This window comes from Helianthus annuus, chromosome 3, assembly GCF_002127325.2.
Source record: "Helianthus annuus cultivar XRQ/B chromosome 3, HanXRQr2.0-SUNRISE, whole genome shotgun sequence".
Taxonomy (NCBI): Eukaryota; Viridiplantae; Streptophyta; class Magnoliopsida; order Asterales; family Asteraceae; genus Helianthus; species Helianthus annuus.
The window spans coordinates 15,787,532-15,859,620 of record NC_035435.2 but is presented as its reverse complement, the minus strand read 5'-3'; the positions used below and the strand labels follow the sequence as shown (position 1 = coordinate 15,859,620).

Here is a 72,089-nt window from a genome sequence, read left to right as displayed (position 1 = left end):
ATCAGACTATAACCTGTATAGTGCTCAACGATCCACAACGACGCTTCGCTCCACGTGCAAGACTCAACACTATAGGTGATAATATTCATGTTTACATTACCTACTTGTTAGATACATACTACATTGCTCTTGGTATGCTTAGATAACGTAGCAACTACTATTTGAAAACCTTGTTTGCTCACACTCTTCTGTCATTCCACACTTGCGTATTGATACGACGCACTTCTCACTTGTGTTCTCTTACTTGTGATGATCATGAGTGGACGCGTTAACATGACTCAAGCCCAGTTGACGGCTCTGATTAACGAACAAGTTGCTGCGGCACTTGCAACCGCTCAAGCAGGAGGTATCCCCTGCAATCGCAAACTCACACTAGGATCTCTAGATCCTACACTCCTAAACTAACTCTTGTGTTAAACATTGTCCTGTTCTTATACACAACAGGTCAACACGCTCAGCTACCTGTATGCACCTTCAAGACTTTCATGGACTGTCGTCCTAGCACATTCAGTGGCACAGAAGGAGCCGTTGGACTCCTACATTGGTTTGAAAAGCTCGAGTCCGTCTTTCAGATGTATGAATGCCCTGAGGCTCGCAGGGTGAAGTATGCCACTGGTACTCTCGAAGGCATTGCGCTGACTTGGTGGAATACGCAAGTTCAGATGCTGGGGGTTCGCGGCTGCTAATGCCACCCCATGGAACGACTTTAAGGAACTGATTAAGCGAGAATACTGTAGTCGTGATGACATCCACAAGCTAGAAGTGGAGTTCTTTAGTCTGAAGATGACGGGGTCAGAGATAGAAGCGTATACGAAGCGATCCAACGAGCTGGCCATCTTGTGTCCAACTATGATGGACCCTCCTATCAAGCGCATTGAGTTGTACCTCAGAGGCTTAGTACCAGATATTCAAAGCCATGTGACGTCTGCCAACCTTGCTACTATTCAGGATATTACCCGTCTTGCTCATTGTCTCACAGATCAGGCAGTGGAACAGAACAGACTGCCTAAGCGTATCAGTGCTGCTACTGCTACTACTTCTGCTAACCCCGGTGACAACAAGAGAAAATGGGATGGGGACTCCAGCAAGGGTTCGACTTCGGTTCAGTCCCAAGCACAGCAGCGAAAGACTGATAACTACCAGAGTCCTGGTCAGCAATCTTCTGGTAGTCAAAGGCAGGGTGGATACCGAGGAAATCTTCCGAAGTGCAATACATGCAATAGGCACCACAATGGTCAGTGCAACAAGGGTCGTTGTCAGAGGTGTCTCAAGATGGGTCATGAAGCTAAGGATTGCAGGAGCTCTCGACCTGCGAATCAGAACCAACAACAACAACCACCAGCTCCACAGAACCAGCAGCAACAACAGCAGCGAGGCAACAGGGGATGCTTTCAGTGTGGTGCTGAAGGCCACTTCAAGCGGGACTGCCCCCAGTTAAACCAGAATCAGAACAACAACAATAATCAGGCCAATGGGAACAACAATGGGGGAAAGAATAATGATAACGGTGCTAGGGGTCGTGCATTCGTGCTGGGGCATGGTGAAGCAAGGAATGATCTAATGTGGTGATGGGTAAGTTTCTTCTCGATGACTTTTATGTTACTGTTTTATTTGATTCTGGTGCGGATACCAACTATATGTCTCTGAAAGTTAGTCAAATCCTTAAACGTACACCAACTCCTTTAAACACCAAACATGTCGTAGAGTTAGCCAATGGTAAAAGTTTAGAGGCCACACACATAGTCAAGGGTTGTAACGTCGTCTTAGCTGGTCAGATGTTCTCCATCGATCTCATTCCTATAGTTCTGGGTAGTTTCGACATCGTTATTGGGATGGATTGGTTATCCCAGCAGCAAGCAGAGATCCTATGCAAAGAGAAGATTATTCATATTCCCCGTTCAGGTAAGAACCTCTCGAAATTCAAGGCGACAAGAGTGGTGCTGTGGTGGGCATCATCTCCTTTCTTAAGGCCCAGAAGTGGTTGCGAAAGGGCCACACTGCTATTCTAGCCCTCGTTACTGACACCTCGAAGAAAGAAAAGAAAATCGAAGATATCCCGATTGTACGTGACTATCCTGAGGTATCCCCTGAGGAATTACCTGGTCTCCCACCCCATCGTCAGGTTGAATTTCAAATTGAGCTAGCTCCTGGGGCAGCGCCGATAGCTCGAGCACCGTATCGTTTAGCTCCATCCGAACTAGAAGAATTATCCATGCAACTACAAGAGCTCTTGGATAAGGGTTTTATTCGTTCTAGCTCTTCGCCTTGGGAAGCTCCAGTATTATTTGTGAAAAAGAAAGACGGTACCTTCAGGATGCGTATCAACTACCGTGAACTCAACAAGGTGACTGAGAAGAATCGATATCCTCTTCCACGCATTGATGACTTGTTCGATCAGCTGCAAGGGTCGAGCTACTATTCGAAGATTGACCTGAGGTCAGGTTACCATCAACTGAGAGTCCGTGACGAGGGTATCTCTAAGACAGCATTCAAGACTCGACATGGGCATTATGAGTTCTTGGTTATGCCTTTTGGATTGACAAACGCACCTGCAGTCTTCATGGATCTTATGAACAGAGTGTGCAAGCCATACCTGGACAAGTTTGTTATTGTTTTCATCAACGACATCCTGATCTATTCTAAGAGTCAGGAGGAGCACGAGCACCATCTACGGCTTATTTTGAAACTCCTTCGAACAGAACAGTTATACACCAAGTTTTCGAAATGCGACTTCTGGCTTCGTGAAGTCCACTTTCTAGGCCATGTGGTAAACAAGGATGGGATTCATGTTGATCCATCCAAGGTAGACTCGATTAAGAACTGGCCTGCATCGCGTACACCAACGGAAATACGCCAATTCTTGGGCTTGGCAGGTTACTACAGAAGGTTTATCAAAGACTTCTCGAAGATTGCGCAACCGCTTACACTACTGACACAAAAGGGTGTCACCTATCGTTGGGGTAATACACAGGAAACAGCTTTTCAGCACTTAAAGGACAGACTTTGCAGCGCACCTATTCTTTCGTTGCCAGATGGCACGGACGACTTTGTTGTTTATTGCGACGCATCAATTCAGGGTCTTGGCTGTGTATTGATGCAACGGGATAAAGTCATTGCTTACGCATCGCGTCAACTTAAGATCCATGAAAGGAATTATACTACGCACGATTTAGAGCTGGGAGCTGTTGTTTTCGCACTTAAGATATGGAGACATTACCTGTACGGTACCAAGTGTACCGTCTACACCGATCACAGGAGTCTCGAGCATATCTTCAAACAGAAGGAATTAAACATGCGTCAACGTCGATGGGTCGAGCTTTTAAACGATTACGAATATGCCATCAAGTACCATCCGGGCAAAGCCAATGTTGTGGTCGACGCCCTCAGTCGAAAAGATACTGCACCTAGACGCGTGCGAGCACTACAACTAACCATCCAGTCTAGTCTTCCTACACAGATACGAGATGCTCAGGTAGAAGCATTGAAACTAGAAAACGTCAGGGCTGAAGCCTTACACGAAGGCAACGGTTGGAACAAAAGGAAGACGACGCTTATTACGTAACAGGACGCATTTGGGTCCCACATTATGGAAACTTACGCGAGCTGGTGATGGATGAAGCACATAAGTCTCGCTACTCAGTACATCCAGCCTCAGATAAGATGTACCACAATCTCAGAACTACGTATTGGTGGCCTAGCATGAAAGCCCACATAGCAACTTACGTCAGCAAATATTTGACTTGTGCAAGAGTCAAGACGGAATATCAGAAACCATCAGGCCTACTCCAGCAACCAAAGATACCACAATGGAAATGGGAGGAAATTTCCATGGATTTTGTTACTGGCCTGCCTAGATCTCAACGTGGAAATGATACTATTTGGGTGATCGTGGATCGACTCACTAAGTCTGCACACTTCTTGGCTATCAAGGAAACCGACAAGTTCTCTACCTTAGCAGACGTTTACTTAAAAGAAGTGGTTTCGAGGCACGGGGTGCCAACCTCTATTATTTCCGATCATGATGCACGTTTTACTTCTAAACTGTGGCAAGCGATGCACAAATCTTTTGGCTCACGATTAGACATGAGCACAACTTATCACCCTCAGACGGATGGGCAGTCTGAGCGCACTATCCAGACTCTAGAAGACATGCTTCGGGAATGTGTTGTCGACTTCGGCAACGGCTGGGAAAAACATCTCCCGTTAGTGGACTTTTCGTATAACAACAGCTACCACACCAGCATTCAAGCCGCTCCAATTGAGGCATTGTACGGGCGTAAATGCCGATCACCTCTTTGTTGGGCAGAGGTGGGTGATAGTCAGATCGCGGGTCCAGAACTGGTAGTAGACGCAACGGAAAGAATTGCTCAGATACGACAACGAATGGCGGCAGCTCGTGACCGTCAGAAAAGCTACGCTGATAAGCGCAGGAAACCACTCGAGTTCCAGGTTGGGGATCGAGTGCTACTCAAAGTCTCACCTTGGAAAGGTGTAGTTCGTTTTGGTAAACGAGGCAAGCTCAATCCGCGGTATGTCGGACTGTTCCAAATCATAGAGAAAATAGGCAAAGTGGCCTACAAACTGAACCTACCAGCAGAACTTGGTGGAGTTCACAACGTATTTCACGTGTCAAATCTGAAGTAGTGTCTTTCAGATGAGACCCTCATAGTTCCTTTGAAGGAGCTCACTATCGACGAGCAGTTGCGATTCGTCGAGGAACCAGTTGAAATCACAGACCGGGATGTTAAGGTCCTTAAGCACACCAGGATACCTCTTGTTCGAGTTCGTTGGAACTCCCGTCGTGGCCCAGAGTTCACCTGGAAACGAGAAAATCAAATGAAACTCAAGTATCCCCAGTTGTTCGGAAACAGTGCAACCACTACTGAGGCTGAAGCTACTGCGGAATTTTGGGACGGAATTCCAAACCAACGGGGGAAGGATGTGACACCCCAGGAAAACCAGGAAAACCATACAACTTAACTAGCTTCCTCAGTAACCGCGTGCTAAATTTCGGGACGAAATTTCTTTCAACTTAGGGATAATGTGACAACCCGTATTCCAGAACCTTTCTTTGTGTTTTATTGAAACTTGTATGAACAATGCGTGACTAGTTGACATGTTTGATTGCAATGGAGTTTTACGTTTTGATATGCTATGTGCTACATGAATGTGTTGTGAGTATGCATGTATGATAAACTTGGTCGCTAATCACACAAGCCCTTTTGGGCCGCATACCTTATCCCTCATCACACACCTCCCTCTCGGCCCACTCCACTTGAACTCGAGACCCAAGGCAACCCAAAGATGGGTTCGGCCCACTTCCCTTGTGTGTGTTCACTAACCCATTATGGGGTTTTTGATCCTCATATTTTTGCAAACACTTAACACACACAAACCCTAAAGCTCTCTCCTCCTTCCCTTCACTCGACGACAACAACTCAATCCCCTTGAAGCTTTCTTGGATCGCTACACCATCTTTTCCTCGTTCCATCACTTGTGTACACTCAAACTCTCGGTTAGTATCTCTAGTTCTGTTTTGGTTTGTGATTCCTTGTTGTTTTCAGCCATGAGATTATGTGGATACATGATATGTGGTGATCAAAAATATGGATGTAAGGTTGTTACATGATTAACAGATTTATGATGTTCGAATATGTGATGGGTTATATTGTTTGGTTTGATGTGCGCTTAAACTAGGGTTACATGCTAGTGCTCGGATTCACTAGTCTAAAGAGCCAATCGTATGCTTCGTATGGTGATTGATTGATTGCTCCTGAGTAGATTAGGATTAGGGTTGTATGAATATGCATGATTGTTGAATTAATTGTTGATTTGATCCGTTTTGAAACTGCCACACATGTTTGCAATTGTTACGAAATTTAGGGAGCTGCAATTAAGGAAATCTGTTACATTCCTGATCTCGACACGGGTTGCGAGTCGAGAACTCACAGTCTCGACTCGAGACCCCATCTCACCAGCACTCAACCAACATGACTCGAGACCTCGGTTGCGGGTCTTGTTGCGACTCGAGACATGACTCGAGACCACCTGATCTCGAGTGATAAATGCATGACCCGAGACCCTTAGTTGCGACTCGAGAACACCAAGACTTCAACCCGAGACCACACTGTCTCGACTCGAGATCTCTGGTCTCAACTCGAGACCACATAATCACACATGCTATTTGGACTATCACTGTTACATGCCTAAGTATTTGGGCTGCACGTTTGGGCCTCGATTGATACGTGATTCTACTGTTGAACTGCCATGATTACTCGTGTATGCCATGATCCATGTTTTGTATGCAACTTGTTAGAATACGTGTAGAACATATACGTGCACTACTTGAACCTAGACCTGACTTGTATGGTAACCATGTTAGGACGTGGTTGACCACTAATAGCTCGATTGACCTTTTGTTTATCTGCCGAGCAAACCAAGGTGAGTTCACACTCCTTCCAAGGCATGGGATTCCCAAGGGTTGGGAATGGGTAAATGAACTAAACAGTAATTACGACCATCCTCCGTGGGTAGGATGCCAAGAATACACACTGGACCAAACCTCTATCATTGAAGTCCCTCCTTATATCGACTTAATCGCCGAGGCCTATGGCGAGCGGGTCATTAGTTAATAGCGCTATTAGGTTTAACAAACCTCACACCGTGTCGTTTGAACGGGTGTGTACTAATGGACTATGGGCAAAGGGTCAATGCTGATAGACATTGACTTAGGGCACCTCTTACATTTTCGTCGCAGTCGATACACACGGTCTAGTAACACATGGGAAGCCCCCACTAATCTTCGCACACATGTTTAGGAGACCGCGATACGAATTAATACGATACATGGTTTACAAAATGAACATATTCTTTACGAAACAAATACTATAACCAAACAATCAACTGTGAACTCGCTCAACTTTGTTGTTGACTCGTTGTTACATGCCTTGCAGGTCGCTAGGTACTCATGAAGCTTGCACAGGGAGGCGCGATCGTTGTGGGACATGGCAGTGTGTGCCATGCTAAAAACATTACTTTATTTCGTACTTAATACTTACATTGGGTTTTACAATTATGCTTCCGCTAAACACTTAACTATGTTTTTGATTTGAAACACCTTTCATATTGTGTGGTTGAATTTTACTTATTACTTGTTATGTTCAATATGATTGGTGGCTTGATCCTGGTCAGTCACGCCTCCAAGCGGTGGTACTCCGCGTGTGGATTTTGGGGGTGTGACACCATTAATGCCTGAAACATGAGAGAGATTAGGACGCCGGAAAAGGTACGAGGTTGGTACTTGCATCATTAATGACGAGAGTCATCTCTCCGATAGGGGCAAGATATGTGTCTGAGTACAACTAAGATGCTCCATGCCCGACAGGAGACCGTTAGATCACCTCGGAGAAGCCACCCGGGTGATAAGTGATCTCCTCTATATAAGATCTCTTCATTTCCTCAACAAGGTATGTATTCAATACCCTTAGCATTTACTCACATAAGCTCCTTAATCTCGGACATTCTCTGAATCACATTAAAGACGCCAAATCTAGGATTCACACCCGGATATTCCGACAATTCCCACTCGTCGGAATAACTCCACATTTCTGGCAAGTTTTCTTATTCTCACGCTGGAGCTTGGTCATGGATCCCCCCGGTGACGAGGCTAACGATGTTCTGTTTTGTAGGTCAACAGGAAAGCCCATCAACCAGGGATCAACCAGGATCCAAAAAAACAAAAAAGTAAATTTTTAGTAATTGCGTTGTTCCATTGGTATTTTCCCCCGGATCTTCTACAAAAGCTTTAAGAACAATAAAAAACAAAGCCAAAGTTTCTTATCTAATCGACTTGTAATTACCGACTTATCATAAAGAGAAGATTTGTGCTTAGATCTCGTCCCAAGGTTTTTAGTCGTTGTTGGTAAATTGTGAATCTAATATTTCAGATCCAGACTTCTCACTCATTGTCACATGTCAGAACCCACAATTAAAATCATCCAAGGGTATCCCAATGCAAGTCGACTTTTACTAGGAATGGGTTGACATGGATTTAAAATATGACACATATATGTGTTGTTACATATGTCATATGTGTCCCCATGCAATGTGTAACAAGAATTTTATAACCTTGTATGAAGCTATAACGCAGTACGAAATAGATTCGAGATATATGGGCAAACTAATGGTTTTTTCCTAATTTTTTATGTTATAGAAACTCTCAACGGAATCTATTAGAACTAAAATTAAAGACTTGCAATGAAAAAGTGTGTCAAATATTCCGTGGTTTGCATCTTTAAGTGGACGGCAAGGGTGAGAATGGCGGCCTTTGTGATTCCCGCCACTAGATTTATGTCTAAGGATTTTTTTTTTATTTTTTTATTTTTATATTCATTTGTTTGTATTGTTATTAGCCGGCTAGATGATTGTATGGATCCATATTTAGATTCCATACTTGTCTTAATTATGAAATATAAATATTTTATAACACGTCATTAGCAATGAAATTATTTTGTTTAAGGTTATTCTTGGTGCAGAAACAAAGCTTAAGATGGAGTTTATAACTTTGTCATGTACAATTTTGGATTTTTGCAAATGACCATTAGGGTAATTGGGTAAAAGTTTTAGCTCAATATCCTTTTCCTTCACATTCATCTCCATAAAAACACCTACTCTTGTTACTACTTGATACCCAGAAACCCCATGTCTTCTTTAGAAACAGATCTTGCTCCCTTACGAATCCCATTTGAAGATATACTACTCGCCACCAATGATTTCGCTGAAGAAAACCGGTTAGATGAAGGTGGAATCGCAGATGTTTACAAAGGACTGCTCTTGCGGTCAGAAGTATGGATGGATGTTGTAATACGAAGGTTTTGCCGTCCTTGTCCTGGGCTAGGAAAAATACACTTCCTGAGAGAAATTCATACACTTTATCATCTGAAACATAGAAATATTGTATCTATTGTTGGTTTTTGTGATGAGAATGATGAAATGATGATTATTATGGAGCATGCAGTTAATGGAAGTCTCGAGAAACATCTAAGCGATCCAACAACGCTTACATGGTCCCAAAGATTGCATATATGTGTCGGTGCGGCACTTGCGTTGAGATACATCCATACTAATATCAATCATTTTGGTTCTCATCACGATATCAAGAGCTCTAAAATATTGTTAGACAAAGATTGGGAAGCCAAAGTATTCTGTTTTGGATTCCACGTATCACATCGTGTTGTTTTCCATTACACATCCACCTACACAGACCCGGATTATATCAAGACAGGAACAACTGGCAAAAAAAAGTCAAATGTTTACTCTTTGGGTGTGATATTGTTGGAAGTGCTTTGTGGGAGTAAAGCAACAATGGAGGTTGTGAATCAATATGCATCTCAAATGGAGGAAATCCATTATGAAGAAGGAAAGCTGGATGACATTATTGATCTAAATCTAAGGAAACAAATGTGCACACACTCACTATCCATATTCTCAGAAACAGCCTATAAGTGTGTAAAAGAACAACCTTACAAACGCCCAGATATAAATCAGGTTGTTGAAAGTCTTAAGGAAGCTTTGGAGCTTCAACTGAAACATGAAAATCTTGTAAGATTACGGGTTATTGTAGTTTGATTTGATACTTTATTTTCAAGCTCTTCGAGTATTCACATCCCTTCCACCATTTCTACCCTTAATTATGTTAGTTTATATAAACTTAATTATGTATGATTATTATGTAATTAGTATTATACATACCATCAATATGTAATATATCAAATTATCAAAGGGACACGACGGTTCAAGGAAGATCCCGTTTCAAATGACGGTTATTCCCGCCATATTTCAACCGCCAACATCTCTTGTATATACACGTAATAACCGGAAAATATGTTCGGTATCAAGACAATTTATTTCCTTCCAATTGTCCAAACTGTTTCTCCTTTGTTTTCTCTCATTCATACTCTATTATTGTGTTTGATCATTATACACAATGCAAACCAATTCATCGAATATGGGTGATGCTTCCGCTGATATGAAACTGAATATCCAACTTAGTGGTATCAGATCCATGGTGGGAAACCGAGTTATGCAACCATCATCAACACTTCTCCCATGCGATCACTGCACTAAAGAAAAGATCGAAAGGCAAAAGAAAGTATCACATGTTAGACCGTGTTTCTATTGTCATGAACCCGGACACCGGATCTACTCATGCAAAGCAAAGGAAAACGACGAGGCCACTCAGTTAATCCGACAAGCGATCAACACGGGTATACAGCGGCAGGATGATGAAGAATTTTTCCGACAAGAACTGATTGTCACCAGAACCGAAGGCGGACAATGGGGTGACATATGGTATGTAAGTACAGTTTTTACTCATCATTTTGTCGGAAATCTTAATGTGTTTAAACGGATTAAACACATGGTTAGGGTAGACACGAAAACTTGGGAAGATAATTTTCTGTTTTGTAGGTCCACCCGGAGGATCGAGTAACCTCTATTCCCTGTTTTCCGACAAACCCGAGAGTGCGGAATCCAAACGGGTGAGTTAAACCAAGTTACGAACACGTAAGACACAAGATTCAACGATTAACACTCAATGTATTAATGCTAGAAAACGGTTACAATGCGGTGTTTACAAATGGTCTCTGTACACTCTCAGTGTGTGTGTGTTACAATGTGCTCGTTCTCAAATCTATTCAGACTTGCTACTTGTTTCTGTTCTGTGTCTGGGTATTTATACTATCAGATTGACGAAATCCCCTTTGGCGAAAACCCCTCGGCGAACACCAAGAACTCGACGAAATCCAAGGATTTCGTCACATAATGTTTTCGTCTATATGCTGTTTTCATCAGATGTCAAAAGCCCAAACCAATAGGCCCAACAAATCATACAATATTCGATTAAAGGCTGACCCAATAGAGTTGTTTGGTCCAAGCACATACACGTGAATATATTTTCTGATTTGTAAAGATTAGTCAACTTGTGACATCATCATGATGATGTCATGATGATGTGTAAACGGGAATAGGTCCGCGGCTCTCTGTGCTTCGCGTGTCGAACTCTTGGGCGCACGACGGAGGAATGTCGTGACGTCGGGCTTGAGCCGGACCTAACCGTGTTGAACCGAACCAAGTCGAACCGAACCGAGTCGCGTCCACATAAAGTGTACCAACAAACTCCCCCTTGGACGCTACTCGTGATGGTTCGTCTTCCATATCTTTCATGTCGGAGGATCTTCAAAGTCTTCACGTGTCACAAATATGGAGTGTATCAACAAACTCCCCCTTGAAAGATGCTCGTGAATCTTTTGAACTTCAAAACTTTAGATCCTTGTGGTGTTGAAAAGTGGTCAACTGCAACCCGATCATCTTGATCTTCTGATTGCATCAACGTCGTGTCTTCACTTTACGGCTTGTCATCTGACACGTTCTCTTCGTCTTTAGCTGATGAACTTGATGAAGATGCGAAGATTCCGAACAACAATTTTTGCACATAAAAGTTTACTCAAAACCAAGTTTTAGCATGGATACATAAAATATAACAAGGTTTTGTAAAAACTACTAGCAAAACACAAGATTTTCAAGACTTTAACGCTTGATTTTCCTGAAAAGATGATATTCAAAGCTCAAAACTTAAGAACAATTTCTGAAAATGCATGAAAATCTTTCAAAGACACAAGATAAACAAACTTGGTTTTAACAAGGAATCAAGCCAATGCTCTGATACCAATTGTAGGTCCACCCGGAGGATCGAGTAACCTCTATTCCCTGTTTTCCGACAAAATCAAGAGTGCGGAATCCAAACGGGTAAGTTAAACCAAGTTACGAACACGTAAGACACAAGATTCAACGATTAACACTCAATGTATTAATGCTAGAAAACGGTTACAATGCGGTGTTTACAAATGGTCTCTGTAAACTCTCAGTGTGTGTGTGTTACAATGTGCTCGCTCTCAAATTTGTTCAGACTTGCTACTTGTTTCTGTTCTATGTCTGGGTATTTATACTATCAGATTGACGAAATCCCCTTTGGCGAAAACCCCTCGGCGAACACCAAGAACTCGAAAGGATTTCGTCACATAATGTTTTCGTCTATATGCTGTTTTCGTCAGATGTCAAAAGCCCAAACCAATAGGCCCAACAAATCATACAATATTCGATTAAAGGCTGACCCAATAGAGTTGTTTGGTCCAAGCACATACACGTGAATATATTTTCTGATTTGTAAAGATTAGTCAACTTGTGACATCATCATGACATCATCATGATGATGTGTAAACGGGAATAGGTCCGCGGCTCTCTGTGCTTCGCGTGTCGAACTCTGGGGCGCACGACGGAGGAATGTCGTGACGTCGGGCTTGAGCCGGACCTAACCGTGTTGAACCGAACCAAGTCGAACTTAACCGAGTCGCGTCCACATAAAGTGTACCAACATGTTTATCCGGGGTCTGGGGGCCGTAGAGGTCAAAACAGGGAATGAAAATCTACGTATATAAAGTGTGTTTTACACACCAGAACTAGATCGAAATGTATTAAGCATGGATCAACTAGTATTGTAAGGTTATTGTTAGAAAAGGAAAAAAAATAATTTAGAAAAATTTATGGATTCCTGAAGATCTCTCCATATTTATCAAAGTCTTTTCTTTTTTATTCTTCTTGTAAAGCCTATAAATAAAGGCTAGTTTTTATGTTTTGTATGGAAGAAATAAATCAATAAAATAAGTTTCCTTTGGTTATCTTTCTCATCTCTGATTATCATTTACAACATGGTATCAGAGCAGAGCAGAGTTATGATCCTTGAAAACTCTGTTCGTCAATCTCAAACCAAAACCAAAACCAAAATCGTTCAACAAATCTCAAACAAATCGGTCTTCATCAAAGCCCCCTAACGAAGATTCAGTCTTCAAAACCTTCAACGAACCTTCATTCTTCGTCCATCAACGAACCTTCAAAACCCCAACGAAGCTTGTTGATTCTTCGCCAAACCTTCTTCGTCAAACCATTCTTCAATTCCTTCCAATTTCTTGTCCGGAAAAAAAAACCAACTGGACAAGCATCAGCCCCAGCCGCACACTCTCCAGCCATTCCAATCTCAAATCCTCAAAAACCAGACAACAAAATCAAACTCAAAAGGGGAAAAGAACCAGGGAAATCAGACTAACCAGACCGAGAAGAAAATCACAGTTCTGGCGAATCACAGTTAGGCCGCCGCACACCCTTCACCAAACCCTAAGATCCACAACAAATACACCGCTAAAATCCGTTGCACAGTCGCCGCCGCGTTCATCTGTGTTAGCAAACCCTCAAATCCGCTGATGCTACTTATCTGTGCTTCAAATCCGCCGTTGTTGTTTGGAGATTTACAATGGTGGTGACCTGATCTGTAAAGGGGCTATAGAAAGAGGAGGAGTGCTCAAGAAACTCTAAAGCTTCTTGCATGTGGATAAAATGTCTTTTGCCCATGTTTATGTGAGGCTTCGGAAGGGCCAGACAATTGATGACATATTCAAAGGGCTTCTTGAAGACTGTGCTCAACTTGTCAAAGCAAATTCTCTCCAAGGAAATAAAGTGAATAACATTGATGTTGTTTATACTCCTTGGCAAAACTTAACGAAGACTCTATCTATGGATGGTGGGTGTTGGTCCAATTGGCAAAGCCATTGGATTCGTGCTTCTCTCGAGGTCAAGGGTTCGAGTCTAGTTGAAATGAAAGCGGATTTAGTGTAACTTAAACCATTACAAAAAAAAAATCAAACTAAAAAAAAAAACCAAAACCCAAAACCAAAAACCAAAATCCAAAACCAAAACCCAAAAAGTTACCATGTCGAAAGGCGGTAGCTCAAATCAAGCCAAAAGTTACCATGTCTAAAGGCGGTAACTCTATAGCTCAACCTACCATGTCAAGGAGACGATAGCCAAACCAAAACATAATCAAAACCCAAAATCAAAACCAATCCTAGTTGAATCATGGCAATCCCACAATTCAACTAGAGGGGGAGTGTTAGAAAAGGGAAAAAAAATAATTTAGAAAAATTTATGGATTCCTCAAGATCTCTCCATATTTATCAAAGTCTTTCCTTTTTTATTCTTCTTGTAAAGCCTATAAATAAAGGCTAGTTTTTATGTTTTTGCATGGAAGAAATAAATCAATAAAATAAGTTCCCTTTGGTTATCTTTCTCATCTCTGATTATCATTTACAACACTGTTAAGAAAACCGGAGATAAATGCAAAATTTATCCCATGTTTAGTGCCCCGATTACAAACACTGTGAATGATATATCTGGATTAACACGAGAAGAAGAAATTGGAATGAAAGAGAAACAAAGAGTAATCGATCATAATTCCACAAACTATGAATACAAGGAAGATTATCTCAATTCGTATTTCCAAAACTTACATTTATCTTCACATGAACCCGATTGGAATGTAATGATCATACAAGCCATGGAGTTTCATGATTTTTCTCACTGCAAATCATTGTTAGACATGCTAGAAGATGGGGAATTCGTGTTTAAATACAAACATGAATTAGAGATCAAGTTTGAGGAAATGTTAGAATGGTTTATAACAGTGAACTTGGAATCTCTACTCGACCCATTCCTCCGTTTTCAACTGACAACGGAAAAGTAGATTTGCTCGATTTATATATGGTAGTTAAACGAGATGGAGGGTATAAGAATGTTACCAATAATAATCTTTGGGCAGTGGTAGCAAAGACATGGAATATACTATAACGATGGTGAGTTAATGAGGATAACGTACACAATGTATCTGGACGTCGTTCTGGTATATTATTACAAGTTTAAAACGGTTCAAGGTAAGGTGATAGAAAAAGAAATGGTTGAAGATGACGAATCCGATTATGACCGAGAAAGAAGGAAAAGCAAGGGGGATGTACAAGAAGAAGAGACTCTACATCACTATGCCTTGTTTGCTAGAAATGACTGGAAAGGAATGAAGAAAATGCAGAAGCGGCGTCGTTTCGATTTCAAACAAGCTATGAAGGCCATGGATAAAGCTAATCGGAGTGTTCTTATGCACTTTTCTAAGCATAGTCAAGTTTAGGGGAGTGTGTTAGTTTATATAAACTTAATTATGTATGATTATTATGTAATTAGTATTATACATACCATCAATATGTAATATATCGAATTATGTTGATGCAGATTTTGTGTCCGATGCTTGTCGAATAGATTAGTTATTATTGTACGCTGAATTTGTAATAGTTAGTGAAACGGTCAAACAAACGTGTATAGACCCGCTCGTTTGAAGTGGTCAAACGAGAGGGTTATTTGGTTGACCGTGTGGGTTTTGCTAGACAAATTATGGTTGTATAATGTTTGGTGTCGAAGGATAAGGGATCGAAGGATTGTGTATATCCTTCGATGAGCTCGAAAGATATCCATCGATAGATGAAGATGGACCTCGAAGGATATGTCATCCTTCGAGGTATGTGTGTATCTTTCGATAGCTGGATGATCGATAGATGATCTATCGATCAGTCAGTTAGATCCTTCGACCATACAACCTGTGTTGGGTATAAATACCAACACTTTGTCATTTGCAAGACCAAGAGAGTGTAAGAGTTTGAGAGGAGGTTTGAGACCTCACCGGGAGAGATCACCACTTGGTCTCTCCCCGGATGTATACTCCTTTGGTATTAGTTCGATTTTCATGTAATCGGGCCGACTTGTAATGTTTTACTACCGGATTAATACAAAGTTGTTTGTTTATCATCTCTAATCTCTTCCGTCTATGAACATAATCACGAAAATCACGGTTTCGATCCCGAAACAGGGACCTACAATTGGTATCAGAGCCATGGTGCCCGATTTAGTAAATCTAACCGTTTACTAAATCACATGTGCTCTAGATTTGTGCTTTTTGTTCAAGATGTAAAAAAGGTGAAAATCAAGAAAAACTCAGATCTGGACCCGAATATTCAGATCTGTGCTGAAACGAGTGTTGGGTTTTATGTTTTTCACCTAAATATTCATGTAATCATCATCAAAAATTGTATACAAAGTGTTTCATCAAATCTGCAAATTTACACAGTCGCTGTGTTCTTGATGTTCTTGGTGTCTTCATACTTCGAAAGATCATATGATTTCGAAAGGTCATCCCAACTGATTTCGAAAGGTCATCTTTCTGTTTCGAAGGGTCATCCCAACTGATTTCGAAGGGTCATCCCAACTGACTTCGAAGGTTCATCTTAAGGTTCTCGAAGGGTCATCCTTTCTTGTCGAAGGATCCAGTTCGAAAGATCAACTATTCTGACTTCGAAAGATCATCCTAATCTTCAACAACTTCGAAAGATTGAACAGATTTCGAAGGATATTAAGGTGCTCGAAAGATGGTAAGCTTCATATTTCGAAGGATGATGTTTGGACATCGAAAGATTGAACAGTTGTTTCGAAGGATCCAGAAGAAGACTTGAAAGTCTGATGTTTGGCTGATGTTTTTGACTACTGTACAAGGAAGATGTAGACACAAGGCAGGTGATATTAGCGGCTGGGGAAACAAAAGGTTCAAGGGTTTTGAGTTCACATGGGCTGGGATGTCTATTGGACCTACAAAGCACAAGGCACATGGTTTACTATTATCTCTGGGCCCACTTGTTTGTTTGCAGCAAAGACAAACACGGTAGCCCATATTTTCCTTGTACAAAGAACAAGTCAACTGATGGATCAAGTGAATAGAAGAAAAAGTCTTAAAAGTTTATTTGGGGGCCCTAGAATTTTGATCATTTTGGGCCAGAGGTACAAGATCTTATTTGTGAGCCAAGAATTTTTTATGCGATTTGCAAGGTTTGGTCGGGTGTTAGCAAAGATTATTTGAACCGGGCTTCCAAATCTCAACATAAAATTCGTACGAATTTGGGAGTGCGCGGGATGATGCGGCATGATGAAAACAAGAGATGATGAATACTTGATTTTTGAAAATGTGGGGTAGTCACGGTTACCGATGCAAATGGCAAAAATGGTGACGCGACTATTATGGGCCAAAAACAACACGGTATGTTCGCTTCCGCACGTCAATATTTATGATTGTTACCGGTTATTCGTAAATGTTCGAAAGCATTTTGTTTATTGTCATATTCTCGCATTTGAAAACGAACGTATGAACCTAGAACGTCAATACCGGTCCTAACGAGTTCACAAAGTCTTTGGAGGGATACAAGTCGGATCCTACGGGGTACTAGGCGAAATTTCTTTATCAACTAGAATATGCAACGAAGAAATATTTTTGTTTATTGTCATATTCTCGCATTTGGTAACGAATGAATGAACCTAGAATGTCAATACCGGTCCTAACGAGTTCACAAAGTCTTTGGAGGGATACAAGTCGGATCATACGGGGTACTAGGGGACGTTCTTATTCAACTAGAATATGCAAAGAAGAAAGTCGTTTTCGTGAATTTTCGGAACCGAGAACATTCAATAAAGATTGATGAGAGTTCCGCTCAGTGGAGGGAATTGGTGAACATTTGAAGATAAATGCTACTCAGTGGAGAGAATTTGTTATGTGAAATTGACGAAAGTTTTCTTTGAAGTGGAAAGAATCTGTTAAGGTTTAGAGATTTTACCAAAGAAATGGGGGGATAAAAAATTTTCATATGTTGAATTTCTTCGGTAAATTTCTAAACGCAATCATAGGTGGTAGAGTTTGTGATTTTCTGGTGATACAAACGGTTCTGCGTGGAATGTTTTGCACAGACACATATTTGAGGATTTTAATTAATTCTCCAGCCAGCGGGAAGAGTTTTGCACGGAAACATACAGGTATCTAAAGTCGACAGTAGTTTCAAAGCGCTGTTTACTGAAGACCTGGGGAATCTTTATGGAAGTTGATATTTCAAGGCTGAAGACCTGCAGGATTCGGTTTTGGGTTTGATGTTTCTTTGGGATTTTACAGGGATCTGGGGGTAACTCAATTCGTTGAGTTTGCAAACGATGTACTTGGTCAAGCTGACTTTCTGAGTACTGATGCTGAAGATCCGTAGTGCATTACGTGGTCAACTTCACAAAGGCGAGACAATGAGATCTGGATGTAGTTCAACTAAGCGTGCCGTTTGGTTGAGCTTGCAAGGGATACACTTGGTCTAGCTGACTTTCCTGAGTGTTGATGCTGAAGATTAAAGTGCATTACTTGGTCGATTCCACAAAGACGGTTTATAGAAGACAGTTTACCAGAAATCTCTATCAATGTAGTATGCTTGAAGATCAAGACTTGATGCAGTTTTTAAAGAATGGAACCCTTATCAAATGCCGGTTGGAGTATTGGAAGATCAGCGGAAGATCGGTCAATTGAGCCTTTTGAGGAAATTGCACAACACCCAACACGGATGCGCGTACTTTGAGGGGGAAATATTATACAAGGAGCATCAAGATACTACTTACCTGGATCATCGGTCAAGGGGGAATTTGTTAACACAGAGAAGATGAATACGAATACTTGACTGAAGATCGATTGCAGTTGCATTTTCAGCATTCGACAACAACGGACAAGGGGGAATTTGTTGATGCAGATTTTGTGTCCGATGCTTGTCGAATAGATTAGTTATTATTGTACGCTGAATTTGTAATAGTTAGTGAAACGGTCAAACAAACGTGTATAGACCCGCTCGTTTGAAGTGGTCAAACGAGAGGGTTATTTGGTTGACCGTGTGGGTTTTGCTAGACAAATTATGGTTGTATAATGTTTGGTGTCGAAGGATAAGGGATCGAAGGATTGTGTATATCCTTCGATGAGCTCGAAAGATATCCATCGATAGATGAAGATGGACCTCGAAGGATATGTCATCCTTCGAGGTATGTGTGTATCTTTCGATAGCTGGATGATCGACAGATGATCTATCGATCAGTCAGTTAGATCCTTCGACCATACAACCTGTGTTGGGTATAAATACCAACACTTTGTCAGTTGCAAGACCAAGAGAGTGTAAGAGTTTGAGAGGAGGTTTGAGACCTCACCGGGAGAGATCACCACTTGGTCTCTCCCCGGATGTATACTCCTTTGGTATTAGTTCGATTTTCATGTAATCGGGCCGACTTGTAATGTTTTACTACCAGATTAATACAAAGTTGTTTGTTTATCATCTCTAATATCTTCCGTCTATGAACATAATCACGAAAATCACGGTTTCGATCCCGAAACAGGGACCTACAAATTATCAAAGGGACACGACGGTTGAAGGACGATCCCGTTTCAACGCCATATTTTAACCGCTAACATCTCTTATATATATATATATATATATATATATATATATATATATATATATATATATATATATATATATATATGTAATAACCGGCAAATATGTTCGGTATCAAGACAATTTATTTCCTTAGAATTGTCCAAACTGTTTCTCCTCTGTTTTCTCTCATTCATACTCTGTTATTGTGTTTGATCATTATACACAATGCAAACCAATTCATCGAATATGGGTGATGCTTCCGTTGATATGAAACTGAATATCCAACAAATTACACTAAAATTGACCACATTTTCTTTCTTCTTTTAATCAAATGATAGTTTTTATACCTTTAACATTATATTTTCTCTCTCCTCTACTCATAATCATTTCAAAATGTATTAAAAAATTATAGAGGGCGAACAGTGTCCCTCAAATATGAAAATACAGATGAGCAGTAATATATTCCTTCTCCTACACTCACAACAACTTACAACTACTTTTTATAATGTAAAACCACCTTTTATAAACCAAAAAACACCTTCACAAAATTTGGTGGAAGGGATGTGAATGCTCTTAGAAGTTAGAAAATGATTTATTTTTAATTTACATTATATGTGTTCCTTTTTAATTTAGTTGTCATTCTTAATTTGTAAATATTACCACGTTACAGGTGAAAAACTTCGCATACATGAAGATTCCACTCCATTCTATAAGGTTGGCCACAAATGATTTTGCGGATGAATGCGTCATTAAGTCACACACAGATTTTATGGTCTACAAAGCAGAGCTAGACAATTTTGATAGGAAAACTGTGTTGGCAATAGATGGGGAGAACAAAGGTATACTGCCAAAAAAGAAAGTAAACATTAAACTATTCATCAAACAGACATACGAGAGCATAACAAGCTTCTTTAAAGAATTTGAAATGCTTAGTAGTTGTGAGCATCCCAACCTGGTCTCTCTTCTAGGCTTTTGCGATGAAAATTCTAAGAGGATTCTTGTTTTGGAGTGGCCTTTTTGAGGAACCCTCAGTGGTTATTTAAAAAGCACGAGCAACAGGACTAATTTTACTTGGGAGAAACGAATACGTATTTCCCTTGATATTGCACATGGGTTGAAGTACCTTCACAACAGCATGGAGAACAAAGCATACATGAGACATCAGCGTATACATAGTGCACATGTTTTATTGGATGAGAAGTGGACTGCAAAGATAGCTAGCTTTTGGCTTTTCAAATTCGATTCATGTCGTACTACATTTTTCCGGGATGAAAGCCTTGTTGAAGACGACATTCCTTCGCTTGGAGTAATTTTATTTGAGATCCTTACTGGGAGGTTGGCCTTTGATCCGGTATACAAGATAGAAAGTGTCGAAGGTCTTAAATCGGTCGCACGAAGACACTTCAATGAAGGAACGCTAAAGAATATTGCAGATCCTAACTTATTGGAAGAAGCTCAAGAATGGAGTTATACTCTCAAAAAAGGACCCAATCAAGATTCTTTTGACACATTTTCCAAAATCACATATCAATGTTTGGAAAAAACTCCAAGCAAGCGTCCTACATTGGAAGATGTCATCGAGTCCCTTGAGGAAGCGTTACACTTCCAAGTAAGTAAATATTGTATATGTTATAAATAGTTCTTTTTATCGTCAACAATCTTTATTACTGTATTTTAAAGGAATCGAAGGCATTATGGTTGTAGATAACTGCAAGTACAACTAGGCTGAAGTTAAGGAATAAATCTTCTAATTAATGATGCAAACCACATAGTGACTTGGTCAATCATGGCACACTTTAACAATATAATGAGAAAATAAACAAAAAATCGGTAGCTAGGCATGTAAGGGTGAACACTTTAGCTAGCTTTTCCATATTGTTATTTATCCACGCCATTATGTAGAGTCCTAACAAGTTTTGCTAGCTTTTCCATAGTCTTAGTTAATATTGTATAGCTTTGTTATTTATCCACGCCATTATGTAGAGTCCTAACAAGTTTTAGTTAATAGTGTAATTCAGGATGCATACATACATTAATTCCAGTTTGGCTCAACACCCGGAACCATGCAAACGTCAGGAAACGTGCGTATCTGAGCTTGTTTATAATTTTGTACACTCTTAAACTGTATTAATATGCTTAAAAAGGGTGTATAATCGACTTTTCCTAGTAGTTTCAATTTAAATGTCTAGACATTAGACTTTGAACTTCAATAAACTATCTATATTTTGGGCATAGTTTCTTAAGATCAACAAAGTATAAAGGACAAATTTCAATACTTTGATTCGTTTTCATCTATTCTTTCATGCATGGATTACAACACTTTCTTTTTCAGGTGCCCTTCGAACACTTGAGGATTCCACTTAATGTTATACTCTTGGCCACAAACAATTTTGACGAAAAATATCTTCTTGGGTCAGGCGGATACGGTGAAGTGTATAAAGCAGAGCTCAATGATTTTAATATTAAAAGTTCCTTGGCAACAAAACTGAAGAGTGAAGATGGACATCCTAAACTGCCCAACACTGTGGCTATAAAGCGCATCTTCCATAGAGAAGATAGTCAAGGAAAAGAAGGGTTCCTTGCCGAACTTGAAGTGCTTAGTAAATGTGAGCATCGTAATATAGTCTCTCTTCTAGGATTTTGTGTTGAAGGTAGTGAAATGCTTCTTGTCTATGAGCATGTTTCTAATGGAAGTTTGGATGATTATTTGGGAAGCATAGATAAGATGGTTAATCTTACTTGGACACAACGTCTAAAAATCTGCATTGAGATAGCCGAAGGATTGAACTACCTGCACACAACAATGGAAGACAAAAAAAGGATAATTCATCGTGATATAAAAAGCGACAATATTCTATTGGGCGAGAATTGGGAGGCCAAGATTGCTGACTTTGGGCTCTCTAAGATTCAGCTGAATCAACACGATAGCACCATCAACACAAATCATATTGCAGGCACAAATGTTTACTTGGATCCAGAATATGCTAAGACATGTAAGTTAAAAATAGTGTCAGATATTTACTCGTTTGGAGTTGTTTTATTTGAGATCTTCTCAGGGAAGCTGGCCTATGATTCCAATTTCATGAAGGAAAATGAAAAGGGGCTTGCACCTGTCATACGAAGACACTTCAAAAAGGGAACACTAAAGGAAATGTTAGATCCGGAAATACTGGAAAATGCTTTTGAACTCGGTTTTACTGGAAAAGTAGGACCTGATCATGATTCTTTGAAAGAATTTTTAAAAATTGCATATCCATGTATAGCAAAAATTCAAGCCCATCGTCCTCAAACAACTGAAGTTGTCATCAAGGGACTTAAGTCATCATTAGCCTTCCAAGTAAGTCAATTTAATATAATACAGTTTTGTTTACCATTAGGGTTGTAAACGAGCCAAGCCGGGTTGGCTCACCCTCAAAGTTACACGAGCTGGTTTCACTTGTTTATATATCTTAACAAACTGAAATATTAAGCGAGTCTCAAGTTTTTTTAACAACCCTACTAACCATAGCCTTGGTAGCTAGTGCATGTCCTCATTTGACTAATCTAAAAATATGTTAAGTTTATGACAATGCTAGTTCAGAAACCTAAGCACGTTCTATAACTTTTAGAGGATAACTTGTCTATCAGACCATTGGGTGTGGTTTGGTTATTCTTCAAAGAGACTACCCGTCACGTAGGTGGCACCTCACCATGTTGTCAATGATAATCAGAGATAATAAAAAGGGACTGAATTTTATTGATATATTTCTTCCGTACAAAACATAAAAGAAGCCTTTATTTATAGGCTTTACAAGAAGAATAAAAAGGAAAGGCTTTGATAAATATGGAGATGATCTAGAGGAATCCATAATTATTTCTAAATTATTTTTTCCTTTTCTAACACTCCCCCTCAAGTTGAATTGTGGGATTGCCACGATTCAACTTGGATTGGTTTTGATTTTGGGTTTTGATTATGTCTGGTTTTTTTTTTTTTTTTTTTTTTTTTTTTTGGTTTGGCTACCGTCTTCTTGACATGGTAGTTTGAGCTATTAAGTTACCGCATTTCGACATGGTAACTTTTTGTTTGATTTGAGCTACCGCCTTTCGACATGGCAGCCTATTTTGGGTTTTGATTTCCCCTCAAGTTGAAAAAATTTAACTTGGCCATTTGGGTCTTGGCATTTTGTTTGGGTTTGGGTTTTTGGTTTTTGGGTTTTTTTTGAGGTTTTTTTTTTTTTTTTTTTTTTTGGGTTTTGGTTTTGGGTTTTGATTTTGGATTTTTTTATATTTTTTTTTGAGCAGAAACGTTGATGTTTTTTTTGATATTTTCTTTTATTTAAAAAAAAAAAGGAATCCTTCTTGTGACCCCTTCGATCATGACAGGGAGCAATCTTTTGACCTGAGTTTCTTATGAACACACAAGAAGTTAACCTCTGCCTTGCTAACAACATCTGCACGAACCCGGATTCTTGAGTTTCTTATGAAAGCAACAAGCCTTTTTGAACTTTTGACGCGAACCCCAATGTGCCATGTTTTGTAGTAGCCAGGAGGGTGTAGGGCCCACCACAGAAACTCTTTAGAGTAATTAAGCATGAACATGTTTTCATCATCTTCCACATAATTGTTTGAGAGGAGGTTATAAACCTCAGCACATGTGTCTTCAGAGTTGATATCACAGGTGACCCAGTCATAGAGATTTGGAAGGTTATAGGGCTCTTGTTTGACTTCAGAGATCGGGGTTGGAGGTTCAATAGGGCCTCCGGGTAAGCTTGTATCATTTAGATCCTTAAACTGCCCAACGGGTTGTGTTTCCCAAAATTTGTGCCTTTGTGAAAGAGTGAGTGTGTCTTGAACCTCTCTTGACAACTCCTCCTCGATCTCCAAAGGCGAAGGGTTTTGATCTTTGGTATCATCTTTCACTGAAGCATTTTCTGCCATTGCCAATCTAACCCGGAGTGACATATTACGGCAGCCGACCAGCAACGCCCTAGTGGATGGATGTGTTGTGACGGCAACTACTGGTGTGACTGGCCGGAGATGGAGTTTCCGGTGATGGTGACGGCAACTGCTAATGTTGGTGGCTGCTGCTGTTGTTGTTTTTGATACGGATTCGAGGTAAAGGAAACGGCAGGTTTGATGTTTGATTTTGGTTTTGGTTTTTTCTGGTTTGGGTTTGATTTTGTTGAGATAGGTTGAATGATTTTGGTTTTGGTTTGAGATTGACGAACAGAGTTTTCAAGGATCATAACTCTGCTCTGATAATCAGAGATAATAAAAAGGGACTGAATTTTATTGATATATTTCTTCCGTACAAAACATAAAAGAAGCCTTTATTTATAGGTTTTACAAGAAGAATAAAAAGGAAAGGCTTTGATAAATATGGAGATGATCTAGAGGAATCCATAATTTTCTCTACATTATTTTTTTCCTTTTCTAACACACCAAGGGTGGAGGACCATCCCCTTGGGGACTACCCAAGGGTGTGGAGGATAGTCCTCCCTCCCTTTTTTTATAATTATTTTGTTTTATTTAATTAAATAAATTAAAAAAACTCTATCTCTCTCTATTTAAATGGCCCACCATCAACAATCAGCCAATCAAATGCCTCGTCCCTTCCGTCTTCTTGCCGCCGTTTGCGACGTGACGAGCCCCAAGGGGGCGGTGTGCGACGTGGGGAACGATCCGAGACGGGGAGGGGACGACCCCCACACCCCATCCCATGGTCTCATGAGTAATTATTTATGTGTAGCTTTTATTTTCATAACTATACTTGCAAAATTAACGTTTGTAGTTGGTTATATAATTGTTTAAATTCACATAATGTGTAATTGAAATTATGTGGATTTCATGCACAAATGGTATGCACGTACCTCTATTCATTTTTAGGACATATATATAACCAATACACTTCGACTTTAATGTAGGAACAACATGCCAAAACCCTCAGGCTTTCACTTAGAGACATAAAAACAGGCGTAGATAACTTCAATGGTGACCGATGCATTATGAGAGGAGGATATGGGATGCTTTACAATGGGAAAATTCAATATCATAATAGACATAAGAAAGTTGTTGTAAAGCGGTTTAGTCCCGATCGGTATTTAAACGGTGTGTGGTTTTCATCGGAACATGGTTTTTTGAAAGAGTTTGAAGTTCTTTTCAAGTATAAACACGAGAACATCATCGGTATTGTAGGCTATTGTAAAGAAATGAATGAAAAAATCATTGTTTACGAGAATGCCTCTAAAGGAAGTCTGGATAGGTATTTGAATGATACTAGTATTACATGGACCGAACGTCTTAAGATATGCATTGGTATTGCAAATGGTTTGAAGTTCCTTCACGGAGGTGATATAGAGGAAGATGTGGTGATACATAGAGACATAAAAAGTTCCAACATTCTACTAACCAAGAATTGGAAAGCAAAAATTAGCGGTTTTGAGCTTGCCTTAACACATCCAACAAATGAGGTAGTTAAGTATGTCATGAACCATGTTGTAGGCTCACCAGGCTATTGTGACCCAATGTATTGGGAAACACATATACTAACCAAAGAATCCGATATGTATTCATTTGGTGTGGTTTTGTTTGAAATTTTGTGCGGGAGATTGGCATGTCCAAAGGACTTCAAAAATAGCAGTCAGTTTTTAGACATTTTGGTTAAACGTCACTTTCAAGTAGCACGTCTTGATGATATAGTGTTTGAGGGCATAAGGGAGCAAATTGCGCCAAAGTCATTGAGTACATTTCGAAGAATTGCATTTCAGTGCTTAAATGAGGAGAGAAAAGAACGACCCACGGCTAGTCAGGTGATGGTACAACTTCTAAAGGCTTTGGAATTTCAAGTAAGTTTATTTGTTAACATGTAAGTAAAGCATTAGTTGAATATGCAAATCAAAAGGTATCAAGAGATGAAAAGACAGAAAAAGTATATACAGTTTTAAATAGTATCAAATAATAGTTTTAGGACATGGAATATAATCCAAGAAACTTTGCTCATAGTAAATGAGGATGATAATTATCTGAACCAATTTTCTGTTCTATTTTTATTTTCACAAGTGAATATTTTTTGTAAACTTAGATTAAAATGTAAAAATGGTAATATAACGGTTTCTAAACTTAGATTTGTGATGCATTGAGCTACAGCATATAGTTCTTTAATTAACATGCAGGAGGCTTATGAAATACTAGAGGGGTCCAAATTGCAAAGTAACTACAAAGCAATACTTCGGTTTTCAGAGTCTCCTGAGATTTACTCCGCAATGGCGAAAAGGTATATTAACGACATCATCTCTAAGGGAATCCTCCTTGAAGAGGACAAACGGGTACTTAATTCTTTCTCATATATATTCAACGAATCTTTTTCTGTTGGTTCAGGCCCCTTCAAACTCATACTCCAACTCACTCACAAACCAGATGAAAATGTGAAGAGGATATAAATATTCGAAGGTGGATACACAGAAGATAAAAATGAGGGGTACTTTTAATATTCACAAAACAATGAGGCTATATATAGCCTTTAAAAGAAACAAACTTAACCCTAAAAAAAGAAACTAAACTAACTACTAATATACATGGAGGTAAATATGCCAATAAAATAGAGGAAACAAACCCTTGACCTATTGACCTATGTTGTCAAATGCGCAAGACGCACTCAAGGCTTAAAGACCTCCCCCAGAGCCTAGGCCCAAGGCGTAAAAAAAGCGAGAGCTTTTATAAGTAAGGCGCCATAATAAAAAAAATATATATGATAGGCATAAAATGAATAGTTTTACACTATATATACAAATATAATATAATATAATAGAAGAGAAATCATAATATCTTTTTAAAAAATATATAATAATATCAATAATAATTAATATTTTTAAAATATATCAGTATTTGTAACAAATAAAACAATTTTAAGATATTTAATTGGGCCATTAGTCTATTTAATGAAATAGGTTACTTATTTAAACTAAAGACTGACCCAACCCAGTCTACAATCAACAAAAGCAGCCCATCTATTTTATTAAATTAGGTTTTCTATCAAAAAGGGCAGCCGACACCAGTCCACCACGTTGCTGGTGTCGACCATGATCTTGAGTGTAAATCAGGTTCTCCTCTTCCCTTCAAGAAGTTGCTAAACAAGGTTCCTCTCCACCTACCTTCTATATTGTTCCGTTTCAGGCTGTTTTTATGGTTTTAGAGTGGATTGTTGCGCCTGCGCCAAGCTCCAGACTGTGCCTGAGTGCGTTTTTTGAAAAAAGACGCAGATCTGCGCCTAGCTCTCCACCAGGCGGTTTAGCTGCGCCTAGGCGCGCCCTAGCTCTCGCTTTTGACAACATAGCTATTGACCCATTATTACTTTACGTGACACGATCATACAATAATAAAAACATGACAAATGAACCAAACAACTCCAAACCCACGTAGCTCCAGTTTGCAACAACTCCAACAAAGATCCGTATTCATTTCGGTTCAACTTCTACTAGCCGATAAACCCAGCTTAGAACCCGTGAATCTGCGACTGGTGTGAACAAACCCGAGTAGACCCAACATTTTCTACTTTTTCTAGTATGGAATCCACAAACACGATCGTTAAGTTTGGGCGTTTGGCGCATATATTATTTCACTTGTTTTTGTTTATATCAATAAGAATATTTGTTTTAAAAAGATTTTCACCCTAGAATTCATGTTCAACCACAATTGTGTTGCTGGACAACCTAAAAATCTATAGTTAACGTCAAAATGTAATATTATTTTTTTATACCTTTGCTAACATATATGGATTATTTAGTTACTTATATCTGTCTTTTTAGGAGATAATTCGAGTCCTCCAGCAACCAACTTATGATGTTGAACAATAAATCCATTTCATGCGGAAGGATGATGATAGATATTATTTAAACTTTGTGATGTCAACGACTATTAACACACATCACATTCGAGAAGAAGACATCTATGCATAAGTCTAATACACTCAATCAGGTAAACGTGGCTTCTTCTTTCTTTTTTAATGTAACATCCCTGTTGGATCAAACTTGTGGATTGTGATTAAAATAGGTACTGAATTGAAGAAAAAAAGGCTGTGATTTCTGCTTGAAAGTTATGTACCATTCATTCATATATTCGTTCTAGGGCTGTACACTACATAGAAAAATAAAACATTTGCACCTATTACTAACCTGTTACTTTGAGTAACAAATAAACTACCCATGACTTATTATAAACACAAATACATTTGCCTTATATCAAGATGTAGCTGCTGACCCGCTCCAACTCCATAGCCCAACTTGACCCATCTAGATTAAACAACAATCCCAACCCGGAAAGAACAAAATAAGTATATTATATAAATCCAAATTTACCATCTGCGTCTACAGTAAATGTTTTTGAAAGCCAATAATCGAAGCATCCCGAGTTCGAGTACTACAAGACATTTATGATTTCTGTTTTAGTAGTTTAGATTGTTAATGGGTTGAGCAATTGTCCAAGTCTTTTATTTTCTGTTTGGGTCGTAGGCCAACAAACTCTTATGTCGATTGGTCCAAGAACTTTAGTTAGAAGTCCATTAGGTTTGTTAGTTTGTTAGATGGAGTGGTGCGTGTATGCATAACTGCATGGTAGTTATTCTTGGACCAGTGCGAGTATACATCACGTCCCCAAGAAACACAATGCTTCATCTTCTTTAAATAGGGTTTTAATTTCCAGTCTTGTAATCCAACTGTTGAACATACGGTTTCACTATTTTCGAAGTTATCAAGTTCTATATTCATATCCAGTTAGTATTTTCATTGTTGCAAGTTATTTGAATTCATTATGTATTGGTGTGAAGCATGTGGTGATTATCAAGAGGCATGTTATCATCCCTCTAGTCCTCGATCATGGTCTTGGGGGCCCTGCAACTTTGATACCATTGAAATCAGAACCCAAGGTTCAAGTTCAATCAAGATCAAGGAAGAGGGCTGCGGAGATCCTAGGAGGGAAAGCAAGAATAAATTGGTCGGCACCGATTCTGAACTAGGGAAAGTGCATCCACGGCAGCGACAAGGGCAAAACGATCACGCCCAGGGGAAGCCATCCTCATGTTCTTGGAAGTCGCCAATAAGCAAGTTTCCCAAGAAGATGACTCCCAAGAAATTCTTCAAGAAGTTACGCCTCAAAAGTAACACATGGGTGGGAAGACCACGGAAGGCCAGGATCCATTGTTTCACATGCAAGAAATATGGTCACATTGCTTCCATATGCCCAAGTGAGTATATCAATCTTAGTCGTTTACCGGAAAATAACGATTATTTAGTAAAGGATACTTGCGAAGGGGAGTGGGAAGCAATTTGGGTGGTAGATCCCACGTTCAAAACTCACATGAGGGTAACCATGTTCAAAGTGTTCAAAAGGCACTTTCGGATTTTAACAAATGAGAAACGGAAGGAGTTCTCATTCATCCATCGTATTGGAGAAAGTAGGGTTCCGGTTGATGGAAAGAATAAAACAATTCCTTGTTTGAATTATGTGCCTAGTATGAAGCGCAACGTTCTAAGTTTAGAACAATTATTATACCAAGGAATTGAAGTGGTTACATCGAGTGATTCGTGTACATTGAAAAGGATGTTTGGTGATAGAGTAAAACGTGTGGACGTGTTGAAAACAAATCCGAGGAGGATTTGGAACAAGAATATCTAGATAAGTTCTAAGAGAACTTAGATGCTGAAAACGGGTACAAAGGAGAAATTGCAAGAGTACGTCGAAGATTTTTATGAGAAAGAATTTGAGTTGAAAGGCAAAAGAATAGGGAGAAATTTCGTGAATGCACATCCGGTGCAAAGAAAAACCAAATAGTTTATTCCAAGAAAGATAAAATCAGGTTCATGATGTATCTAGAAGGTTTGGAAGATAAACCACTTGAGTCACGAGACACATTACGCGAAAAGGCGTTGGTACTTTCACAAGATGACGAAGAAGTCATTGAGAATGACTTGATAATTAAAAGTTGCCTAGATTTGACTGGGTTGATAATGATGCATAAAGAATTGGTTCAACGAAAAAGATGTAAACTTGATCATGCTCTACCAAGTGGTGAATGATCAAGCTGGTTTTAAGAAGGTTATTGAAGATGATGCTTAGAGTGAGGTTGCGGTGCAATGCGGGTTTGATTGTGATGATGCCCAAGACATGAAAACGTATGTGAGGTATGTTGATATTTTGGAATAGTATTTCCAAGTTATGCAGAACAAACGAATGAAGAACAAGAAGGATGGGAACAACAATCAAGAAGCTGGACCAAGCAACACAAAAGAAGGTGCAAGCGTGAAGATAGAAGAAAATGATGATGAACCGGACTTGGTGACTATCCTAGAGGTCATCAGAAAGAACGATGGGTAGCAAGTATGAAGTCTCGAATAAAAGATGCTTCGATTAGGGAGGAGAATGAAAGCCAATAATCGAAGCATCCCGATTTCGAGTTCTACAAGACGTTTATGATTTCTATTTTAGTAGTTGTTGTCTAGTGTAGAACAAACACAGTGATTGGGTTGAATTGTATTGATATTGTATTGTTCAAGAAACTAGGGTTACAAGAGAGGTGTTTATATAGGACACCACTTTACACACAAGCCCCTATACAATCTATTTTTCTCCTTTCCGACACTCCCCCTCAAGTTGAGTAGTGGGGTCACAAACACTCAACTTGCTCAAACAGCTACTAAACGCGTTTCCGTTGACTACCTTTGTGAGAATATCTGCGAGTTGATCTTTCGATGCTATATACGGGAGCTCTATGATGCCTTCCTCTAACTTCTCCTTGATGAAGTGTCGATCTACCTCCACATGTTTTGTTCGATCATGTTGGACTGGATTTTCTGAGATCTGTATAGCAGCTTTATTGTCGCATATGATTTTGGTTGCTGTAGTAGGAAGAAAACCAATCTCAGTTAGGAGCTTGCGAATCCACAGAACCTCTGCTAAGCCACGAGCAACCCCACGGAATTCAGCTTCTGCACTAGATAGGGCGACTACTTTTTGTTTCTTACTTCTCTAGGTAACTAGATTTCCTCCAACCATGGTGAAGTATCCTGAGGTTGACCTTCTTGTTCCTTTATCCCCTGCCCAGTCGGCGTCTGTGTAAGCTTGGATCTCTAAGTGCCCATTTGATTTAAACAGAATACCATGACCTGCTGTTCCCTTGAGATACCTGATGATTCTTAATACTGCTTCCATATGGCTTGCTTGGGGTTGGTGCATAAACTGACTCACCACTCCTACTGCATAAGCTATATCTGGACAAGTGTGGGAGAGGTATATCAGTTTTCCCACCATTCGTTGATATCTCTCCTTATCTGCTAGATCTGCTCCATCTTCCATGTGTAAGCCATGATTGACCATCATTGGGGTGTCCGCCGGTCTACACTCAACCATTCCGGTTTCCGCTAGCAGATCAAGAACATATTTCCTTTGACAGATAAAAATCCCATGTTTAGATCTCAGAACTTCAATTCCAAGAAAGTACTTCAATCTTCCCAGATCTTTCATCTCGAATTCTGAAAACAGTTTATCTCTTAACATTGACATTTCCTCTTCATCGTTTCCCGTGAGAATCATGTCATCAACATAGATAATTAAGCATGTCACAAGACTGCCTCTACGTTTCAAAAATAGGGTATGATATGAGTTGCTTTGTTTGAAGCCATATTTTTTCATCGCAAGGGTAAACCTCCCAAACCAAGCTCTAGGAGACTGTTTAAGCCCATACAGAGATTTCTTCAACCGACACGTTTCTCCATCTTTGAAATTCTCATTGAATCCTGGTGGAGCGTCCATATAGACCTCCTCGTTTAGTTCCCCGTGAAGAAAGGCATTTTTTACATCAAATTGATGAAGAGGCCAACCTTTATTGGCAGCTATAGAAAACAGGACTCTGATCGTATCAATTTTGGCTACTGGGGAGAAGGTTTCAGAGTAATCGATTCCATAAGTCTGAGTGTAACCTTTTGCAACCAGCCGAGCTTTGTATCGTTCAATCGTTCCATCGGGTCTGTGTTTGACCGAAAACACCCACCGACATCCCACTGGTTTCTTTCCTGGTGGGAGAGTGCATTTCTCCCACGTGTTATTCTTCTTGAGAGCTTCCATTTCGGTCTCCATATCCTTTTTCCATTCTTCAGAACTCAATGCTTCCTGTGTTGTAGATGGCATTTGTTCAGAGCACAAGGCAGCTGTAAATGCTTTAGCTTCTTTAGACAAATTTCCAGTGGCAATGTTCGCCACAGGATACCTAGACCTTGGAGTCACTTTTTCTGGAGAATATCTCTTAGGAGGAACTCCTCTATTTTCTCTTGGAGGGAGAGAATATCTCCCGGTTGTCTCTGCTGTACCTAGTTCAACATGTTCAGTAACTGGTTCAACCTCTTCAACAACAGGTTCAACATGCTCAACATTTGGTCCAACATGTTCTGTAGGTTCGGTTGTTGTCGGTTCTGTATGTTCCCCTGTTGTCTCAAAGTCACAAGACATAGTAGACTCAGTGTTCTCATTATTTCTTACCTCAGGTATCATGTTGGATGGACTATTTTCAGTGGTACTGTGCTCCGCAGATTGTGTAGTTGTGTTTGAAGATGACTGATTCGGAGTACTGTGAGGAAGTTCTGTTGTTGTTACTTCTTCAGACGAGGGAAATTGGATTAGCCAACTCAGAGGGTCTATACATTCGTTCTCCCCCTGACCACTGAGTTGGGGGTCATAAAAGTATTTTGTTTCAAGAAAGTCAACGTTCATTGTGGTGAACATTTGACGAGTCTTTGGATTATAACACCGATAACCTATTTGGTCGATCCCATAGCCGACAAACACACATTTCTCAGCACATAGGCCGAGCTTGTTTCGGTTGACTTTAGGTATATGAACAAATGTGGTACACCCAAAGATTCGAGGCTCAAGTGTAAGAGGATGGGGAATATTGGCAGACTTGGACATACAATCTAAAGGAGTCTTAAATTTAAGAGCTTTTGTGGGAAGCCGATTTAGCAGATACACGGAGGTTGCAACTGCCTCCGGCCAGAAAGATTTAGGAACCTGAGATTCGATCAAAAGAGCTCGAGTCATTTCAAGAATAATACGGTTTTTCCGTTCGGAAACACCATTTTTTAAGGAGTATGAGCACAAGAGGTTTGATGAATTAATCCTTTGGTTTTAAAGAATTGTTTCATAGATGTATTGACAAATTCCCCCCCATTGTCGGATCGAAGAATTTGGATTTGAGTTTGAAATTGAGTTTGAATCATGGCATAAAATGTGACAAATTTTTCGAAAACTTCGGCTTTGGTTTTTAAAAAAATATACCCATGTCATGCGAGTGCAATCATCCACGAATAGTATAAAGTAACGAAGACCCTGCCCCCCATCACAGGAGCAGGACCCCACACATCAGAGTGGATTAGTGAAAAAGGTGAAGCAACTTTCGTATTACTAGGTTTGAATGGTTGTCGATGACTTTTAGCACGAAAGCAGGTTTCACAATCTATTTTCCCATTTGAAGGGAAGAGTTTTGGAAACAAAAGGTGCGAATAGCCAACGGATGGGTGTCCCAACCGTCTATGCCATAGCCAGGCTTCTCGGTTTTCGGTTCCATGTGCCAACATCACAGTACCCTGTTGAGCCACTTCATCCACATAATATAACCCTTGGCGCTCAGTACCACGTCCAATAATCACACCCGTCCTGATATCCTGTAGAAGGCAAAAATTAGGGTGCATTAGTACAGTGCAATTCAGCTCTTTGGTAATGTGGCTAATGGAGAGCAGTTTGTGTGATAATGATGGAACATAAAGACAGTTTGATAATTTCATAGTTGGCGAAATTTCAATAGTCCCTCCTCCTTTTACTTGCATCATTCCATTGTTTGCGGTATGGATTTGAGTTTTTCTAGGATTAGACATTGATTGTATATCTAAATGTTCAAATGTCATGGTGTCAGTTGCACCGGAATCGAATATCCAAGAGCTGTTTTTTCCATGATTGATTGCCATTTTTTTTTGGACGACAACCAAACCGAGCGTATTTATTAGGCAACCAAATACGCCGAAATTGCGATCAAAAAATTAAGCTCGGAATAACTCCGCTAAATGGCAAAGCTATCTCACGCGGCGAATTTATCACAATTCACCGACGACTTGAACTCGCGTTCAAGATTTAGGTTCGGAATAACTCCGCTAAGAGGCGAAGCTATCTCAGCCGGCGAATTTATCGAAATTTACCGATGACTTGAACTCGCGTTCAAGATTTGAACAAACCCGGAAACAATAAATCCGCTCCAAAACCCGAACAACAAATCTGCTCCTAAATCCGCTCCAATTCACACTTATATATCAAGGGCAAAAAAGGAAATTCTAAGGTTACTTCTCCCAAAGAATAGATCGGCTCCAATAGGTATTTATCAAAAAGGAAAGTTATGTTTATCCAAAAAGCTTTTATTCATCAAGAACAAGGAAACTGGGTTGAAAAGGAAAGTGCCAAAAATCACGGGTGAAATTAGGAAACTGCCAAAATCACTGGTTGACAGTAACCGAAGATGAATCAGAGGCGATTTCTCCACCGGAAAAGATGAAGCATAACCGTTACTACGCGGAGCGGCAAAGAGTTAAAAACGAATCTGATGGTGATGATGTTCTGTTTATGGCGACCGGCGGCGGCGTATTAACTTGATTTGAACAAAAAACGGAGGGGAAGTTCCCGGCAGGTTCGATCCCGAAGTTTGACTTTGATTTGATTTTGACTTGATTTTTTTTTTTGGGTTTTTCCTGGTTTGGGTTGGATTGGTTTGGAATAAGCTGGTGTTGATCGATTTTTTTTGGAGTTTGATTTTTTTTTTTTTTGATTTTTAGGTTTGAGATTTGAAAAAAAAATGGCTGGACAAGATCGATGGGGACGATTGTGATTGAGATAATTGTAGTTGATGAACAGAGTATCGAAGGATCAGAAACTCTGCTCTGATACCATGTTGTCTAGTGTAAAACAAACACAGTGATTGGGTTGAATTGTATTGAGATTGTATTGTTCAAGAAATTAGGGTTACAAGAGAGGTGTTTATATAGGACACCACTTTACACACAAGCCCCTATACAATCTATTTTTCTCCTTTCCGACAGTAGTTTAGATTGTTAATGGGTCGAACAATCGTCCAAGTTGTTTATTTTCTGTTCAGTCCGTAGGCCAACAAACTCTTATGTCGATTGGGCCAAGAACTTTAAAAGTCCATTAGGTTTGTTAGTTTGATAGATAGAGCGGTGCATGTATGCATAATTGCATGGCAATTATTCTTGGAACTGTGCGAGTATACATCATGTCCCCAAGAAACGCAATGCTTCATCATCTTTAAATAGGGTTTCGATTTCCAGTCTTGTAATCTAACTGTCGAATATACGATTTCATTATATTCGAAGTTATCAAGTTTTGTATTCATGTTCGGTTAGTATTTTCGTTGTTTCAAGTTATTCGAATTCATTATGTATTGGTGTGACTGTGAAGCATGTGGAGATTTTCAAGAGGTATGTTATCATTCCTCTAGTCCTCGATCATGGTCCTGGGACCCTGCAACTTTGATACCAACAGTTTTTCATTTGTTGTTGCACTGCTACTGTCAACTGAATAATTTTTTTTTGTTGAATCACCTATAATTATTGCTTTTTGCCTTGCTGCTTAGTTTTGGTCGTTTATTTGTTGAATGTGGGTTCGGTCTGCTCCCATTTAGCTTTTGTAGTCTTTTTTTCCCATCTCACCACCATCACATCCTCCACCGGAACGGGGTAAAACTGTTTTTCAAATAAATGATTTGAAGAACCCGCCCGGAATGGTAAAGTGGGAGCTCCGGCTAGCAACGACAACTATCCTCAATTTGTGGCAAAATAGGTGAGTTTATACGTTGTAATTCTCTAATGGGGTTGATTAAGTTATACTGTTTGAATTTGTTAATTGAGTTGAAGTATTTGTATTTCATTTAGATTACTACACACCTGCAGATTACCCTCATTAATCAATTTAAATCTTGTCGATGTTTGTATAAATTGACCATTTGAATGTTCTTATAATGTAAGTATCTATAGAAAACCCACTTTAATTTAGAAAACCCGGGAAACTCAAAGTTCCCGATGTTTTTTTTTCTTGAAAAAATTTACACATGTTATATACATGTTTTTAAGGGTTTTGGGCAAAAAAAATCAAAAAAGCGCCTAGTGGATATTTTAAAAAAAAAAAACAAGTTTTGGTGTAACACATGTTACAAATATGTCAGATGAATGTAACATGTGTTACACCAAAACTTGTTTACTTTTTTTTAAATATCTACTCGGCGCTTTTTTGATTTTTTTTGCCCAAAACCCTTAAAAACATGTATATAACATGTGTAAATTTTTTCAAAATAAAAAAACATCGGGAGCTTTGAGTTTCCCGGGTTTTCTAAATTAAAGTGGGTTTTCTATACATCCTTCCCCTGTTCTTATATATATATATATATATATATATATATATATATATATATATATATATATATATATATGGAGCCGCTAAAATGAAAACAACTCCCAGTTGTAAGAACCGTGAGAACCACTCTCCACCAATCATATTCTACCAACAAAAAGGGTAATTTGGTCATTTACCCCAATTGTCATATCTTACCTCTCTCCACATTAATTAACCACCATCTTTTTAAAAATTGTCACATTGTATTTAAAGCCCATCTTTTGGCTCTCTCTCTCTCTCTCTCTCTCTCTCTCTCTCTCTCTCTCTCTCTCTCTCTCTCTCTCTCTCTCTCTCTCCTCATTCTCATTTCAACCTGATGAAGTTTTTGAAGACATTCATCTTCATCCTCTACAAAAGAAAACATCTCTCTTAAATCTTTTGATTTCAGCTCTCTTAAATCTTTTGATGTCAACTTACCCTTCCTCTTCCAAACACCCACAGCCGACACCCCCCACCCCCTCGTCGTTCTGATCGGTGACTGGTGAAGCAAGTTTTGTTCCGGCGGCTCTCCGTTCCGTCGATAACAACCAGCAACAACCACCCCTCACCTCCCTTCTTCATATGCACAACACAACCCCCTTTGATGACGTTCCTGACGGTGGGTACCAGAAAGAGAGGTGGAGAGAGCATAGAGATAGTCGGAGAGTCGACGTCGCCGGCAACGTCAACGACGTCCAACGCCGCTAACGGGGCGGGGTTGCGGTGGCGGTGGGTTTTGACGGGGACGGCGGTGAGGGTTTGAGTAATGACGTGCCCTGTTTTTGGTGGAGGTTTTGATGATGCAGGTGATTTTGATGTTGATTTTTGGTTCTTGAATTTTTGATATAATATTTTTTATTTTTGATATAATCTGTGATCGGGTTTCATACCCACTTTGGGGTTGTTCTTTTGTGAGGGTTCTTGAATTTTTGATATAATATTTTTGATTTTTGATATAATATCTGATGGGGTTTCATACCCACTTTGAGGTCGTTCTTTTGTGGGTGCTCTTGAATTTTTGATATAATATTTTTGATTTTGAATCTGTAATGGGGTTTCATACCACTTGATTTTGAAGTGTGGTTTGTTGCAGGTGGGGAATCAATTGTGGGTTGATATTGAGTTTTTGAACTGTGGGTTTTTGGGTGGCGATGATGCAAAAAAAAAAAAAAAAAAAAAAAAAAAAAAAACTAGATTTTTTATGACGATGGCGCGGCATCGACGGTGGAGGGTAGGTTTTTGAACCCGCAACCCCACTTTGCAGCCTTTTAATTATCGGAAAATTTGAGCCAAACCCCGTTTTTTTTCGAGATACACTTTTGTTTTGATATTGTTGGTTTTTTATATTCTTTTCCCCAGTCGATGACGATAACAATCTATCTGAGACACCTACCGAGTTTGCGTTTTTTGGGTGCGTTCGTGTTGCGTAAAAAAGTTTTTGTAAAAAAAAAATGTTAAACCGTAAACTTTTTAACGTAAAACGTAAACTTTTTAACGTAAAACGTAAACTTTTTAACGTAAAACGTAAAACGTAAAACGTAAAAAGTTTTATTTAAAACGTAAAAAGTTTAACGTAAATCGTAAAACGTAAAAAGTTTTTCGTAAAATGTAAAAAGTTTAACGTAAGACGTAAAAGGTTTTTCATAAAACGTAAAAAGTAAAACGTAAACCGTAAAAAGTTTATACGTAAAAAGTTTAGCGCAAAACGTAAAAATTTTAACGTCGCCGTTAAAACGGGACGTAAAAAACGGCGCTTTTAAAAAAACGCCGCTTGAAAAAGCTGAGTGTAAAAAACGGCGTGAAAAAACGACACGTTAAAAACGACGCGTAAAAAAGCCGGGCGTAAAAACGGCGTGCAAAAACCGGCGCGCAAAATAATTTGTTTCGTTAAAAAATCTGAATTTAAAAATGATTTTTAATAAAAAAAAATCTGTTTAAAACATAAAAAGTAATATAATAAAACAAAAAAGTAATAAAAAATAATAAAGACTAAAAGAAAAAAAAGTAATTTTACTAAATTACCCTTTTGAATTAAAATATTAAAGACATAATAAGAGAAAAACTATTTAATATTAATATTAACTACTTTTAATCTCATCCATTGATCTTGAAGATCTAATGGTTAGGAACTGGTTCTTGCGGTTCTTACAACTGGAGATGGTTTTCATTTTAGCGCTCCCCTATATATATATAGGGTAGGGTTCCAGCGTGAACAACCTCCCAAGAGTGAACTGTGTGAACAAATCTGGACCCTTGATTTCCTTTTAAGTTGTTAAGGGTATGATTGTAATTGTGTAAAAAATTAGATTTAAATCATTATTTTAATAATTGAATTAAGTTACATCTTTCCTAATTTAAATTCATTATCCACATATATGTAATTAGCTACATAATACATACATTGAAACAATACCCGTAAAACTATTTTATATTTAACAAATTACAAGTTCCATAATTTTTTCAAACCAAACAAAAAACATATAATTACAAGTTTCAGTTTCGTAAAAACAATAAACCCAACATAATCGAAAAAACAAAAAACATAATCTTTTACAACTATTCGCCACGTTATATGCTGAATCATCCTTATCGGCCAAGCAAACAAACATACGTGAATCATCTTTATCGACCTCATACGTGAATCATCCTTATCGACCTTTCATCTCCACTTTTCTCGTTAACGACGTTTCCTAAAATAGCACAAAAAAACTCAGTAAGTAATACTTTGCATAATTCACAAGTGTACATCAACAACTTTACACATTCAATACACAAAAACTTATGAGATATTACAAAAGCAGACGCTATACACATGTGTACATTGGGTTAAAATTAGAGCAAAATCAGAATACACATGTGTATATCGCATTAAAAACAGAGCAAAATCAGAATACACATATGTACATCGCGTTAAAAAAAGAGCAAAATAAAAAAAAATGAACAAAAAAACTCAACAACTAATACTTTGCATAATTCACAAGTGTACATCAACAACTTTACACATGCAATACACAAAAAATTCTGAGATGTCACAAAAACAGACGCTATACACATGTGTACATCACATTAAAAACAGAGTAAAATTAGAATACACATGTGTACATCGAATTAAAAACATAGCAAAATCAAATAGAGAAAGATATGTGTTTACTTTTTCCTTTGCCTGTCAATCGAATTAAAAACAGAGCACTAGCCTCGATACCTATTTGGATTAATCTATTTACTTTTTCCTTTGCCTGTCAATGCATCACAATATAAAAAAAAAATAGATTGATGTGACTAATAAATAAATATTTAGAACAAAAATTAACAGCAAAGGTTATAGGATCATTTGATTGTTAAAAAGTATTAATGTACTCACCATTTTATTGATCACAGGGCCGACGTCTATATCAGGGTTGGTTCCAACATTTACTTTAAGTGCTTTGGCACGCTTCACTAGTTTTTCTTCCCTGCAGAAGATCAAAACAGTAACTAATTTAAAAATAAATAAGAAGGAGTATAATACTACAAATATGAGTGAAACAAAATCAAACAGAGAAAAGAAGACCATGATTTTGAACCTCCAACATATACAACCGTATTCGCCGTCAGTTGCCGGAAAAACGGCCTGAACCAGCTGGAGAACATGAAGGTCATCGAAAAAGCACAACCGCCACCGCCTCTATCGCTTCCGTCCCTGTCGCCGGAAAACATGGTGAGTGGTGGCGCTTCCGTCTCAGTCTTAACCACCTCTACAACCACCGTCTCTCTTCCTCTCCCTCCGACTGTCGTCGCCGTGCGCCGTCGTGAGTGGCGGCTCTACTGGTTAACCCGGTCACCGGACTTGTGTGGCGTCGGAGTAGAAACGAGAGGGTGGGGGGTCTTTCGCTGGAAAACACAGCCGGCAGTCGCCGAAAATCCGACCATATGCAGATAATAGGGAGAGATCGGATGAGGTGGTGGGTGAGGGAATCTTGTTTTGAGTGTTTTGAAACTGATACAGAGATTTTAGGGGATTACAAATGAATTAGGTTCCATATCTTTAATATGAAAGTTCCCTATTTTACCCTTTAGATTAAAATTTAAATTAAATTTATTATACCTTTAATTACAATTGTGCCATTGATCTAAGATCTATCATCTACAAAATCAAGGGCCCAGATCAGTTCATGCCGGAGAAAATGTTCACGTTTGAACCTAATCATATATATATATATATATATATATATATATATATATATATATATATATATATAGGGAGCCGCTAAAATGAAAACCACCTCCAGTTGTAAGAACCATGAGAACCAGTCTCCACCAATCAGGTATTGCCAACAAAAAGGGTATATTGGTCATTTACCCCCAAAAGTCATATCCTATCTCTCTCCTCTGTCTTTCATTTAATGTTCCTGTCTCCTCTCTCTTTCTTTTATATGTTGCAGACATCTCTCATTCATCATCTCTCTCTCTCTTGAATTCCAACCCCCAAACCCATCTTCATTGTCTATCTGCCGGCGACTAAACATGTTTTAACCGAAGACGATGTTGACGACGACTGAACCCACCCCTGCCGGCGACTAAACCTGTTAAACCAAGCTCTGATTTTGGGGGTAGTGAACTCTGATTTGATGTTGTGGTGGGTGGTGGCAGTTCGATGGCTGGGTGGTGGGCCGGCGGCAGCGCAGACGTGAGAGGCGGAGGTCCCGGTCTCCTCCCGACGATGGTGGTGGTGTGTCGACGGCGGTGGTGGCGGTGTGTGATGGGGTGAAGGGGGTGGGGTGAATCTAGTGCTTTTTGTTTCTGTTGATTCAGTTGAATCTGGGTTTTGAATCTTTGTGGTTTGGACTTTCTTGATGGTTTTGTTGGTAAGTGTTTTTTGTTGGGTTTGAATCTGTTTGAATATGTTGATGGGTTTGAATCTGGGTTTTTGTTGGGTTTGAATCTGGTGCTTTCTTAATATGTTGAATCTTTGAATCTGTTTTGAATCTGTGTTGAATATGTTTGAATGATGTTCATGGTGGTTTTGGATGTTTAAATCGGTTGTATCTGCTGCCTTTTTTAATGTTTTGAATCTGTTGAATCTGTTTGAACATGTTGAATGTGTTTTGAATGATGTTCATCAGGTGCTTTTGAATGCTTGAATATGTGGGTTTTGATCCGTTTTGGATTTTGGGCGATGATGATGCAAAAAAAAAACGTATATTTTGATGACGAGGGCGCGGCAAGGATGGTGGAGGGTAGGTTTTTGAACCTGCAACCCTACTTTGCAGCCTCTGATTATAGGAAAATCTGAGACAAAACATCGTTTTTTTAAGATTCCACTCGTTTTTTTGATTTTTGTTTGTTGGGTTTTTATATTTTTTTGAGGCGTCGATGATGATAACAATATATCTGAGACACCTCCCGAGTTTGCGATTTCTGGGTGCGTTCGTTTTTGCGTTAAAATATTTTTGTAAAAAAAAAAAATTAAACCGTAAACTTTTTAACGTAAACCGTTAACTTTTTTAACGTAAAACGTAACGTAAAAAGTTTTAACGTAAAACGTAAAAAGTTTTAACGTAAAACGTAAAAAGTAAAAAGTTCTACGTAAGATGTAAAACGTAAAACGTAAAAAAAATTTAACGTAAAACTTAAAATGTAAAAAGTCTAAAAAGGTTAACGTAAAACCTAAAACGTAAAAAGTGTAAAAACGGCGCGTAAAACCGGGAATAAAAAAACGCATGTAAAAACCCCGGTCGCAAAAAACGACGTGAAAAAAACGGCGCGTAAAAAAACGGCGCGTAAAAAAACGGCGCGTAAAAAAACGGCGCGTAAAACGGGCCGTATAAACGGCGCGTAAAAACGGGACATAAAAACGAGACGCTAAAACGGCGCGTTAAAACGGGACGTAAAAAATAGGGCGCAAAAAACGGCTTGTAAAAAACGTGACGTAAAAAACGGCGCGGCAAAAAACGGCGCCTAAAACCGGGCCTAAAAAACGGCACTGAAAAACTACGGTCGCAAAAACGGCGTGAAAAAACGGGTCGTAAAAAAACGCGCGTAAAAAACGGGTGGTAAAAAAATGCGCTTAAAATTTTTTTATAAAAAAATCTGATTTCAAAATATTTGTTTAATAAAGAAATCTAATTTAGAACAAAATAATTAATGTAATAGGACAAAATTGTAATAAAAAACAATAAACTTAATAAGACAAAAAAACAAAATTACTTAAATACCCTTTTAGATTAAAATATTAAAGACATAATAAGACAAAAAAAATTTAATATTACTTTTAACTACTTTTAATCTCATCCATCCATTTTTAAGATGTAATGGCTAGAAAGTGGTTCCCGCGGTTCTTACAACTGGAGGTGATTTTCATTTTGGCGATCCCTTATATATATATATATATATATATATATATAAATATATATATATATATATATATATAATGGAAGTATCTATAGAAAACCCACTTTAATTTAGAAAACTCGGGAAACTCAAAGCTCTCAATGTTTTTTTTTTCTTAAAAAAATTTACACATGTTATATACATGTTTTTAAGGGTTTTGGGCAAAAAAAATCAAAAAAGCGCCGAGTGGATATTTTAAAAAAAAAATAAACAAGTTTTGGTGTAACACATGTTACAAATATGTCAGATGAATGTAACATGTGTTACACCTAAACTTGTTTATTTTTTTAAAAAAATATCTACTCGGCGCTTTTTTGATTTTTTTTGCCCAAAACCCTTAAAAACATGTATATAACATGTGTAAATTTTTTCAAAATAAAAAAACATCAGGAGCTTTGAGTTTCTCGGGTTTTCTAAATTAAAGTGGGTTTTCTATACATCCTTCCCCTATATATATATATATATATATATATATATATATATATATATATAGAGAGAGAGAGAGAGAGAGAGAGAGAAAGAGAGAGAGAGAGAGAGAGAGAGAGAGGATAATGCTTAGCAAGAAACCCCATTTTCTTAGAAAATTTAGCAAACTCTACTTGTGGCCTACATATAGCCACGTTGCCCATAGTCACTTCCTGTTACTTTTTGCTTCCAAGGTTATATTAGTAATTTATGCAACCCAAGATATTTCCCCAATTTGAATTGACATGATCATTTAATGCACATCAACTCATTTGTACAATTCACCCACCCCCATATTTCTTTTACAATTTTTCATTTTATATCTTCTTCAACAGAAGAACCATAATCATCTTCTACTCCAAATTATCATTTCTCCATTAATGTCCATGGAGACAAATCCACCAACCTCCGAGTTAATGTCGCCGGTCCATAGTTTCCCCAACAGGTTCTTTAGCAACGACTTCCATACTAATGAGGAATTAAATGCTCAAGGTTTGTCTCTTTATGTAACTTAACTCTCTCGAATATATGTTTTTTTTTTGTCTTTTACCATTTTTTAATCGAATAATCCAAATATACTGCATGGCAATGTTCACATGTTCCATTCGAAGCTTTTGTATATACTTACATGCATGTTGATGGTTCTCGATCATCTGAAGTCCCTGTTAGATCACCGGATTCTGATCTCCAACAAGTTCATGAACAGCGGATTTCATTCTGACGAGGTTATGGATAATGAACATGATTTGTTTTTCTATACACTTGTTTTGACTTTTCTTCCCCAAATATGGCATAGTTCAAACATATTGCATAATGTTCACATGTAGTATCCCAAGATTCTGGCTACGCTAACATGACGGGTGCTGGTTCTGGATCATCTCATGGCCCTTCTGTGTTTGCTGAATCATCTCGCGGCCCTTTAGACGGTTGTTTATTTTCCATGGGAGCACACTTTATTCTCACATACCAGAGTTCTAACCTTTTGTCCTGCCATATACCAGATTCCTAACCTTTTCGTTTTCTGATGCATGGCCAGCGCATCCATACTTCGTCTTTGATGCCCCTCAGGGAACCCGTTACTGGATTCCTACCGTCGCTGATAAGTTCATACCAGTGTGTGGGAAATCTTATCCAACATTTGAGGCTGTTCTTTCCATGTATGAACTTTATGCGTTTGAAGCTGGTTTTGCTGTTAAAAAAGGGCAAATTAAAGTCTGGAATGGAATTCCCACACACAAGTATCTTCGATGCTCAAAATACGGGAAACCACAACCCAAGAGGACTTTTGACACACTAGATGAATCTTCTGTAAAGCCTCGGAGAACCAACTTCACATGGTGTGACTGTAAGGCAACCATTCTAGTATCAATCTCTAATGATACATACACAGTTCCGAGTTTCAATGATATTCATAATCATGAACTTGTTGAGAATTACAACCGTGATCTTAGCAAGATATCACGGAAGCTGTCATTCTCCACCAAACAATTCATTCACAATATGAGTCTAAACCATATCGGACCAATGAGAGCTTATAGATGTCTTGTAGCTTTAAAAGGGGGGCATCACAATGTCAATGGGACTCCGGTGGATTTTAAAAATTTTAGCCACCAGTTGCGAATTTTTATTGGCGAACGCGACGCACAAGTTTTCCTCGAACGCTTGCGTGAGCGCTTTGACAACCTACCCAACTTCTATTTTGATTACACTGTATCAAATGGAAAGTTGTCTTCTGTATTCTGGGTTGATGAGATTTCAAAGCTAAACTACAAAGCTTTTGGCGATGTCCTCTCCTTTGACGCGACTTACAGCACTAACAGGTTAGTTCCCCCTTAACATGTGTTAGGCCTGATCTCCAAGTATACAAACCTAACCAAAAAAGTGTTACATTTTGTTAACCTCAAATCCGTTTTTTATTAATAGGTACAAGATGGTTTTTGTGCCATTCACGGGTGTGGATCATCATTTCCAATGTGTTACATTTGGTGCGGGTTTGATATCAACCGAGTCCATTAAATCTTATGTGTGGTTGCTTAAGGCTTTCTTGAAGGCACACGGTACTCAACCAACTCTCGTGCTGAGTGATCAAGACCCATCCATGCTTCAAGCTGTTCCTATGGTCTTTACCGAATCACGCCACCGTCTATGCATGTGGCAAATAATGAAAAAACAACCCTCCAAGGTTAGGTTTAATTGTTAGCCTTTAACATGTGTTATTCAACATCACAGACTTTATATGTGTTTTCAAACTGTTTAATCTAACATGTGTTAGTAACTCTTAAATTTACCAGATCTCTGCGGACGTTCTTGATAACACTGATGTTCGGTCCTGCATTCACCGGTTGGTTTGGAATGTTTATATCAAACCAGAAACGTTTGAGTCCCGCTGGAATGACCTCCTAGAAACATTTGGCCTACAAGACCACACTTGGTTGAACGACATGTACAACATCAAACATCTTTGGGTACCAGCCTACTTCAGGGAACTGCCCATGTGTTGCTTGATGAAGACCACTTCACGCTGCGAAAACTCTAACGCTGCCTTCAAGGTCAACTCAACAAGCGCAAACACCCTTGTACAATTTATGATGTGCTTTGAAAATAGGGTAGACAGCCAACGATATCGGCAACGTGTATCGGAGTACAAAACCTCATCCACGGTGTTCAAGGGCAATACTGATTTACTGATTGAACAGCACGCGTTCGCCATTTACACAAACGCTGTTTTCGCGCAAGTTCAAAAGGAGATAATTAAAGGGAAGTTTTTATGCTACATCACAAACCAAACCGAGTCCAGCAATACCACTCTTTTGATAGACGTCACTCATTTGGACAAAAGGAACAACATCACAAACGTCTATCAGGTAACACATTTTAGGCAAGTTCATCATTACCCCTCCACTAACATACGTTAGATCTAAAGGCCTTTTTTTGCTCCTTCTGTTCCTAACAGGTTACATATAACACTGTAGACCACTCCGCCAGTTGCTCATGCAGGAATTTCACACGTATCAGATATCTGTGTCGCCATGTCTTTTGCGTCTATCGATTGAAAAATGTTGCAAAGATACCACCCCATTGGATCGACTACCGAGCCGTGACATCAACCCATTCCCCCAAAAAAAACTATTAATAATAAAATACCAAGAAAACGACGTTAGTATGTCGTCTACAAACATAGGGTCAACAGGTTATCACAACTTTAACCACTTACCACATCCTAACTACCCCTTCTTATCCTCCATCTCTAAGAAGCTTTTCATCATGGTGTGGCAACATCCTCATCATGAAAGTACAGAGGAGAGGGGCTGCGCTCACTCTCCCATGGGTCATGGTAACACCAGGACTGGATTGTTTCGGGTGAGTATGGACACAACGGGCAACCACATAATTCATGGTCTGGATCCGTCAGCAACCTAACCAACTCATCTGGTAGCCCCTTCAAATATTCAGCTTCTGGTAAAACGTGTTCCGTACGGTGTGACGCTTCTTGCGAAACGCCAGCTACATCAGCTACATTTTTTGTTCCGCTATATGAAGCAACGTCACCAGAAGCTCCTCCAGTTTTCACGTCTTCCGGCTTCTTGTGAAACACTTTTCTTTCGTAGCACACTCCGTACCGACCCTCACATGCTTCCTTCCCCTTTTGCTTCAGCTTCTCCATGCCTGGTGGTGTAGCCGTGACCTTATGTTTATAAGGGTCCATCACATTAGCACACTTTGGAACCACTAAAAGTTTTTGGTTTACTGAAGTAGTGAAGTATTACAGAATATGACTTGGTTCTTTAATACACTACTTATAGAGGTATATCATGGATACATTTAATATAGGTGTTGTGACTTGACTTTGATGTGACCATAAGGGGCAAAAAAGCAATGGTTCCTTTTCCAATAAAGTTGTTTTCTAGCCACCAACCCCTATGTTAGTAGACTTCTGCCACCTACTTTCCCCAACTTCCAATAATCCTACTACATTTTTAGAAATAGTGGCCCCCTTGAAAACAGGAAGCAGCATTTTTTTCATTTTCTTAAATGTTACACGTACCAACATATAATTTAAAACAACCTCATTTAAAACATTATCAACTACATCAATAACATTCTAACACATCCAAGAATACATCAATATTTCTTCAGAGTATAAAATTACCAAGTTAATAAACATCAGATTTCACATAGATAGTCTATCCCCAAAAGACCTGGTACATGCCACACCCAAAAAACACCTATCCCACAATAAGTTTAAAGCAACATCCCCAAAACAAAGTACATGACACACCCAAAACAAAGCTGGCACAGTTAACGCCCCACCTATCCTACAGTAAATACCATTCACCCCCTAACACACGTTACTCTACTCGGCAATCCTGCTTGATTTTAGGCAGCAGCACATTCACCTCCGAACATAAGATGTGCGCAGCATACCTCTTTCTCAACTTCCGAACCTCCGCCATCTTCCTCGCCCCACTCATGCTGAACCCACAGTTAAAACTTTTGTTTTTCCCCATGTAGCACTCCATGTGTCGCATCAAGAAGACCCCACAATCAGTTGTGTTTGCTGTGGTCGCCCAACTAACCGGCATACGCTGGATGTTGCAGTAGTCTATGTCATCGGCTCGCGGATTCCCAACCTCCCGAAGGTATTGCACAAACATATCTTTCTGCATATATATATACAAGCCATGCTCAATAAAAAAACACATCTTCAATATTATCGCACTTACGGTTCAACATGGGTCATTTTAATAACTTACAAACTTATATGGTGTGTCCTTGTGGAGGTAGTACACACTATCTTCTATCACCTGACCTTGTCTGGCTTTGTCATTATCAACAACATAAATTCCGGGGTCTCGTAACTCAAACACTAGCAAGTAAAAATGTTTGTGCTCCAATATCAGGAAGAAAACAATGTCGTGATTTTTAAAGTCAGGAACATTTTCAGCGCTGTTAACCGCACCTTTATTCCAAGCCGAAACTTGTGCATCCACGCCTCGACTCCACCTTCCTCAGTTGTTAACATCCACGGAAACTTTGAGCACAAAGGAGAAATTAATAAGGACAAGCACTCGCCACACCGTAATGTCTATATACAAAACACTCACCACAACTTTAGTACCAAAGAATTGCCTACTGTAAGCCTCCCTTGATTTCCGTTTCTCTTGGAAGTTTAGCACCTCCGCCCAACAGTCGATAATACCATCCGACACCTCATTGCCAACGTTTAGACTCTTGAACATAGCCCGAGACGCTTCTACATGGGCAGGGCTTCTAAACAGCAACTCCCTGGTTTCATATGTACAGAATAAAAATTAAATTGCATATCTTAACACATGTTACTATTATTTAACTCATTTTTTAACAGTCTCCCCCCTACTTACACAGCCATGTGTATCGGGCTATCTACATCAACAATTGACGACGTACCCTGTTCCTTCCTGCGGCAAAAATAAAAAAATAAACAATTAACTACATCCATTTGGTTCATGGTTTACACTCCTATTATACAACAATAAACCCCGTTGTAGTTCTACTTACATGTTTGCCTCCATTGCCCGCTTCCTACGAGAATGCCCATTTAGCCAGTGCATTGGGCTTTCATCAGCGTATATGTAATCCCACGGATTTGCCTCCTTCTTAGTGATTGGCTGACCCATGTCAACAGACCTTATATAGTAAGGTGATCTATTTGGTTCCGCTGCCACTTTCTCTCTAAAAGGGAGCTTCCTTTTTTGGGCCCCCAACTCAGCTAACATACGTACACGGTGTGCACGCGACATATTGTCCTCCACCTCATTCACATCACCACCAAATAATTCCAGCCCAGCTTGCCCCTTGTGGATTGCAATTGCGGGGTCATATGAGCTAACTGGTTCTACCATTATAACCATACTCAAGTTTGTGGTAGTCTCCATATCGCCTAAACACGTATAAAATAAATAATTCACGTTACTCAGTAACGAATATAATATTTTCACAGTAAATGAATATAGTAAAGCTTACCGGAACGCTCGGGCGCTGTTTCTGTCCCAGCCATCTCATCCACCTTCGCACTTGTGCAACCTGCACGTTCGATGCAAATAAGTATATTTTAAATGACTCCTACTAACCCAGCAATCCTATTTATTTTAATTCTCTTACGTACCGGTTTTCTGTGACTCGTCAAATTCACCACCAATTTGTGTCATTCCAAGACTCCAATTAGGGCCATCGAAACTACGTTCATCAATAAAAGTATCGCCTCCGCCCACTGTTCATATGATTAACACATGTTAACTCACTAAATGATCCAAATAGGGAAGCACTTAACACATGTTATAGCATGAAAATCTTTACCGTTATTATCCGGCTGTCACTCCTCTTCCGCCGCTTTCCCTTTACCATCGACGTCCTCAGCTTTATCGAAAGCATCTCCTGCCATAGAGTCAACCACCACGCCAACACACTCTTCCTTGTTTACGACAGTTGAATGCAGTCCATCATGCTCAATCTTACTTTTTTCAGCTGCATAAAACATTCTTATCACATCTCATTCACAAGTTAGTATCAGAAGCTGCATAAATAATTACCGTTACAATCACGGTGACACTTCTCAACAGCCCCTTTGTCTTTGCCATCCAAAACCACCTGTTCGTCCTTATCAATAACATCTCCTTCCACAGAGGCAAACACGACGCCACCACTTTCTTCTTTACTTGCATCAGTTGCATCCCCAACTTCATTCTCAGTCTTACTATCTGAAGTTGCATAAACATTCTCGAATAAATTAGACATGGCTAAACATGGTGCCTCTAGAGTTTTTACGACCCTACAAATAAAATGGTTTCTGAAGATTACCTTCATTGTCATTCCCTTCAACCTGTTCACTAACCTTAACTTCCATCTCAGCCATTTTGGCTACCTCTTCATCACAGATAAACCGTGCTTCGTAAATCTCAGCCTTTTTTGCGTCATTCGCTTCTAAATCGGTGTTCTGCTGATCATCGTCCTTCGCATCCACATTATTGTCAGGGTGAGGTACATCTCCTGCTGCCTCCACTCTATATGCGTCTTTACTAACAAGCTGCATGTCTGACCCACCGTCAACTGTCAAAGCAACATGACACATGTTAAAACAGAATAAACTAATAAAGCACACTTTTAAAAACAGACAATCTGAAATGGTACGGGGAACTACCACGTACACCCTGCACTGCTGCTGCTTTAATACGCAGTATCGCACGCATTAAACCCAACGGCTTATGGACTTCTTCAACATCACTTTTATCCCCGTTTCCTTGTCCTTTAATATGTTCGGGCCCACCCATACTACAGTCACCTCCACTTGAATTACCAGCATCATGAACAATCTTATCACCTTTGACGCCTTCATTTGTTTCGTCCCCAACTTCACTACACCCCAGTTTACTTTATTCCTGTTGCTTCTCAGTCTTGTTGAACCCTATAACATCACATTAATATTAAATGGGTTCAGACACGTACGCATATTAGAGGCTCATAAATGTACAATGAAACTGGTAACACATGTAACAGTTTACCTGTTTCGTTACCACCATCCGTTTTTGGCCCATCAAGCTTTATATTTGTCTTCCGGCTATTTCGGGTCCCAAAGCCTACTTCTATTTCAGGAGCATCCTTTAAGTTCTTCAGTCGAGGAGATCTCCTCACCCGCAACGACATACCACCATCTTCCAGCGTTCCGGTACACTCTTTTCCATCATCCGGTATGCTTGTTTCCCCCGCAACATCAGCTGCAACCACAATAGATGTTAAACTATACGATCGTTATCACATTAACATGTGTTACACTAAACATTTCAGTCCCATACCTACATTACAGGGACAAAAACTTTTCTCGAGCAATAAACGTACACTTCAAATGGTAATACATGTAACAATTTACCTGTTTCTTTACCACCATCCGTGTTTGGTCCACCAAACTTTATATTTGTCTTACGCCTTTTTGGGGTCACATAGCCTTCTTTTTTCTCACGAACATCCTTTAACTTCCCCAGTCGAGCAGATCTCCTCACCTGTACCGACTTTCCACCATCTTCCATCGTTTCAGCATACTCTTTTCCACCATCGTCTACGCTTGATTGGCCTGCAACATCAGCTGCAACCACAACAGATGTCAATCAATACAGTTGGCAACACATTAAAATGGGTTACGGTGATCATTTCAGAAAGATAACCAATACAACAGGTATCACATTAACATGTGTTAGAGTGTACATTTCAGAGAGATTATCATCGCACCTTCCCGGGCATCAAAGTCTATGGCTGAAGATCCTACTTCTTTTAATCTACTTTTACTGATCCTTTTGTTATGCCGATTAAGTGACTTCCTGTACAAGCTAGCTATTGGCGAACGATCTGAAAAATCATCATCCACGCCATTCCCTACGAAGTAAATGCGTGCCACATTAATAAACTAAATAATACAAAGAATAACAGTGACTAACCAGCGTTCTCTCCCTCGTTAATGTGAATACTTTCATCATTTTTCAAATCTTCCAACACCTCATTGATACGGTGCGACGCTAAATCTACCGCTTTATCGTGATCTTTACTTTCATAGCCTTTCTATTCAAACATACTTTCATACATTGCCTTCAACGTTTGTATTTCCTCGTCGTCAGGGCTCTCCACACACAGAGATTCTAACATACCCTCTATTTTCATTTTGTTCTTGTTTGTCTCATTAATTAGCTGTCGTACCATCAACAACCTCTCCTGTTGTAAAAACTTTTTCAACATTTTGATACCAAGATTATATATTAATTGTAAAAAACACATGTTAGTGCATATAACTATACCTCCTTACTTGCCCAGTGTTCCACGTTATAGTTACTTGGAAGTGTTAATCCTTTAAACCGTCCCAGACCAAACCCACCAGCAAGTATTTCAAGCCTTTCTCTCTCTCGCAATCTTTTCAAGTTCCAGAAAGCCAAAGGACACACCGCCTTGTCTACCTTCATCCCTGTCCACTCAATGCTATCAACGTACAACAGCTACAACAAACAGCGAGAGGTTCAGTCCGAAAACAAGCCAGTATATTAACACATGTTAATTCTCCCAAATAAATAAATTTCACTTACTATTAGAATCGTGAGAGGCCCAACGAAGATGCTTTGTGGGTCAACCCGATCCCAGGTATCTTTGCAAGTTTTCAACTTATCTACCACCAGGTCACACCAGTCTACCTTTTCAAAATCCATTTCGTCATCTAGATACTCTAAGATTTCTTCTCGTAAACAACTTTGTTTATGACAGTCAACCAGCACTGCCACAAAACACATTACAAAATCCATACGGAAATCAAAACTGTCTTCGCCATCGGACTCATCTATCATTTTCACCATCTTTGTTGGAGGCACCATTACACCCGGGTATCTCGCCCTCTAATCCGCAATGGCATCAACCAGGATGGGCAGCTTATCAATCGAACTAATCTTTTGTCCACCAGTCGGAATCCCTAATAACTGATGTATCACTTTCCTGTTCACCTTGATATTACCAGCAGGCGTACATATCACCATCTTATCGGGATTAAAATTGTCGACAACAAAATAACCTAACTTAGCCGGTAACCAATCAACACTGAAAGTAAGCAAACGACAAAGCCCATTTCCCTGACCGCCTCACGTTGTTGTTCTGTCAATGCCCGTACACACTTATAAAACTGTAGTGGTGCGGATCTTGTCCTTATTCCCAGAAATTCATCCTTCTTTGCTCGCTTACGGGCTTTCGGAACTTTTGCATGTTTGTTACCAATTTTGCTTCTCTGCATCACCTTTCACAGTGTCCTCTGAATCCTTCTTCTTCCTTGTCCTTAACGTTCCCCCGCTTGATGTAGCTGTCACATCTGCCCTACGTACTGAAATAACGTTTTATATGCAACCACAACAACCCAATAAATTAGTCTACTTTACAACCATTTATGACAAATCTTTCTAACATAAACGGTAACATTTCAGTTATACGATCAAACATTTAACAATTATTCATTTTTTACATCAAACAGTTTAAAGGGCTTAAAAATTAACAAACCACGGTTTCCTTGCATTCCATTTCCAGAATTATCATCCGCGCTATTTTGTTTCCCTGCCAATTAACACATGTTAGGGAAACTTCAAAGTCAGCCCAATTAACACATGTTAATCAAAGCCAATAATATTTAACTAACCACGTTTTCTTTTATTTCCACAGCCAGAGCTATCCACGGCAATGCTTTTCTTCCCTACCGTTTAACACATGTTACTCAGGTTAATCTTGATATGCAAATACCAACTATTGTAAGCAAAGGCACTTACCCTTGTGATTTTTGGAATGTCCCCGTTTGCTTTCCACATAACCTTCATTACGCCCTGATAAATTAGTAACGAAAACCATTACTCCAACAAGAAATTATACAAATTATACACAATATTACTGGTTAACCTTTACCCGTTTTCCGTCGTTTCCCAGGGCTTGGTGACCCACTATCGGTATCATCATACACTGCAACGCAGCCAACAAAAGTATGTTATGAACAATTACTAATCCAACACACTATACATATATACATCCCCTTCAACTATGTTCAAGGTTCAAAAATACACATCAATTCTAACCTAACTCCCTTTGGGTCGGACCAAAGACAGATTGTTGATTGGAAGGTCCTGCCTTGGGTTCGTCGGAGATAATCACAATACTACGGCTTTCAGACCTTTTCCACCCTAATTTAGGTCTCGAAGTCCTATATATATATATATATATATATATATATATATATATATATATATAAACAAAATCAGTTGCCATTTTTGGAGAAATCGATTGAACTAAACCTCCTTTTACATGACCGATTACAAGAACTAACCTTTTAATTGAACTCTTAATCTTCCTTAATCGTTTCAGCTTAACCGACGACGACAAGATTATGAACTATTTCCTCATTCTCCAAGATCGACACTATCGGCTCCTGTGTTAGGGTTAGAGAAGTACGTATCGATGTTTGTTTTGATGATAGAGAAACATGAACAGGGGAGTAATGAGTATACTGTGTGGAAGATAAAGAAGGAAAAAAATTGAATTGCTTTGAAGTTCTTGATTAGACGGCTACTGCATGGCAGTGATTTTTGTTTTCCAATGTTCTTTTTCTACTTCCGAAAATGCCCTTCAGTTGTACTAATGCCAGTTAATTGATTTCTTTTTAATTTAATTCATACCAAAATTATCATAGCCATTGATCAAGTTTGATGAAAGGTAATCAATGGTTGACAATGGGTTTGCATAGTTTTCTTAAAAAGATAGAGTTTCTTATATAGCCAAGCCCTATATATATATATATATATATAATATTGAGGATCAAGATCATTTCAGAACCAAAAAAAATTACAGAACCTGCTGAACTCTTTATAGCCACTCATTTAATTTTACTTATTTTTTTCATTGTTTGATTAATAAAGGGCATTAAAGTAAATTTACACATAAAAAATTATCACATGTTTTATATTACTCTGCTTTATCTCAATTTCAAAAGTTATCAATTCCTATATTTTTTCATATCTAGATCTAAATAAATCAAATATAAACTATATTCAATCGCACACATTATCCAAAATTCACACATCCCAGATTATTTATTTTTTTATATTTCGTGGTTTATCAATATTTCAAAAGTTCTAGTTTGAATTAATTCCTATCTTTTCTCACATTTACATTTAAAAAAATTGAATAAGCATGAATGCATAGTGTTCTTGAGACTTACGTACATTAACTTCCACACTTTATCATATTGATATTTGTAAGTTCAGTTTTGCTTATTTACATCTTAATAGATTAATAGTTTTATACTCCATCACATAGTGTATATATATTTTAGTTTTAAGCATATACTTTCCTTTATCGGAATATAAGCATATGTGTAAACTAACTTATTACACATGTGTAATTTACTTGAGTATAGGGTGTGTGGGACATGGGCTGGGTCATAAATCGTCACGTAGAATCATTAATGGATTGCTATACCATTCCCTTGTCTCATCCATCCTGGTTGGCATGAATTAAACCATAGCAACCATGGGCCTCTTTTCCTTTTTCAATATTTCCTTTTACTTTTCACAAAAATTAAATTAAAATAAGACAATAGTGGTTTGGGTCATCACCACACCCTTAGGATAGTGATTTTGGATGATAGACTAGATTTACGTGACATGACGCTGATGTGGAAGGTTATCATGACCACATCCTATAGCCTTACATATATATGTTATAAATTTGAATATTAGTAATTTACACTTTCCTTCAATGGAATATTGGCATATATGTAATTTACATATATTAGCATATATGTAAATAAACATATATGTAATTTACACTTCCTTTTAATTGAATATTGGCATATATGTAATTTACATAATTTAGTGATTATGAACGCAACAATCAAACCATGAAAGTGAATTGAAAAAAAGAACCCTAAAACCATGGTGCGAATTTGGAATTAAAAAAACAATCGAGGATCTGGTGATTAGGAAGTTAGAGAGAATTTAGGGATATTTTTTTTTGCTTTTCAATTTCAATAAATGCTTTTTACGAATAAACCCTTATAACCTTTTAAACTTTTCTCAATTTTGGTTTTAATTACATTTTCTACTCAAATCTATTTTCATCCATTGATTAAAAGATCAATGGCTAAAAAGAGTTCTTAATATATATATATATATATAGGGCAAGGATAAATCGAAAACCCGGTTGAGTTGACTAAACCCTGAAAACCCATTAACCACCATTGATTATGCTTGATGGATGGCTGAGATTCATTTTGGGCCATTAGTGAATTTTGAATCCCTTTAGGACTATTTTTTAATATAAATCATGTACGTAGAGGGCAATATGGGAAAAGTTTCATATAGTCTCTTAGAAGAGACAAAACTCTGCATGGGTGTGCATGGGTGTAAGAAGCTTTACATCAATCAGCTGCATCATTACCCCTAATCCTGAAAACCCTACATCAGTCTACAATTTCAAAAACCACAAACATTACCAGAGACTCGTAAACTCTCTCATAGTCTTCAACAACCCCTCTCAAATTAACCCCAAAATCACCGGAGAGTCACTCTCTCTCATCATCTTCATCAAACGGATAACTTCAACAAACCACTGAAACACTGACTCTCTCTCGTAATCTTCATCGGCTGATCCTGATTCAACAATCACCGAACTCTCACTCTCTCATAATCTTCATCAAACGCCCTCAATATGCAGACAAAAAGCATAAATCGAGTGAAAAAGCTGTTAAGATATTGAACAATTGACGCAGATATTCAACAATCACCGGAGAATTTCAACGGTTACCGGTGGAAAAAAATCAGGCTAAAAACGAGAGGGTTTCAGGTGCATCGCTTCTTTGTTGACTAAAATCATCAATTTTGTTTTAGCTATTCAGAATTAGGGACTTTTATAATAGATATTATAGGCTTTTTTAAGACTTTTGAAAATGCGGAATTGCTTTATACGCATTTGGGTTTTCTTAATGACAGGTACCGTTAAGGTTTTTTGTTTGTTTTAAATAATCTCACTTGTTAAAAAAGAAAGTTGAAAATTTTAGGTAGTTATGAATTTTCTTTTAGAGATACAGATTTGGGATGTGTGAAAATAAAGAATATAAACTTTTAAACAATTTTCAAATTGCTCGGTTTCTTCATACATCTGGCTTTTTGTTAATGACAGGGTAGCATTAGGGGTTTTTGGGATGAACACATGATCAATTGGGCGTGGGGGTGGGGGTGGGGGTGGGGGGTCTGATTTGTGGGTTAATTTTGAAAAAAAAAAACTCTGCTTGCTATAAATTGATCTGGGCCATAGTGATCTACTGGTGATTGGGGTCCTATATTTGTTATCTACTGGTGATTTGTGTCTGTTAGAAAAGTCATGTGGACCATATATTGACTGCCTCTTTATCTCATACTTTGCAGTAATCCGTTGTAACAGCTAAGGATAGCAAAAACAAATCCAACCAAAAAAAAAATGACCACAGGTGCTTATAAATTACAAAACCTGTGATTAACTATGCTTACAGATTAAAATCCATTTTGTCTTTATTGATGTTGATTACAAATAAAAAATGCAGCTTAAAAGGTTCGTGATACCCCGGTGCTTGAGAAGCGCAAAAACAGGCAACAAATATGTACGTAACTACTTTGAATTCATTACATGTTTGTTGTCATGTTATTGTCTAATTTCCATAAGCTTTCTAAAAATAGTGACACCGGATACTAATACATGCGGACCAGCAATGCGGACAAGGGGAGCTAGAAAAGGTTTAAATTTAGTCTTTTTTTTTGTTAAGAAATATTTTGTAAAGGTTGTTAGTAGTTCGTGATCTATATAAAACTTGTACAAATGTAGTTAAGGAAGCACATTGTGAAGAGAAGGTACACAGAAGAAAGCTAATAAGTACGTAAAAAGCATTTTTTTTCTTTCGATTGTCTTATAGTTATGTTTTATATAAATAATAAAACAAATATGGTGCCTCAGTTTTACCAGATAGTGACTTGGACACCCCCTTGGAAAACATTGAGAAAAGAAAAAAAGGTACATTTTTTTATGTATGAAAGTTTTGGTTACATATTTCTTGAATCTAATATTTGTATACATGACTTTGTAAAAACATTTGTAAGGCGACGGCGATCAGGACGGGCCGGCAACACGTACGAGATGAGGTACAAAACTGTACTAGACATGATATTTGTGAATCTAAATAAATATATGTTTCGATACTTGGCTTCGGTACTTTAATGCTAATTGTTTACAAAAATGTATATTTACAGCTCAGCGATGGCGTGAGGATAGCAAACCAAAGAAAAATGTCAAAAGGAAACTAATAAGTACGTACACACACCACACTACTACTTTCCTTCTTTATAAAATATGAAAATCGTAACCAAAAGTTGTTATCTTAGTTTCAGCAGATGGTGACTCACAGATGACTGCAGATACAGCTCTGCCAAAACAGGATGCTGTTGGTGTAAAAAAAACAAAAAAAGTAAAACATGATCGGGTGGAAACCCGAAGTGACAAACACGCAAAAACGACGCATAAGTGGGCTAAATTAAAAACACGTTCGTCACCTATGCAGTTGTTCAAATGCATCAAGTCTCTAACGAGGAACCAATAAGAAGACGTTAATAGGATGGGTTTTGCAAAAATGTTGTCATTCAACATCAGTGGGATACCTCTAAAACTTGCACACTATGTTGTGGACCACTTTAACCCAGAAGAAATGGCTATTGAAATGCCATGTGGGTCAATAGATGTTGATGTTGAGTCTGTCCATGACCTTCTAGGGATTCCTAAGAAGGGCATAGACATGCAAACTGTACGAGCATATTCAAAGCTTGATGTTGCTGTTGAAGCATGGAGAAAACGATATCGTAAACGATTTGTGGCACCGACGAACCTGGCACAATCTATACTCACAAGTGATGAAGCCAACAGTTTTCATTCCGACTGGACTTCCTGATGTTATTCTTAACCGTCATGGTTGAGTGTAACAAAAATGGGCGAATGAAAGAGTGGATTTTGAAAACTTTTACTGGAGACACAGATTTCAGTAAAATCAATTGGTGTGCCTATCTGATCCAACAAATTAAATCATGTAAAGATGGATGGAAGAGTTGTGATCCTGAATCTCCATTTTCCGGACCACTCACACTTTTGGCTGTAAGTGTTTTGTGTAACAAAACTTACTAACAATATAGGCATACAACATTTGTTTTGTTATCTTACCACTTGTTGTTGTTGTTTTTTTTTTGTTTTTTTTATTTATTTATTTTTTTTGCCGTTACACAGCTGCTATATGTCGACAGAGTTAAATGCACAGGATTTCCAGTTGACCGGACAATATACCCAATCGTATTCTGGAACAAATACGAACTGAAAAAAAGAGAACGGTTGGAGATAAAAAGAGGCGGCTTTGGTGGAGAGGAATTGCATGAAGTTGGTGTGCTTCGACGGGATCCAAGAAAAACTGAGTTACATGCTAATGATGAAGTTCTGAGTGTAAGGTTAATAATTATAACCAGTTACAAAATAATTATGTTCTTTCGAAAATTAGTTAAAAACGTATTTTATAACTTTGTTTGTAGAATGAGATTGCATCGATAGAAAAACATTTGGATGTGATGGAAGCGAAAAGAGTTACGGTGGAAACAAAATTGGATGTGGTGTTCAATGCTCATCCACACAACGAGCAAGTTAAAAAATTGATACAACGATTTGAGAAAATTGTACACTAAAAAAAACAAGGATATGGCTGTCGCCTGATTCCCCAAGGAAAAAAATTGTTGGGGTCCTCATGTCTCTTAACAAGACAGTCCAAAACCCAGATAATGATTACACAGAAGGTACAGCGGATAACGGATATAAATCACTACATTGAATATGTATTAAGTTTTTCTACAAGCTGTAACTAATTTGATTTTTTTTTTTTTTTTTTGTAAATGCAGACCCTGAAGATGATGTGGCAAACGCGGCTGAAGTGGCAAAGATCAATGGTATGACCTTTTTTACAAAACATATTTAGCTTTTTTGGTTTGCAATAATCGTTTACACGAAAAAAGTATTCATATGTATTTGTAGCTCAAAAATATGGAGTGCGAGATAACTTTTTTGATAAGACTTACTGGAACAAGAATGTACTTATCGTACTTCGTTCAGATTCGTTGAGCCATAAACTGTTTTTTACGTTCTTCGTATTCAATCAATTTACTCCTACACGTTAAAAATTTTATTTAAAAGATGGATTAACAAGCTCCATTTTGATTACATTTCCCCGAAAAAATAACAGTACCATAAAAAACGCCTATGTATAGTAGTTCAAAAACTTAGTGTACATTTAATGGATCATGATCATGTACTGACTCTTTAAAACCAATCATTTCTAACACAAAAATAATGACAATTGACAAATTCGAATAAAAGCAATCATGGGAAAGTGCGAAATAAAAAACGCAGTGCGGCGACTGATAATTTACTGAAAAAAGGTAAGGTGCAAAAAAATATCATACACGCACGTGTGATAATAAACTGATACTATTTTTTTAAATGTATATAGCATCTGTCAATGATCGGGGGAATGGCGATGGCAAGCGAAGGAAGAATGATGTGTCAGCAAAAGGTAACTTTAGTGATGACAATCCTAACAAAAACGTTATGTGAGGAAAAGCTAACTTTAATTTCTTTATTTGAAATAGAAACTCCACTATAGAAACATATACGACAACATACACGTGCAGTAATTGTAGATACAAAAATAATTAAAAAAAATAATGACATCAATCTTACATTTCTCTACATATAAAAAAAATGTAAAATGTTTAACTAACAATAAAGTAAACCACCAAATGTATGTCCTAAATTGCAAACTAAGCGTAACATGTGTGTATGTGACCACATTTAACTAAATAGATGGGGGTAAGGCTGACAAAACACAAGAGATGATACATGGAGAAAGGTGCAGAGATGCCACTACAAAAAAAAAAGTGCTACATGTGGAGTCATAGGCAATGAAGAAAATGAGGCAGAACATCAAGAGATGATAACTACAACAACAAGTAAGTTTTACATCTTACATATAACCCGTCACATGTGTAGAAAAATCAAGAAAACCCGATCATACACAAACAAACTAACACTAACAGGTATGTGTCTGTGTACATGTGAATGAATATAAATAGACAAGAACAACGAAACACAAAACATGCAAGGATTGTTTGATGCGCCTACCTTTCACCTGCTCACACAACACACCGAATTAGGTAACTCATGATTCCCAAAAAAAAAAAAAATGAACATGTGTTATTTCTGTACACAACAGATAATCCGACTTATCAAAACGAAAAAATTGCAGGTGATGATGTCGATGATACGCATAATACGGAAGCTTCCGTACCAACTATGATACAAAAAAGTGATGACAAAAATCAACAAGGTGAGTTCTACATGTTTTTTTACATCTTTCGGAAATTATAATAAACTTGGCATTTTTTTATTAAATACTAACGAACAAAAACTAAAATTGAGCAGGGAAGGGAACGGCTGAAATGATATCACACGTAATGCTTGGGTAAAGGAACTTGAATCAAAGCGAAGAAAACCAGTTGGTAGGTTCAACCGCTCATATGATGACCATGAACACGAAATGGAAATCGACATTACAACGGAAGAATAGCGTATTTGGGAGTTTCTATTCGATATGAAGTACTCAATGTAAGCGTCAGTTTAAAAATATTAAAAATACTAGTTGTTACATTATGCAAAACTTTGGTCCTATGATAGATTATGGAATGTTTTGCTCAAAATAGTATGTTTTTTAAAAAAAAAAAAAATAGTCTATTATGTTTTAAATGTATAACAGCATATGATTTTTCACAAAACAGGACACGAGAAATGGTCATCTCCTTGTCTAGCGGGGTAACAAAAAAATTTGGTGAATCTGCTGGGTAAGTTCAGCTATAAAAGATATACGTAAAACATAATAGTCCTAGTTTCTTGATATCCAGAATCTCATTTACATATCTAACATTGTCTTACGCAGAGATGTTATCTTCGAGAGTATATACGGCTTGGAACTCACAAAAACGTTGATGCGCACATTGAGGGAGGAAGTGAAGGTCTGCTCTGATGTACTTGATGCTTGGGTAGATGTGATGAATTATGAAGAACTTGATAGAACCGACGGCTGCCCGACGCGGGTTTATTTTAGCACAACTGTGATAGTAAGTATTCATACTATATTACTTGATCTTTGTCTGTGATTTTGGATTTATTAAGTCTTTTGGAACGTTGTAAGTATGTCTATCTAAATGCATCTTTTGAATTATTGTAATTCGGGGCTTGCACCACCTTATTGACACATCTTATTTGAAAAAAAAAACAGGACAGCTGGTTATTGACGGATTCTACTTGTGATGATGATGAACGTATGAAAACGTTCGGCGAAAGGATGGTCGTAGGCGGCGCATATGATTTCATTGGGATTAAAATGGGTTTCTTTCCAATCCTGGAGAATGATGAATATTACATGATTGTCTTCGATCTGGAAAACGGTGAAATAACTGTCATAGACCACAAGCCTGATCGCACACCCTTAGCTGGCATTAGGGATCATCAAGACTACTACAAAAAAGATACACCATACAAAGTGGTTAGTCATTTTCTTTTCTCATAAAACATTACGATGAAAAACAGCAACTCATACAAAAACTGATTAGTTTATCGTTTTTTACAGAAGCATATGCTGGAGGCTTATTTGGAGCATTCCGAACATCCGTCAAAGGATAAAATTGCGCCAGCCAAGATTAAGAGGTGTGATATCCATTGGGCGACAACTGCACATCTAATGGATAGTGCAGTATTCCTTATGCACCACATGCAGAATTTTAACAGCATTAGTAAACACTTTGAATTTGGTTTTAGTAGCAACTGGAAGAAAAAGCAAAAACAGATTCTTACCCTCCGAAAAAAATTCGCTACACGCATACTACTCTCTGATGTGAATGTAATGAAGGTAAAGGTTCGCGATGCTGCATTATCAGTGTAAGTTGCTGCTCCGTATGGTAATGTTATGTTTTTTTGTGGATGGGCCTATTGTGGACAACTTAAACAATTTAAACTCGTACTTTGTCAGTTTCCTATATGTGTCTAACTATTAATGTCTGTCGTTGATCTGGACAACTTAAACAATTTATGTGTACGTTTAGTGTTACATTTTGGTGAACCATAAGTAAACTACTGGAAAGTTTGACTAAGATAAATATTTTCTTTTGATAAGCATACAATAAGATGATGTAAAAAAAGCTGTTACAAAGCAATATTTCCGTTTGATAACTTTTTTAATCAATATGTGTGTTCTTTGCTATAATAATTAGCGTTAGTCAAGCGGCCATAACTATCATTACAAATTACTTTGTTACAAAAAAAAATACCTTTCTTTGAACAAAAAACAGTACCAAAAAAAATGTAACAGCATATATTAAATTGAGGGGCGAGTTACCTGCTATGCAAAGCTAACTACTCGTTATAATATATTTTCATAAAGAAAAACAACTACAGTCTTACAAAAAAAAATGCTGCCAGCTTTGAATTGTCAAATCTGCAAAAAAAAGTACACGCATGTACCCACACCATATTCAAGAAATATATGATAGTACCCATTATTATAATAATATATATAAAGTACAATCTCATATAAATGCCACCTTATAGGGAATCTAAGATGGACAAAAAGGAAGGATAGTTCTCAAATGTACTTATGGCCCCCTTGTACTTATGCCACCTTATGGGGAATACTCTTATAGTATTTTTATAAAGAAAAAGTGAAGTCTTACAAATTAGTTGAGCCAACTTGGAAGTGTCTAATCTGCATAAGAAGTACATACATATCGAACACTATATCCAAGAAATATATAAAAGTACAGTCTCATAAAATGCCCCATTATGGGGAATCTAAATTGGACAAAAAGAAAGCTTATCACTCATTAATATTTACACCAAGGAAAAGGCATAAATAATAAAAAGGAAAATATGTGTACTTCTATCTCTATCTTATGTCCATTTAAAAAAAGAAAAAAAATGACTACTTCTATCTCTAACGATATGCATTGTTAATGTATCTCTGTCATGATTTGATAACTATAGTACACGCATTTAATAAATCCGAATTGACTCTTTGCGGTGTAATAATAAAAAAATAAAATATATATACACCTATCACATTTGGGTAAACAAAAACGAGGGAAAAATCAAAAGTTCAAAACTTTAAAGAAACTTGTAACTCGTTAAATCAAATGTAAATCTACTAATTGCTTTCAAACAAAAAGAAAAAAGTAAAAAAAAAATAATTAACTTCTATGTTGGTCAGTGTAGTACATTTAATGTTGATGTAAACTGATGTAAACAATCTAATTAATTTATCCACCTAACATCATTTGATTGTCTAAAAATTAAGGTGAAATGTAAAACATTAGTTTCATCACTTGTTCACCATAAAGAACTAAAAAAAAACAACCTTATTATGTCTAGTCCATCATCACCAGCTAACTCCAAACGGGTTACCAAACGATTGCGGAGAACTCTTTCATTCGAACTCCAAACTCCAAAATCGGATTACAACCCAGAGTGTTCTCAAATCACAAACACCCGTTCTATTCCGTCAACGCCGCAAACTGTTGAAGAAAATCTGGATATGGATGCTAAGCTTATAAGTGATCTCCTTACTAACACTAAACCTGAGTAACAACATATGATGAGATGTCGCTAGATGAGACACTTTTTGATGTTGACTGGGGATCATTTTACTTCACCACACAAGTTACCCCTGTCAAAAACTCTTCATCTGTGGTGCTCGTAGACCAAGCAAAACCAGTCAACGCCACCCAGGAGACCTCCCCGGCAGTTGATCCAAAGACTATCGATGATCCTGAAGATGATCATATAGATGATGATTACTCTTGTTACTCTCCAAACACCCTTATCTCGTGGGCCAACCACAACCCGTGGGAGAGTGAGCTTAGCCCAGAACCACTTAGCGCTGAAATTGAGTATGGCACTCCACGATCGTTTCTTGACTAAATAGTGGTGTTTATGTGAACTTACTAGTATGTGTGTGAAAAGAAAGTACCCCCATTTTCCCTCTAATATATAGGGGCTACTTTCCTTATCCTATGTTATCCAATGTACTTTACCATATCTAGTGTTTAAGTTATTATGTACTCAACTAGGGCTACTGAACTATTCTGTTAAATGTATGTTTTCAATCTATGTTATTAAAAAAATCGTGTCATTATTATAAGATTTCAACAAATACTGACTTCTAAACATAAAAAAAAAACTTACATAAGTTACACCCTTTAGGAAAAAAAATAATAAATGAAAAAGAGTAACATGATCAAATCTAAAAAAGAGATTCAAGCAAATGTCAACAAAAGCACATAATCAAAAACACACATACAGCAAAAATGTACAAAAACCTTAGAGAAAAAAAAATGTAACACGGTACGTAAGGACGTGCACACATACAACAAAAATGTACAAAAATCTCAGAGAAAAAAAAATGTAACACGGTACGTAAGCACATGATCACACACGTACAGTAAAAATGTACAAAAAACTCAGAGAAAAACAAAATGCAATATGGTCAAAACAACCAAATTATTTCTTTCAACAAAGGAAAAATCTACAAAAATCTAAGAGAAAAAAAAATGTAACATGGTAAACCCAAAACCAACAAATCCATCACGTAGAAGATTCACGTGTTCAACCAAACATCAATAAGTACATACTACCCAGGATAATCCAACTAAGTACCACATATTTCTTAGTCTCAACAAACAATGGCAAAAACCTCAACAAACAATGCTAACAAGTAAGCTGCCAATCACTAACGCTAATATCAGTAACCATATAACCCTCTTCTTCTTCTGGATTTCTTGCTCACGGGCAAAGAGTTTAGCTTGTAGGTTATTGATGTTCCTCAAAAGACCTGGTATGATCCTAGTTGACCTTAGGCACATCGGTGGGTCGACCCAACCAATGAAAGGGCAGTTGCTAGGCTACATTAAAAATAATGGGCATAAACCCCGATTAGAACATACATTTACTTATTAAAACAGGGTTCGAATTTTTTTACCTTAAACGGACATGAATAGAACCTTCTTCCTGGGTTGTCATCTGTCCATGATGTCCGGATGGTAGCAATCCTCCCACATGAACACCTTTTCATGTTTTTTTGAGGGGTAGATGAGGCTCAGATAGATGAATTGTAAAGAAAATAGAGAGATAAGAAAATGATATATTTGAATATAGTTAGAGTGAGTAGTTGTATATGGAGATAGTTGGAAACCTATAGTTGGAATGATGATCTATGACATCCATCTAGAACAAAAGATATGTACTAAGGATTTGTGGGCCCCACTATAAACATATTCTTTTGTCATTACCCACATCCATACACTTATTTCTTTTTCTACTTTTTATTATTTTTTTCTTTTCTTAGCATTTGGCCTACCCATAGAAAGAGTTTACGACCACATTTGTACTTGTATAACCAACAGAAAAAAAAATTCATCCCAATAAAGAAGTAACAACACACAAACTAGAGAGTTTTTTTTTTCATTATATATTACACCACAAAAAATTACAAAATCATTAGACACATAAATTCCTCCTTAGTTAATGTTCATAACCTGATACTTCACCTAATTTCTAATTAACCTAAAAACACACATCTTCAAAAACACGCATAATTAGAAAAACACAACAACACCACCTTATTTCTACTTGAGCTCCTTCATGTGAACCACTTTTTGCACTTGCATGGGTTTGGTGGCACGGGGGAAACTGATATGTTTATTGGGAAATATGAATCCCACTCAATTTCACTCATCCACAAGACATCATCAACCCAATCACTGTTTTTGTAATCATCAACATGTCTCTTTGTGGGGTATATTGTAGGCTCATCATTAGGCATCACATCAACGGTAGTGTGTGTAGCAAAGCCAAAGGGTTCACCCTTGGGCACTACATTTGGCTCCAACTTAACTATAGGCTTAACACTATGCATGTTTTTCGGTATTGCTCGAGCCATAGGCTTCACATCGGGTTCCACCTTTGGGGTCGAACAAAAGCTACTCCTCTTTCCGCGGGGGTGCCCATCAATGGTAAAAATCTCCCTAAGCGTGTGTGTGGACATAGGCACTAAAGGGGTTGCATGCATATCGCCAACACTAACTGGAGTCGATGCACACTTTCGAAGTCTCTTCCCGACATTAATGAACTCATTTTTTCCAAGATTGAGATCGATCACCTCAGCATCCGGGACTTTGTATCCCGCGGATGGCCTCTTGTGCATTGTTATGCTTTGGGTGTGATTAGTGGTTAACAATGGTTTGTGGATGTACATATTATGTATGCTGAAACTATTTATAATGAAAAAGTAAACTTTTGGGGGTGGATGGTGGTGATTAGATATGAAAATAAATGAGAAATTAAATGCATCACCAGATAAAAAGGAGAAAGTAACAAAAAGATACATCTTGTTGGGGCAGCCCATCTTGTTGTATGTATTTTATATAAATTTTGTATCTACAACTTGACCATATAAAAAAATGTTACTTTATGTATAATATATAAAATTTGTTACGATAACAAGTAATATTCATCCAGCCTTCATCCAGATATATTATCTCCTTAAGAAAAAAACGGCTTGTGTTTTATAAAATAAAAAACACAAAAACAAAAAAAAAACTACAAAATACTATATGTGTTTAAATTTTTTTATTTGATTAGTACTTTTTGTAACGAAATGGGTCATTTTCTGAATAATTATATATATAACTTGGAATAAAAACAAAACCAGAAAATCTATAAGATAGAAAATTCTCAGATTCAACACAGCAAAAAAATCTACAAAAATCTCAGGGGAAAAAAATGTAACATGGTGAAAACAAAACAAAAAAAACCATAACATACAAAATTCTCAGCTTCAACCAAAAATATCGACAAAAAATGGCAAAAAACTGAACAAACAACGTTTAGTTTTCACGCAAACATTGTGCATATCATTTCATAATGCAAACCGATCAATTAAAACATAGTCATTAAACTGAAAACCGTCCTACATACCAAACCCACATACATCCTAACATGCAAACATATGCATGTGCATCCATTTTCAGATAATCTACACATGCAAACATGTGCATCTACAAAAAGGCAGCCCAAAAAATACAAAAGGGATGATCAAAGTTTAGTCCGCTCCACTAAAATGGAGACCAAAAAGCTGGCGTCATACAAGTTTTCAAAACATGCACAACACACACATCAAAATAAATACCAAATCAAGTGGACTCCTGACTCGCAGAGCTTGAGTCCTCATCCTCGTTACCCGATTTATTCTTCTTCTTTTTCTTGCAATTTCTTAAATCATGCCCAGTCACGTACTTCATACATGTTCGGCAAAGCATTGGTGTTTTGAGAGGTTTGACAGCAGAGTTGCTCGTTCCATCCTGCGATGCTCTAGACAATCGTCGACGTTTGCCTCATCCTTTCTTCCTGATCCCGTCTGGATTGTTGAAAGTTACGTCCCCATGTAAAGAAACGCCAAGCAATTCTTCAACAGCAGCATAGTTATCATTCTTGGCTTCGTCATCAACTGGTCCTCCATTTAGTAACTTGGATTTCAGTTCCTTTATCTGCTCAGCGAAAGTAGAAAGTCCTCCAACATCACTTCTTAATGCATCTACGCATTCGGTTACAATCTCAAGAATCTGACTTCTCGCAGCAGCTTGTGGACGGGTGTCAACGCCGTATCGACGGTCAATAGAAAATATACTTTTGGGAAGCACGTCCCTAGTCCAACGCTTAACAATAAACTGGGCAGGGATTTTTTCAATATTGTTTACCCGGTAAACACAAAAGATGTGCCTACACAGATATCCAATACGGATGAAGTTGTTGCATGAACAAGAGACCGACTGATTTCTCAACTCAAGTTTAACCTACAAAAACACCAAAACACATTATTAAGCTTCTGTAAAAAAAGGCATAATGAAAGCTTAAATAAAAGATGTCATTATAAAGATACAACACAGTTACCGTGAATGTGTTGGTTGCACTGCTTCGCTTGTCCAACTGATTCACATAGTAAACACGAACATCATCACAATCCTCCGTGTTTAGAATATAACAAAACAACTTTCCCTTGTATATCTCTTTTCTTACCTCTGTGAAAATTGCATGTGTGTACAGCTCAAAAGCGTGCTTCTCGATAGCTAAATCAGTATTGTCCATGAATACACTAGATGAGGTTTTAAACTCTGCAACACGTTGCCTGTAACGCTGATTGTCTATCCTAGTTTCATAACATAGCATGAACTGAACTAGTGTGTTAGCACTAGTAGAGTTGACCTTGAAGCTTGAGTTAGAGCTTTCACATCTTGATGTGGTCTTCATCAGACAACACATTGGGATATCACGGAAGTAGGCAGGTACCCATTGGTCCCTAATTGAGTGCATATCATTCAACCAGTCGTGATCTTGTAACCCATATTCCTCCATCAAAAGTTGCCAACGCGTCTCAAATGTAGATGGTTTCATGTGAATACTCCACACCAAACGATGCATCAATGCCCTTAACTCAGAGTTTTGTAATAGGTCTCCATGAATCTATAAATAACAGGACCCCAAGCTGTTAAAAGAAGTAACAAAATAAAAACTTCTCAAAAAAGATTGATAAATTAATAAAACCTTGGTTGGAAGTTTTTTTATAATATGCCACATGCAAAGGCGGTGCCGAGCGTCTGTGAAAACCTCTGAAATGGCAGCTTTCATTGAAGGGTCCTGGTCCGTCAGAACTAACTTTGGTTGCTTCTTGTGTGCCTTCAGAAATGATTCAAGTAACCACTTGTAAGACTCGGTGGTTTCATTGAATAGCAAGCCAGCACCAAATGTCACACATTGTTTATGATTATCAACACCAGTGAAAGGAACAAAAATCATGTTGTACCTGCATGACAAAGAAAAAAAACAAAAGGTAATAATATGTTAAAGGGGAAAAAAGTGCCAGTTTGCAAAACCTTACTTATTAGTGTGATAAGTCGCATCAAAAGCTAACACATCACCAAACACCTCATAGTTTATCTTGGAAATTTCATCTGCCCAAAAAATCGACCTCAATTGCCCTTTCTCAACCACAAACTCATAGTAAAAGTCTGGTAAGCTCTCCGATCTTTCTTTCAAACGATCTATAACAAGTTGCGCATCACGGTCACCAATATAAAGCCTAACCGACTGGCTCCAGTTCTTAAAATCAGTTGGCGTCCCACGTACGTTGTGATGTCCACCCATCAGGGACACTAAAACTCTGTGAGAAACAATTGGACCAATTCTGTTCAAACTCATGTTATGGATAAACTGTTTGGATGTAAAGGGTAGTTTCCTTGAAATCCTACTTAGGTCACGATTAAAACGCTCAACAAAGGGATGATTATGGTGCTCATGGAACCCTACCACTGTGCACATAGAGCTGCCCTCAGAAAACTTAACCAGTATACTAGCCTTGCAATCTGTCATTGTGAAAGTACTTTGCCTAATAGTCAAGGTTGACTGCTCCAAGGTATCAGTTTTACGCCTAATTTGTGGTTTTGAATATTTAGTACACCTTAGGTACTGGTGAGTGACAAAACCCTTCCATCTCTTGGTTTGCCCCTTACGAATAGAAAACCCAGAATACACAGCATAGTCCTTGTACATACTGAACACGTCGTTCCACGTTTCATATACAGAACCAACAACATGCTTTAAAACAATAGGAACATTAGGACACCACATTCTAGTGCCATTGGGTGTGTGGTGAACATAAAACTCCTCGTTCGCATGAATACCTACAAAAAAGGTCACGAGTCTTAGAAAACATTGTATTGTTTAATAAATTTTAACACGTATAGCTTGAAAACTTTTTTTTACATGTAACATTGTATTCTCAAAAACAAGTTTAACACGTTTCACTAAAAAATGCAAAAAAAAACATGGTAGTACATTTTTTTATGTCACCTAAAAGTGTAGATGCTGGTGGAATTTCATACAAGTCTGTAACACCCTTATATTTTTCACTTGTTTTTAATAATAAACAACACCATTTCTAGTAAAAATATTGATTAAATAGCATGTCATTCGTTAACGAAGTTCATAAGTAACAAAGACCTTAGTCAACTAATGACTAAGTTAAAGCGTTTTATAAAATTTGTTTAACATGTGTTTTCAACCCATACACAAATACTACAAAAGATCTAAAACATTGCGGAAGCCTCAAAATGGAGTGTTCGGTTCTTCATTTAATCACTTGATCGCCACCCGTAAGATCCACCAAATTACCTATGATCAAAACCGTTAAATCATTAGTTTTGACGTTGATATATAATATAATCCCAAGATTTAACATCACATTAGAAATAACAAAAATATGAAAGTTATTCTGGTTCCACCGTAACTTACGGTGTCACCGTAAGTTACGGTGAGTCCTGGAAATCTTTTGGTCCACCGTAAAACAGTAGTGAACCACCGTAAGACCCTGATCTCTACCGTAAGTTACGGTACCACCGTAACTTACGGTAGTACCTGGAAGTTCATGTTTTTGTTTGGTTTGGGCATTACACCAAGACCCCAACCCTCGGATTTCAGTATTCTATGGTATCAATACATTAAAATCTGGTATTTCTAGTATGTTATATAATAACCAATATGAACAATCAATCTATCACAAACCGGAGCATTAATCATGCCTCACTTGATTATCCGACCCATTTGGCTCGTCTACGGAATTTCTTCCTTTTGACGACTACCAACGAGTTCTAACCAACTTTTTACCAATTATTCAATATAGCGATATCATCGCCTAGATTCATAGCAACCTTCATTCTAAAATTTAACTATGCATATTATAATGATTTAAATTTGCTTAATGTAACGGGTCAAGTTACATACCTTTAAAGCAAGCCCTTCAAACGTGCGTCTACACTGGTTTGCCCGCTCGATACCCCGGCTTCCTTTCCTATAGAG

At 38.1% G+C, this 72,089-nt stretch overlaps 6 protein-coding genes and 1 long non-coding RNA gene across 7 annotated transcripts; 5 read left to right on the top strand and 2 right to left on the bottom strand.

The window, feature by feature from the left end:
* The first annotated feature begins 8,700 nt into the window (after positions 1–8,700).
* Positions 8,701–9,627, top strand: LOC110931250 (receptor-like protein kinase HERK 1). Its single transcript, XM_022174651.1, has one exon. The coding sequence runs from the start codon at positions 8,701–8,703 to the stop codon at positions 9,625–9,627; it is 927 nt and encodes a 308-aa protein (XP_022030343.1).
* A 10,707-nt stretch (positions 9,628–20,334) lies between these two features.
* Positions 20,335–23,489, top strand: LOC110931249 (receptor-like protein kinase ANXUR2). The gene is made up of 3 exons (XM_022174650.1): positions 20,335–20,808; positions 21,532–22,536; positions 23,481–23,489. The coding sequence occupies exons 1-3, from the start codon at positions 20,335–20,337 to the stop codon at positions 23,487–23,489; spliced, it is 1,488 nt and encodes a 495-aa protein (XP_022030342.1).
* A 63-nt stretch (positions 23,490–23,552) lies between these two features.
* On the bottom strand, positions 23,553–24,116 carry LOC110931248 (glycylpeptide N-tetradecanoyltransferase 1). Its single transcript, XM_022174649.1, has one exon. It carries the CDS (start codon positions 24,114–24,116, stop codon positions 23,553–23,555), a length of 564 nt encoding a protein of 187 aa, XP_022030341.1.
* A 99-nt stretch (positions 24,117–24,215) lies between these two features.
* LOC110927542 (receptor-like protein kinase HERK 1) lies at positions 24,216–30,545 on the top strand. Its single transcript, XM_035987968.1, has 5 exons — positions 24,216–24,251; positions 25,103–26,023; positions 26,351–26,503; positions 30,192–30,266; positions 30,375–30,545. Exons 1-5 carry the CDS (start codon positions 24,216–24,218, stop codon positions 30,543–30,545), a joined length of 1,356 nt encoding a protein of 451 aa, XP_035843861.1.
* A 4,006-nt stretch (positions 30,546–34,551) lies between these two features.
* Positions 34,552–35,615, top strand: LOC118490138. The gene is made up of 2 exons (XR_004888317.1): positions 34,552–34,893; positions 35,039–35,615. It is a non-coding gene; the product is annotated as an uncharacterized LOC118490138 (long non-coding RNA).
* An 8,722-nt stretch (positions 35,616–44,337) lies between these two features.
* LOC110931247 (protein FAR1-RELATED SEQUENCE 5-like) lies at positions 44,338–46,537 on the top strand. Its single transcript, XM_022174648.1, has 5 exons — positions 44,338–44,410; positions 44,521–45,304; positions 45,408–45,666; positions 45,776–46,348; positions 46,457–46,537. The coding sequence occupies exons 1-5, from the start codon at positions 44,338–44,340 to the stop codon at positions 46,535–46,537; spliced, it is 1,770 nt and encodes a 589-aa protein (XP_022030340.1).
* Positions 46,538–68,129: 21,592 nt separating this feature from the next.
* Positions 68,130–70,379, bottom strand: LOC110931246 (protein FAR1-RELATED SEQUENCE 5-like). Its single transcript, XM_022174647.1, has 4 exons — positions 70,147–70,379; positions 69,780–70,038; positions 69,129–69,698; positions 68,130–69,031 (listed from the first exon to the last, which is right to left on the bottom strand). The coding sequence occupies exons 1-4, from the start codon at positions 70,377–70,379 to the stop codon at positions 68,573–68,575; spliced, it is 1,521 nt and encodes a 506-aa protein (XP_022030339.1). The 3' UTR covers positions 68,130–68,572.
* Positions 70,380–72,089: the final 1,710 nt, after the last annotated feature.

Excerpts from the sequence above, each read along its gene's own strand:
- LOC110931250 (XM_022174651.1), top strand. The coding sequence starts at position 8,701 with ATGTCTTCTTTAGAAACAGATCTTGCTCCCTTACGAATCCCATTTGAA.
- LOC110931249 (XM_022174650.1), top strand. The coding sequence starts at position 20,335 with ATGGAGAACAAAGCATACATGAGACATCAGCGTATACATAGTGCACAT. Across the intron at positions 20,809-21,531 it reads AGGAAGCGTTACACTTCCAA|GTGCCCTTCGAACACTTGAG; the intron begins GTAAGTAAATAT and ends TTTCTTTTTCAG.
- LOC110931248 (XM_022174649.1), bottom strand. The coding sequence starts at position 24,116 with ATGGCAGAAAATGCTTCAGTGAAAGATGATACCAAAGATCAAAACCCT.
- LOC110927542 (XM_035987968.1), top strand. The coding sequence starts at position 24,216 with ATGGAGTTTCCGGTGATGGTGACGGCAACTGCTAAT. Across the intron at positions 26,024-26,350 it reads TAAAGGCTTTGGAATTTCAA|GAGGCTTATGAAATACTAGA; the intron begins GTAAGTTTATTT and ends ATTAACATGCAG. Across the intron at positions 30,267-30,374 it reads ATCAAGCTGGTTTTAAGAAG|TATTTCCAAGTTATGCAGAA; the intron begins GTTATTGAAGAT and ends ATTTTGGAATAG.
- LOC110931247 (XM_022174648.1), top strand. The coding sequence starts at position 44,338 with ATGACGGGTGCTGGTTCTGGATCATCTCATGGCCCTTCTGTGTTTGCT. Across the intron at positions 45,305-45,407 it reads GCGACTTACAGCACTAACAG|GTACAAGATGGTTTTTGTGC; the intron begins GTTAGTTCCCCC and ends TTTTATTAATAG. Across the intron at positions 46,349-46,456 it reads ACATCACAAACGTCTATCAG|ACCACTCCGCCAGTTGCTCA; the intron begins GTAACACATTTT and ends ATAACACTGTAG.
- LOC110931246 (XM_022174647.1), bottom strand. The coding sequence starts at position 70,379 with ATGGGTGGACATCACAACGTACGTGGGACGCCAACTGATTTTAAGAAC. Across the intron at positions 70,039-70,146 it reads TATGAGGTGTTTGGTGATGT|GTACAACATGATTTTTGTTC; the intron begins GTTAGCTTTTGA and ends TTTGTCATGCAG. Across the intron at positions 69,699-69,779 it reads TAAAAAAACTTCCAACCAAG|ATTCATGGAGACCTATTACA; the intron begins GTTTTATTAATT and ends TGTTATTTATAG.